The following is a 68,522-nucleotide window of genomic DNA, read 5'->3' as shown; positions in this document are numbered from 1 at the left end:
GATTAAAGAAGGAGAGGAACAAGGAAACAAGGCCGGAGAGGTGGTTGCAGCAAGAAAGCTCCTGGTTTGAATACCGGTTCAGCCACATGTTCTCTGTGCACGGAACAAAAACCAACCGAGAGGAATCGTTTCAGATTTTAGGAACTTGTGTCTCAGTTTTGAACCTAACTTCAATCCAGACATGATGTTCACATGTCCCTTTGCTTCCTTCTTCTTTCTCTTCCTCCTCCTCCAGAGCTTCTCAACCTTTCTGCAGCAAAGGAGACGAGAGGTCACTTTAGTTCAGACCAGGTTACAATGACACACACACACACACACACACACACTTTCGTACAGTCTCTTATCGTGACCTTGGGGTCTTCCTCCCTGATTTTTAATTGAATCAACTTACACATAAACAAATAACCGCACACACACATGTCCACAGTCACATGTGCATAGAGACGTCTTCATGCCGATCAATAACCCTCATAGATTGTCAATTACGCTCTGGACGGGGAATGAATGGGATTTGCATATATAGAGCTGCGTCTACTCATGCGCTCACACAGCGACGACAAACTGCTGCCCTCAGCATGCTGACCAGCCGGGGGAGGAGGGGGGAGGAGGGGGGAGGAGCAGCGGACACCTGAGATGTAAATTCAGATTAAACATTGAAGCATCAGTTCGTTTTAATCAAACTCACTGTGACCTGAGTGTTGTCGATAAGGATCATAAGAGGAGGATGTTTGTAAGTGATTTAGTTTCCTGGAAAATTCATCATTCATCAGTTCACCCTCACACATACACGAGTCAGGAACACAACATCAGCTACACAACTGTCAAAGACACAGATGCAATTTTACATTTAGAGGAACTGATCATTTAACCTGAAGCTTTCACACATGGACATTTTTCAAACATCAGGATTTATGTTGATCTTGAACTTTCGCCAAAAGTTATTCTGGGGAAATTTGAATTAAATGCTGCGGAAGTCATTTGGAAATATTCTAGTTCCTAAAAACCACGAGTGTTCAGTTTTGTTATTGCTCAGTGTGAACATCCTTCATTATAACGTTGATGAAGACAAAGTAGAACATTATTTTGAAATTCCTGAATTAATGTGAGCTCAGTAGATTCATGGGGCCAAAGGTCAAAGTTAAAAACGTCATTTAATATTAATTCTGTTGCAACAACTGTGTGAAAATTATTTTCACAAAGTGGTCTCACATATCCAGTCACAGCAAAACCCTCCATTATTATTAAGGAGAAGTAAATAGTCCCATAGGAACTGAATGTGTATTTTTATTGTTTTGCTTTATTTTTAGCGGAGCTGCATCCTGAGAGTTTGACCCATTGGTTCTGTCTCCAGCAGCTGTGGACCTGCTCTTAAAGTGAGCATGTGAAGCATTAACAGCTCACAGTTAGTTTTCTGTCACATAGTCTCTGGCTTTTATTTAATATCTAACATGTGGTTAATTGTATAAAACCTTTTAAACTTAATGAGCCAACTGATTTACAACAAAAGAACATGACATAAAACTATTTCAACAATATTCATCCTGTAACTCCAGCGTTATGTGCAGATTCCATTTTTACCATCAGTAGTCATTAGTTTCCTTGTGTTTGCGTGTGTGCGTATGTCTGTGTGTGCATGCGTGTGCGTGTGCATGCATGTGCGTGCAGTAGTGTGAGTATGTATTTCTGTGTACCTGAGTCACTGCAGTGGCATCGGGGGCCAATTAGCGAGGTGGATTATGTTTCTGAACTCTGCTCCTCAGGGAACCGAACCACACTGTGAGGAGAGGGGTGTGTGTGTGTGTGTGTGTGTGTGTGTGTGTGTGTGTGTGTGTGTGTGTGTGTGTGTGCGTGGCTTCATGCTCGCTCGCCGCATGAAGCCACGCAAATGACACGAGGACCAAACATATCAGTTCTCTGTTCCAATACTGTATTAGCTGTCATCACAGCGGTGCATGTGAGTGACAGTTGTGATAAGTGTGAGAGCTGCAGATGTGTGTGTGTGTGTGTGTCTGTGTGTGTGTGTGTGTGTGTCTGTGTGTGTGTGTGTGTGTGTGTGTGTGTGTGTGTGTGTGTGTGTGTGTGAGCTGGTCACTGGTGGGGGCATGAAGCTCAAGCGTCAGTGTGTCCAATGGGATTGATCGATTTGTTGTTGATCGCCATAGCGACTCCCAGTGAGTGTTTGATTTCTCTTTTCTTCTGCAGGAGTTTACACTTTGAACACGTGTCAGTGGAGCTGTGATGTTGTGTGTTGCTGTGTGGATGTTATTGTGATGTTGTGTGGATGTTGTGTCTGTGTTGTTGTTTTGTTGTGTGATGTTGTGTGGTTGTTGTGTCTTTGTTGTTGTGTGGCTGTTGTTGTGATGTTGTGTCTGTGTTGTGTGGATGTTGTGTCTTTGTTGTTGTGATGTTGTGTGACTGTTGTGTGGCTGTTCTCACTCTCTGGCAGCATCAAGTTAATATTGTCGCCCTCTTAGAAGATCCTGCTTCACTAAATCTGCACTGAGCGAGCTGAAGGGATCAGACTCCCGGGTTTTGTGGGGTGGGGGTGGGGGTGGGGGGGGGCAGGGGTTAATATATGTGTCTGGGAGAGAGAGGCCTTTTCATCCCCCTCCTCCCTCATTCTCTCCATCCATCCCTCCAGGCACACATCCTCACTCTCTATCCAATCTGTTTCTTTTTGTCAACGGCCCCGGCCTGTGATGTCGACACACACACACACACACACACACACACACACACACACACACACACACACACACACACACACTCACACACTATGGTGCATTACAGCAGTGACCTCCCTCCCTTCATGCCTATGCTATGGCCTTATTTATCATAATTCATCACTTTACCATACCCACTCCTCCTGCCATTCACGTGGGCATTATCATACTGTGGCTGCAGGGTCCGTGGCACAGGGGGCTGACGGAGGAGAGACGGATCTGAATGAGAGTTGATCCCTGTAAATACCGTCATCTAACGGCTTTTAACAGCTTTACAACGGGACGTTTTGTCAGGGAAATATCGGAGTGAAGTGTAAAGGAGTGTGATATTTATGATCCTATAACATATGGTCCTGTGTTATTGGAGCTTCAGACGCCACAATGGACAAAATACTATGAAACATGATCGGAATACTATGTAATGTATATAATAAATGTATAATGTATATTTCAAAGGGCTGAGAATTCAACTGTTAATTGAAATGAAAGGGATTTTAATCCCCTGTCAGGTGGGGTTAGATAAAATACATATTTCTACAAATTACTGAACAAACGTTTTTTATATCGACCAGTTCAACAAAGAGTTTGGGCCAAATAGAGTTAAACACATTCTCAGATTCCTACAATAAAGTCTTAAATATTATAAAGAAATAAACATGAGATAAGATAAGAAATTTATACGATCAGTAAAATAAATTAATAAGCAAACATTGAAATATAAACAGGAGGAGATAGAGAAAAATATAAACGTAAACCTGAGTGTTCATAAACACGGCATCTACTGACTATCACATTTTGTGGAGTGTAAATAATAATAATAACTTTATTTATATAGCAAAGTTAAAAAGTGCTTCACAAATAAAGAAAACAAAACACGAGCATCAAAGAAAACTAGAACTGGATCACGCTCTTGTCAATTAAGGGGCGGAGCTCCTCATCAACATCTATAGTGACGACGCAAACCTGAATAAAAGATCATCTTCAGCTGTTACACCAACAAAGATCAGAAGATTATCACAGCGTCAGTACAAAGATCCAGAGACAGTGAGCAGATTAAACCCTCGTCCAGTGGACCACACACACACGCACACACACACACACACACACACACACACACACACACACACACACACACACACTCAGTTTCACTTTGCTCTCTGGATCCTAATGAGAAGAGAAAAACTTAATTTGATCCATCTCAGCCCTTCACTCTCCCTCCCTCCCTCCCTCCCTCCCGCCCTCAGCTGGTCATGGGCTATTCCCGCCGCTCTGATTATTGTTAATCTCATCATATGTCTCTTTCCGCTCAATAAACCCCCCCCTCCTCCATCAGTGCTCCCCATTTTCACTCAAATCAAATTGTTACCGAACATAACCTGCCTGAGCCGCGGCGTGCCGCTGCAGTAATGCAGTTTGTCATAATTAAGTGCCGAGCCTAATTAATTAAATGGTCAGAGGGCTAATCAGTGCATTCTGCGGCCGCACTGCTGCATGATGGGAAAAAAAAAGTAGGGATGAATAGAGATTGAGTGACGGATATAGCTATTGACGGTTGGGGCTGAACAGGGATGACAAAGTTAATTGTGGAGGCATCTCTGTGCATCTTCAAGGTTTAGGACAGCTGACGTGCACAAACACACACACACGTACAAACACACATGCACACACACACACACACACACACACACATACACACACATACACACACACACACACACACACACACACACACATATTTTTAAAGCCATGCAAATTGATAACTGCATATATACATGCATTAATACATGCAAACATACACAGTTAACACAAAACAGCTGTGCACAGGGAAACACACACACACACACACACACAAACACGCACACACACACACACACACTCACACACACTATAGTTTTCACTGAATTGCTTGAATACACTGTGCGTATTGATTGAGTAAATGTGCTAATGAAAGTGATGCACAAGGACAGTTCATTAAAGTTGGGCTTGATTAGAGAGAGAGAGCCCATACCACACACACACACACACACACACACACACACACACACACACACACACACACACTCGCTCCACTGGTTTGTTTGTTAATCTCTGTTACACATGCAGGTTTACTGTCGCTCTATAGCTTTGTCTCCACTCCAGAGTTTCAGAGGACAAAACTCCTAATGCAAATGTCCAGATTCATTATTCTGAATCCTCCACATTAGATGCAGCCCAGAATAAATAAAGAACTCTGGTGAGGAGGGACACGGTGCGGAGCATGTCCCTGAAGTTTACCACCGCAGAGGAGAGAGGCTGATTTGTGTAATCTCAAACTAAAGTCAGTGCAGGTGAAATGACGAGTGCTTGTTTTTTCAAAGTTCTATCATTAACCTTAAAGTAGTTGAGAGGAATTTAATTCAGATTGAAGCAAAGTCTGGAGTGAGGCAATAAAAAGGTTGAGAGAATTTCAAAAAGCAGTGAGTTGAGAACTAAAGTAGTAAAATGTGCAGATTTTGAAACACGTGAACTTTTGTGTCCTTGCGTCTCCAGAAATGTTCCGATATGTGTAAACATGGAAACAACAATTAACTCTAATTATTTCTGCTCGTTCCTCTTGTCTTCCTCTGACTCAAGAGAATTCGATGAGAGATCAGCTGGTTTTTTTTTAACGTGAAGTTCCACATGTATCTGACTCTCCCCTCCCCCCTCCCCTCCCCCCTCCCCTCCCCCCTCCTCACTGAGGGCATTGTGAGAGCAGTAAGTGCTTGACCACGGAGAGGAAGTTGGCTCGGAGAATAGGAAGTGCTTGGCGCAGCAAGTCAGGGACTAAAAAACTTCGCTAAGTTTCTCTCCATCCTTCCTCCCATCGTCTCTTTCTCCGTCTCCCACCCTCTCTCGCTCTCTTATTTCCTCCCTTGAAATTTCTCTTAGGAGATTATCCGCAGGTAAGCTTGTTACCTCTGCCGGCCTGCGTCAGCAGCTCTTCCCCCGGCACTGACCACTGAGGGATGAGGAGGGCTGGTGGGAGAGAGGGGAGAGGGTGAAGGAAGTGGGGGGGGGTCATTGAGCCAGGGGAGGAGGTGGTGAGCAGCAGGGGGGGAAGGAGAATGGCGGGGAGGCGTGGGGAGGGCTGGATTGGAGTGAGGGCCTCGCCACTCGCCACTAACGCACCATAACGACATCATAAGACTGAGCAAATGACTCCGCTGCCTCTCCGGGGGGCTGAGGAGGAGGGGAGGGGAGGGGGAGACACAAAGCTGTCCCCTGGTTAACGGAGCCTCATTCTCAAACCCCCCCCCCCCCCCCAACACACACACACACACACAGATCCTGTGTCTATTCAGAAAAGACAGAGAGAAGAAGATATTCTTCATTTTATTATATTTATTTACAGTAGTTACATTATTAACACCCCCCCCCCCCCCTCAGTCTGAGCTACGTCCTGGTTTGTCTCAGGTGTTTCAGACCTGTCTTCACTCTTGTCCTCAGTAACCTTCAGCTCGTTGTTGTCTTCGGTGTGGTCTTGCTCTTTCTCAACCTCTCTCGTGTCGAGCTCATGCTTCTCCTTGCGCTCGTCTTCAAGCTGTCTTTTTAAAAATGTCCACCTGCTCCTTCAGAGACACGTTCTCCTCCAGAGCCTCCTCCTTCCTGCTCCATGTTTCCTCAGCCTCAGCTCCTGGTGCAGTTCTGCCTCCAGAATTTTAAATCTGGCCTCAGTTCTCTGTCCTTGCAGAGATCTTGTCTTTTCCCTCTCTCTCTTCAAACTTTTCAAAGAATCCACCTGTTCCTTCAGAGTTCTCCTGTTTCAGATCCTCCACCTTCTTGTTTCCTCTCCTGATCCGGCTCCTGGTGCAGGTTTGCCTCCAGAGACATAAAAAATGTCTCTCAAAAAAAAAGAGTTTGTAAAAGTTTGTTGTGTTTACATGGGCGCTTTTTTTTTTTTGAGAGGAGCAAATCAATAACTTGAGAAAGACATTTGAAAATTAAGGAAGTCACAACAAAAGAAACAGGAAACATTTGAACAGTGAGGATTATTTGGAAAATGAAGACAGTTGTGAAATTGTGGAGGACGCCGTTAGAAAGTGATGAAACTCAAGGGAAGTGGTTTCACAGTCAGTTCTGCCCAGGTTAACGCCCTGTCCTTCTCGTTTTGTTGTCTTCTCGTCTGGACAGAGATATTCTGTAAAAATTAAGATGGAGAGCGGCTTTCAAACCGGAACAGGTCCCAGTTCATCCAACTGGAGACAGAATCCAGGAAGTCACAAGTTTCTCTGCACTTCAGCTGCAGATTTGGATTTAACAAGGCTAGAATGAGGTTTCTGTTAAAGTTAAGGTATAGGACATACATTCTGTCCCCACAAGTGCAGGGGGACAAGAATGAGTTTGTGTTGTCATGCTAAAGGTGTGTGTGTGTGTGTGTGTGTGTGTGTGTGTGTGTGTGTAGGGGGCTTACCGGCGCCTTCACAAACAGGGCTTCCCCCCTCTCGCAGGCTTTGGGGGTGGGGTAGGGGGATTGGAGGTGCTCTTCGGAGGAGATAAACGGGAGAAGTGCGGGGATGAAAGGGATGTTCTCCTCCAGACACGGAGGAGAAATCTGCTCAGATCTTCCCTTGTTAGAGGAGAGGAGAGAGGGATCAGTCCTCTCCGGCTCAGCCTCCACCGCGGCTCCGTCGCCCATCGTGATTTCTCTCTCCTCACCTCCTTTAATGTTTCTCCTCCTCTCCTCTGTCTTTGTCCCCTGATCATTCCACAAATACTTTTATTCTCTTTTAGCCGACAGCCCAGGTGGGTGCATTCGATGAGAGAACAAATCAAATCAAAAAATATCGCAGTTAAATCTCTGAAGTTTTAATTAATGAGCCAGTTTCCTTTTGTGTCACACGGAGTCCCGGTGGAACGAGGCGGAGCAGAGAAAGGTGATGGGGGTGCAACAACACCACGATGAGAAGGGAGTAAGAAAAATGATCTCTTATACCATTCTTCACCTCCCTTTGTTTTTCCATCACCAGTTAAGAAACCTTCACTTTCATGTGTCTTTATTCATATTCAAGGTCTTAATTAGTGGATGAAATAAAATAAAATACATTTACTCTTCAATGCTGTTTGGCTGCTGATTGATTAGGACATTTTAGTTTCAGCAGGAACCATTAACAGAGAGACTTCTCTATAGAACCCTCCTCAGGTGATTTTGTGGTTCCCTGAAGAACCACCTTTGGTTTCGGTTTGTCACCTGTATTTTTCTGAATGTCGGGGAAGGTGGGACCGGGCCTCCAGAGAGCTCCGGGGCCGAGGGTATCGCTACCTGTCATGAATTAATCAATCTCCTCCAGCTCAGATGAATTCATTAGCAGGTGCAGCTGCTGCATCCTCTGAGTATCTTATATTAATTAATGAAAAAAGGTGAGACACAGTTCTGCTCTAAAATAAACTGCACAGCTGGAGAGGAACGACAGCAGCGACGCTTCACTTCTTTGTTTCCTCTTCATCTTTGGAAATGAAGTCATGTGATGTGTGTGTGTGTTCAAATAGATTTCAATATATTTCCTCATTATTTATTATTATTATTATTATTGTTGTTGTCGACGTGTGTTTGAACAGTGTAATGATGCGTTCACACCAAAGAGGAAACTAACTTTTAAAGATTCATTTTCTCAAAGATGCAAAGACGAGTGGACGCAGAGTTCAACACTGGAAACCTTCAGTCATCCAGAGAGCTAAGATTTCAACTTTCTCAAGTTTATAAAAATCAACACAAATACATGTGAGTTACTGAGAGTGCTTTAGTTTACATGTGTTTAAATCCTAATGTTTTAGTTTGGCTGTCGTGTCATTCGTCTTTGTTATGAAACCTCTGCTCCTACAGTCAGTTACAGTTAGTCAACTTTCACTGAAACCAACTGTGACTTCACGGACAGTTTGTTGAGAACATCACAGCCATTCAAACGGGCGGTGAAGGGTTATGTCGCTCGCTGCTGTGGAAAAAAAGTGAAACAGATTTTCACTCTGAACCCAGGCCTTCAGAACACACAAACACAAACACACAGTTATTTATGCTCGTTCATCAAACTGCAACACGGTAACGAGCACAGGAACGAATCTGGGTCAACGTAAAGCTCTGCACTGCAGTGGATGTGAAGTTGTGAGTGGCTGTTTCACCTGCATCCTCATGTCTCCGCAAAACCATAACGACAAAACTACAGATGTGCAACTCAGCTTCACATTTAACACACACACACACACACACACACACAAATCTACAAATTTTACCTTTTGACACGTGAGATCTTTTCTTGAGCTCGTGGCCGTATCCCCTGCCTGCCGTCTTTTTTTTTTGCTGACCACTGTGTTTAGATTAATGAGTGTGGGATCTGAGGAATGTTAATTAATTTGATTATGTGCACAGAGGGGAGGGGTCCATGGTTAGGTGGAGTGGAAAGTGGGAGTGTGGGGGGGGTGGTTTTATCGAGGGGGGGCAGGGGCAGAGCGACTGCACAAGATGAATAGGTCCTCTGGCTGGAGCTGCTGGCAGGCCGGCCGTGCACGCTCTTAATATATAGCATGTGCTGCCACATAGTCAATGCGCTTTTAATTCACCTCTTACTACACACACACGGACATTAGCTGTAGCACGCGCGCACACACACACACACACACACATATGTGCACATACAAACACACATGGCGTCACAGAAAAGGGATCAAGAGGACGGAGACTCAGGAGGCAGAGGTAAAGAATGAAAGAGATTTTACTGAGGACGTTTTCTGATCCGAGTCTGAAGCTTCATGTTCGTTCACAGTTTCATTTGATCTGTTAGTTTTAGTTTCACATTGTAATTTAGGGACAAAAGAATTTTGTCTGACATACGTGCGTCCTGTCGTCTCACGTGGGCAGCGAGTTTTCCAGAGACGTCATCATTTCATTCAGTTTGATTGAGATGAGTTTATTACAAATCAGTTCCAACAAATGTTTGCAGCTGGGACATGGACTCATCTGAAAATTTAAAACAAAAGGAAGATAAAGAAAGGTTCTGGACATTGACAGGAAGTGGACACATCCATGTCCATTTGTATTTACAGTCCACGCTTCACGCTATCTCTGTGGTTTATTTACCAGAGATGTCCCCTGTGTCTTAAACCACAGCGGGTGTTTATATGCATGTGAAGCCTCAGACTAATCGTATTAACCGACCCAATGAGAAGCTCGTGATTCTGACCCTGAGCTCTTTCTGACCCCTCAGATCAATCCACCTCCTCGCTCAGGTTTTCAGCTCCTCCACTTCCTCCTCCTCCTGGAATCCACGCCCTCCCTCCCCCCTGCTGTATATTTTGTCCCTGCAGCCCACCGTCTAATTACCATCATCGTTAAGATACTGTATATGATTGAGTCGTGACCATAAAAACACACCAGTAAAATGGAGAAGAGCAAACAAACATGAGGTTTACTGCAGCGGCCTGGTGATGCTGATATGGGACGGCACTTATGACCATTTGGTGTCTGTTCCTCTGACATTTTCATTTCATATTTAATTGCACAGCGGTGATTATGGCACTTAAGGTTTTATTTTGCGTTTATCTAATGGTGCTCTGGTGGCAGCGTGGTGACACTCTGTATTTTATTCTGTGCTCAATCAGGCTGAATTTACTGTCACTTTGCCTCTTTCTGTTCTCTGTGAAATATCTGTGTTGCTGTTTCAGGCCGATGTGTCTGCAGGACAAAGCAGAGCGAGGAGGAGCAGAGCGAGGAGGAGCAGAGCGAGGAGGAGGAGCAGAGCGAGGAGGAGCAGAGCGACGTGTTTGGAGACAAAGCTTGTGCTTCATACTTTTATATAAATATTCAACTTTGCACCACAGATTGTTCCAGCTGCTGTTGAGTTATGATGTAATAATAATTTACTTTCAAATGCTTGATAGAACAATCCCTCCTTATTCTAAAGAGTCCTTTTATCTTTCCTTTCGTCTCCCGCACCAGCCAAGTGACGGACAGGTGTTTTCCTATTCTTTTCAGTCTCTGACATCCCTGTCACCATGGAGACGACCACATCACCACAAACCCTGTGTCGCCACGGAGACGGGGCCAGGACAGCACTTGTCACAACGGCCCAGCGTCCCAAACCAGGCGAGCTCGCAGTCAGAGCTCATCGCTCGGCGGCGTCTCCGGCAGTCAGCGGCAGCCGGCGAGAAGAGACAGGTGGAGGAGAGGAAGACGAGAGGGGAGAGGAGAGGACAGGTGGGGGGGAGGGGGGAGATGAAGGAGGCAGACGGCCTCTTGTTTACTGTAAAGAGTCATTACAGTATTTTTCTCTCAGTCTCCTTATTGGCATTTTGTTCATCGTTCACCCAGTTTGTCGAGAGAAGGGGGGGGGTAGTGTCTGTTCATCACGGGGCCCGACGCTGTCATCACATTGTCTCGCTGCTGTCCTGTCTGGGAGGAAGAGGCGGCTGCTACTGTTTTATTAATAACAAGTTGTGTCTTTAAAGCAGACAAACACCTTCAGCAGGATGGGCCATTACCCTTTTGTTTGGGATCCGTTTCGTCTCCGTGAGAAGTCAACAAATCCACTCGCCTGATTTCTCTTCCTGTCAACAAACCCCTTAAAGAAACCAGAACCAAGCAAGTTCGTGCGTCTTTCAAATCTCTCCCAGTCTCACACACCCAGATCCAAACCCACTGGCTTTAAGCATCAGATAGAAGTTTTTTAAAAGAGTTCATTTTTTTCAAGAGGAACATTCATGCTCCTGAGAGGATAAACCATCTCTCACATTTTGGTTTTTGTGTGAAACGTCTCGACCACAGTTTCCATTAAACTGAGTTCGGTCATTCATCTTCCTCTCAGGATGAATTTTGATAAAGGTGGAGATTTAAAAATAACTTTTGCCCGAGCACCGGCACGTAGGACGCAGACGCTAATTTCTACAGAATAGAAGTTTAGTCCACAGGTAAAGGTGAGAGCCTGGACATGCTGACCTCTGTTATCACAGACTTTAAGAAGAGAGGTCCTGGTCCGCTGCCCCTGCTCAGCTGGGACTAGACCCAGAACTCACTGGAGGGACTAGAAATCTCATTTGGACTGGAAACCCCTCACGATCCCCCAGAGGAGCAGTTTGGATGGATGGGATGAACGTCACGCTTCGTCAACTAGAAAAGTTTATGACTTAATACCTGAAACTCCCATCAGCCTCAGCTGTACACTACTAATAAACAAAGATAGATAGATACAAGGACTGTGATCCCAGATGGATGGAAGGATGAAAAGATGGATGAAAAGATGGATGAATAGATGGATGAATGGATGAGTAGATGGATGGATGGATGAATAGATGGATGGATGGATGAATAGATGGATGGGTGGATGAAAAGATGGATGAAAAGATGGATGAATAGATGAATAGATGGATGAATAGATGGATGAATAGATGAATAGATGGATGAATAGATGGATGGGTGGATGCAGTCTTTGTATAACAATGGCACAAAGGTTGCATCCAATAAATCAGACTTTGAATACAAAACAATATTAACACGATCAGTTAATTGATTAATTGATTTTTTGACAAGAATAAAAAAACAAAAAATTGCCGAAACCTTGAAAGTGTAATAATTAGAAAAGAAAAGTTAAAATGTCTTTAATTTTTATGTTTTGTCAGAAGAAGAAGAAGAAGAAGATGAAATAGTAGAAATAATAAGTTAATGTTTCAGGAGTCACTTTATGACCTGGAGTAGAAGGAACATAATAAGAGTGATGCCTCGGCTCACCTGTTCCCGCTCTGTGCCTCTAATCAATGAGATAACCCCCCCCCCCCCCATGACTCGTGGGCTTGTGCCCTACATCAGCGCTCCGCCGCATGTCTGCACAACTTGCTGTAAACGCTCCGTAAGCACTTTATCACAAACGCTTGTTCTTTTGGTCTTTTTCTGCTTTCTTGTTGTTTTGTTTTTGCTCCCCTCCTCCCTCCTTAAAAAAAGAAACCTGCATTCTGACGCTCATTAAAAGAGAAAAGAGGAGGAAAACATCAAGAGATGGAAGCGAGGCGTTCTCTACGCTCGCCTCTCTCCAACCTGCGGTCACGTACCGCCGTCACGACGCGGGGAGGTGCGCTTGTTATCCAGATCAGACTCCCCCTGTTTTCCACTCATATAAAGACGATCAATTATGGATCAAATGAGGCTCCTCTTTAATCCCACGCCGTTTTCTCCTCCGACGCTCCGTCCTGAACGCCACGGTGCGAGAACGCCACAGGCCGGCGTGCTGCGGGTCACAGGAAGTGAATCAAGTGTTCAGGGTCACTGACGACGTCACGCAGGATAAACGTGTCTACATTTTTATTTTTGTTTCACCTCCTTTACCTTCCATATTCCTCTTATTCATTTCATTTCTTCATCTTCTTTATTTTTCCTCTTTTGTTGCTTCCTTCTTTTTCTTTTATCTCTGTTTCCTCACGTTCGTCCTGCTTCTTCTCCTCCTCTTCATCTGTCCTTCTCTCTGTTGTCACACAGATTCATTATTTATTTCCTTCATTCATTCCTATCTTTCTCTCTCTTTGCTGTTTCTTTTCATCATCGTTTCATTATTTTTACTCCGACTTCATCTCTTTAATATTTCATTTCTTTCTTTCTTTCCCTTGTTCCTTCACATTTTCCTAGAAATGTGTGTGTGTGTGTGTGTGTGTGTGTGTGTGTGTGGGTGAGTGACATCTCTCTCTCTCTCTGCTCTCCAGCTGTTTCAGTAAAACAGAAGATAACACTATAACGTCATACCTCCTCCTCCTCCCCCTCCTCCCCCTCCTCCTTCTCTTATCCCTCCATCACTCTCATTCATAATTCATCCGGAGGCTGATTTTTTTGCCGACACACTCCCAGCGTGGCCGTGCAAACACTCTCTCCAGTTTCACTGGGCCGTCGTGCTGCGTGGCCACTTCCTCCTGCAACAGGAAGCAGGTGTCGATAAGTACAGGAAGTGAAAACTGGCACCGGCCTCAGGTGAGTCTGTCCTGTTAGGTGTTAGATATCCCACTTATCTCTGTGACACACACACACACACACACACACACACACACACAGTAATACTCTCATTACTGAATAGACTTAAAATTATATTTAATAATTCCAGTAGTCAGTCCCAGGTATTTTGACATTTAACGGTTTTACTCATGACAGTTTCCTGCCTATAAATATCTTTTACTACTGAATTTCAATTTCAATTTTTGTTTCCCACAAAAAATACATTTCTCAATTACTGATTAAAACAAGATCAATTTATTTCTGTAAATAATTTATATTTGTTAGTGTGAATCAAGCATATTTTGTTATAATACATATTCATTGTTTCCAAAATTATGTTCCCATAGAAAGTTTGTTGCTATAAGAGAATATGTCTCATTGTGTCTTATTATTAACTATATCATATTTAAATGTTACCTGTTAAACAATATAATATGAAAGTATAAACATTATTCTACCTGTGAAATGAATTGTTTTCAAAGTACATATATATATATATATATATATATATATTAACTCAGATTTTTAAGGTGCACTAATTCAGTTTTTCACATGACTTTTAAAGATTTCACCTTTGGTTTGGATGTTTTGTCACATTTTCAAATGTTTGTCCTTTATTTTGAGAATCGATCGTATTGAGGTTATAAAGGTTATTTATAGTTTGCATAGATGAACACTGATAAACCTGATGTGCACCTCCAGCACAGTTCAGACTCCAGGTGAGCGTGTCCTCCGAGGTTTTGAATATCACTTACCTGTGCTGCTCTGAGGCTGACGCTCACTAATCAATGGTTTCTGTTCACAGGGGGCAGAGGTCCGCCCGAGTGTCACAGACAACCTCTGGAGCAGGAAGACTGAGTACGTGTTGAATTAAAGGTATTTCAGATAAAAGCTCTGACATGTTTGATCCTTGCAGCTGCATCTTGGATCATTTTTTGAGTTGAAATTGATCAACCTCGTCTACAGAGAGCTGACAAAAGCATCGACAACTGTTTTCGCAGATAGACTTCAAGACATTTTTGTTGAGGACATAATGAACATGAGGACAGAGAAAAAGTTTTTATGGCTCCATCCATTATCTTGCACTTATCTATAGAGGCTGACGTTTCCCAGACGTCTACAGAACTAAACTTTCCAGCTCCTCCCTCAGATGTTCTTCCCCAGGGTCTCCTCCCGTCGGGGCATGTCCAGGAGGTATCCTGACGAGATGTCCGAACCCCTCAACTGTCTTCACGTGAAGGAGCAGAAAGACGACTGTGTGTGTTTCACAAGACAAATGTAGGTTTTCACTTCTAGATGTGGAGAAATTTCTTTTATTTAAAGTGTTTAAAGTTTTAGATTCAGAGTCTGGACTTTGACTTCTACAGGATCAGATCAGGAGTATTTTACTGTGTGTGTGTGTGTGTGTGTGTGTGTGTGTGTGTGTGTGATGTCACTGGGAGACTTCAGTTCCTCCTGAGGGAGAACAAGCTGTGAAAACAGGGCCGCATCCCGGGGGGGCTGTTAGCGAGCGGTTTCAATTAAAGAGCAAAGCGGAGCTGCAGAGGCTCAGGGTGCGTAAAGAGTCTGAGCCGATCACGAGTCTTCTCCTGTTAATGAGACGCAGGGGTCCTTATTTACAGTCCAGGTCCTTGGGACAGGAAGAAACGATTATTAATCTGGACCTGTTGCTCAATTTTAACGTTAATGACATTTCATTTCATTCACTCTCTCCATAACATTTATTTACTTTGCAACATTTGCTTTTTTTGTCCAGACAAAAAAAAAATCTGAATCTGATGCAGAGGCAAAACTCTCAAAGTGGACAGAGACTGTTTTAGTTAGAAAACGTTGCTATCGCATGTTACTCGATCTTTTTGTGGAGGCTCACAGGCAGACAGCAAACCACAGCCTCATAAAACAACATCATATACAGTCAGTCACATCACAGTACAGGTGTGTTGAGGCCGATAGTAAAAAAAAGGTCACCAAGACTCCCTTCCACTGATTTCTCCTCCATATTTGTAGTTTTGTCGCAGGAATTCTTGAGACGTCTTTGACAGACACTCAACGTTACTGTCCTCTGGCCCCGCCTCCCACCGTCCTGTACAACAGACGCTCTGATTGGCTCTGAGTCGAGTCTCAGCTGCAGTGCGACGCCCGGATTTGTGTTTTTCTGACCGAGGCCTCTTGTATTAAAGATAAAGCAAAGCACGTCCTGAAACTGATGAACCTCACATGACCCATTCTCTGCTTCATGCAACAAACCCCTCCTCTTCCTCTCTCCCTGTTTCCCTCTCTCTCTCTCCCCCTCTCTCACTCCCTCTCTCCCTCTCTCACTCCGTCTCTCTCCGGTCGTGGCGGCATTCCCAGGAGGCAGTTTTCCGGACGGTTTTCCGCGAGTGGATGGGATGAACTCCACGTCTCTCACCCGTAAAGAGACGGAGCAAAAAAGCAGCTGCCTCAGCACCTGCCGGCCCCCAGTGAAAATCAAAATATCAATAAGCTCTTATAGCATTAAGGAAAATGCCTAAATCTGACACTTTCTCTCCCTCCACCCCCCCGTCTCCCTTTGCCAATATCACTCAACCACTTACACTTGGCATGGGCCCACTGGAGAGTTTTACATGTACATTAAGAGAGGCTCTCTGCCTCTGTTTGTCCTCCTCCGCCTCTTCCTCCTCTCAACTATATCTATTAAAGTAAATATACACTGGCTGGGTGGTGACACATAGTCCATCCTCATTCATTTTTGAGCAGGTGATTGACAGGACTTGAGTTATAGCTCGAGAAGAGGAGGACTGCGGAGTGCGACCGCTCTGCTGTAATAACGTTCATGTTTTAATACGTGCAGGTAAACGGCAGGATAACAGCACCGCTGTTTGTTCCATTAGAATAACGTCGGAATCAGCCGGGTTTTGATAATCCGTCATCGTGACAGAGGAAACTGACCTCGTGAAAAAGTGCAGTGCGAAGGGAAAAAAGGACGAAGACACGAGGCACATAAAAGGGCCGGAAAAGTGGGGCCAAATAAGCAAAAGGAGAAATCAGGGAGCGAGGCACGGGAGGGAAGAATGGCCGAGAGCAGGAGGAGGATGAAGGGAGGAAGAGAGGGATGAGGGACACAGAGAGAGAGAGAGGGAGAGTGTGGTGGTAAAGCTGAATGATTGCTCTGTGAGAATTATTATTGATGATTCAGGCAGTGTGAATTATTAATGGGGAGCGAAAAGCATCTTTGAACGTGTCTCTGACATTCGATACTGACAGAGATCAATGAGCTGGCGTGGACACGAGGAGGAGAGATGAAGGGAGGGAGGAGGAGGAGGAGGAAGAGAGGGAGAGTTCGGAGGAGAGGGAGACGAGGAGAAGGGTGGGAGGAAGGTGTGTTTGGACAAGTGGAGTCCTTCAGATGGGGGCTTGTCAGAAGGGTTTAAGGACGAGGACGGAGGACGAGACGGCCAACTGTGAGGAGTCATGTGACAGAGGTGAAGGTGATTGGCTGTGACATTGTCTTGGGTCTAATGCTCCTCCTCAGACGCAGGAAATAGCAGAGTAGCTCCTTCCTCCCCCTGCACCTCCCCCCCTCCATCTCCACCTCCACATATTGAGAAACTGTCTCTTCTTCCTGGCGGCCGCACCACTGTCAGTGTGCATCTGTGTGTGTGTGTGTGTGTGTGTGTGTGTGTGTGTGTGTGTTTAAACGAAGGTGCAGCGATCATTCATCCTCTGGTGAACTCAGCCTCTGTGATGATGATGATGATGTTGAAGATGGTGATGATGACGGTGCTAATGATGATGATGATGATGATGATGATCTCTTTGCCCAAGTAGAGAGTAGACACAAGAGAAGATGAGGAACGTGTGTGTGTGTGTGTGTGTGTGTGTGTGTGTGTGTGTGTCGGGGTCAGCAGGTCACACAGGAAAGACTGATCCTAAGGGACAAACTGCCAGCGCCACTCAGCTGCTCCCAAACACACACACACACACACACTTGTGCTGTTGGGTCAGACTGACGTGACGTGGACGTCGCCATGGCCGACGCTAACAGGGGACAGGGCTCAGCTCCAATCGCCACGGCAACAGGGTGATGGGGGGACAGACGAGCCCCGGCCGCCACACCTGATCACGTATCAGGACGGGCGAACACACTGTGTGATGGTTCAGCATGGATTTACCAACATGTGTCTCCGTGTGTGCGTGTCTCCTGTGACATGTGACGGCCACGTTCAGCCGTTTCTGAGGTCGGATCAGATCCTGCGAGTTGTCAGGGAGAGAGAGAGAAATACAAAAAGGACAAACACATAAATGAAGACGGGCAGGTTGTACAGGAGGAGAACATCTAAACCCAGCAGCACACGCTGTACTTTAAACTGCACTCAGAGTACAAACCTCCGTCAAGGCTGAATAACCACACCGAAAATATATTTATATATATTGAATATAAACTTTACTCTCATGTATCGGCTCAAAAACATGACTTTATTTTTATCTCTGTCTACATTTTCATTTCTCAGAGAATTATTCATCGAGATTGAAAGTGTGAAATTTGTTGAAATAAAAATCCAGATGTGGTGAAGTTGTGTTTTCATGAGGTTCATGAACTTTTGAGAGGTATGAAATCTACTGAGCGTCATTCTAGTAAATAAGATCTCTGTCATTATAATTAGTATGAAGAAGAACTTCAATTATGCAGCTAATTGTTTAAAATCAAAAGTTAGTGGAACATTGCCTGAAGGAAATGCTGGATACTGTGATGTTGAAGAAAGAGAAAACGATTCCTGGATCATCTCCGTAATCCTCATCCACACCGAACTGTCTCCAACCCTCCACCAAGTTTAGTGCAAATCGGTTTGGTTGTTTTTGTGTAACTCAGCAACGACAAACAACCAACAAACACACAAAACGTCCTCGACGGAGACTTTGCCTGAGTTTGATCCTGAAGATGAAAACACTGATTGTCCATGAACAAACTTCATGACGTCACAACATCTTCTGGTGGTAACTTCTATTCAAAGGTCTAAAAAATAACGATGGAAGTGTTTGCTGCCTGGAAAATGATGTGATGCATGTGCATGCATCTGAAACACGACCTCGTCCCCACATCAGCACGATTTCCCAGATGTAAGAGTCCACGTCGCTGAGTTTTTCTGCATTTATCCGAACCTGCTCCTGCTCTCGGGCCTGGACAGCGTCCAGGTTGAGCACAGTTCCCATCATGAGACGAGCCCGAACGCTGACATATCTGTTTTTTATGATCTGAGAGCAATGTGAGTAAAATCCAATTTTTTTTTGCTTCCAGATACAGAATTTCACTTAATGTATTCTGCTGTGATAAAGATCTACAGGCTCAGTAACCAGAGCGTTCACGGCTACACATCTGTATCTGCAGATGTTGAGTCAGAGTCACATTTATATTTGTAGTCGTGTTCAGTTCATAACAAATGATGGTGGTTTTTACCTCTGACACTTCTTGTGTTGGGATGTTGATGCGCTCAAATGCTATTTGTACAATTAGCCGTTGTGATGACGAAGTGCTCGGAAACAACAGCCAGCGATCAGCACTATTTTAATGCAAGGATAGTAAAAAATACAACTCGCTCTGGAACATCCAGAAGAGTGTTTAGGATGTTGCACATGAATGCATCACAAGTCAGAGGGGGAGTTTTCTAAAGCCCCGTGATGCCATCGTGACTGTGAAGAGAATAAAAGAGAATTTTCACTTTATCGCTCAACTTGGGCGATTCTCTAAAAACGAACTCTAGAATTAAATATGAATACATTGCACGGCTAGAGAAGGAAAACATTCATGCTCACGGAGATGAATAGGTCGGACGATGATACGGAAACTATGAAGCAAAGACACTGAGTTTTATTGACTTTCGTCTCTTAATGTAAATGTTCCACGGTTGTGTGTTGCATGATATAACTGAGGACCAGGATGTGCCCTCAGAGCTCAGCTCACCTCAGTCGGTAGTAGCTCATCATTTGTTCTTCTGTCCTGCGACTGAACACCGTGATCACCTCCTCGTCAGCTCCCCCTCAGCTCCTCCTGCTGTCTGTCACCTCTGAGCTTTAACACAGAGGGACATGTACGATTGACCTGGCACTAAAGCACTAACAGACTGTCTGGACCCTTTATGACCAGTAAAGAGAGACGGACTATTAACCCCCATCACCTCCACCTCCCTCACCCTCCTGCGCCTGTCACTCTCTCTCCTGTCGCACCATCACTACCTGGAATTGGCTGAGGGGGGGGGGGCGGGCGGCGGAGGTGGAGAAGAGAGGGATTAAGAGTTGGGTGTCTTTGCGTGACACGTCACCCTGGTGGTTTTATCGGCTCTGACTGAAGTACTCAGTTATTGGATTGATGCAGTCTCTGATACAGGAGAGCAATCATGTTGTGGCCGGTGATACACGACGCCGTCACTGATGAAAACCACAAGCTCACAATGTATTGTTTGGATGTGTGTGTGTGTGTGTGTGTGTGTGTGTGTGTGTGTGTGTGTGTGTGTGTGTGTGTGTGTGTGTGTGTGTGTGTGTGTGAAATGATGATATGTCTTTCAGGCTTTGTTTGGAGGCGGAGTCTATTTGCTCCTGTGTGCTCTACATTGACAGTCTCTTTACCGTCGCTGAGAAGGTTTCTGTCTGTTTGTCTGTTTGTCGGCTCGATTACGCAAAAACCACTGAACAGATTTCCACAAAACTTGGTGGAAGGATGTGAAACGGGCCAAGAAAGAACTTGGCACAAATCTGGGAATCTGAAAAAATCCCTTTTTGTGAGATATATCATTTTAAAACGTAGCATAGCAGGAGACCTTTTTCTTCACGTCAGCCGAACCACTTGACACCGCAGATTTAGCAGCTTCACATTTTGTCAAAATATTACCTTGAGTCCCTCCATCGCTGCCAAAGAAACCTGCTGAAGATGTTAATGATGATCGACAACAATAGGACGAATAAAAATTATGTTAAACAAACGGAAACATTTTCCAAAAGAATATTCAACATTTCAAAAGCAACTGTGTAAAAATTAAACACTGTTGATGTACTGATACACCGACACCCAGAGGTTTTATGTGCACGATAACGTTGCGCAGAAAAAGTGCACATCAGAGCTGGAGCTGATAAAAAAAACACGTCCACGAGAGCCAATCGTATCCATTCAGATTTTAGACCAAAGCCAGATGTCTGTCATCTTTAGAGACAGTTGAGGTGTTTGTGCATCTGATTAGAAACCTCCAGAGGGTCACTGGATCTTTTCCAGGCACGTTCCAACTGGAGGAAACCCCAGAACTGGCTGGAGGCATTAAACTGTATATCTCTTCTGTAAACCTCAGGATCTATAAGGTTGAACGTGTGGCAGTGAGAGAGAGAGAGAGAGAGAGAGAGAGAGAGAGATGTGTGGAACACCCTGGTGTCCCCTCGACCCTTTAGATAAAACTGATGGACGTGGGTTGTTTCGTTATCGCACCTGGAACAAACAGCACCGGACTCCCTGCCTGTCAGGTGATCTCAGTCTGTGTGACAGCTTCCAGTCAACGGCCGAGCTCTTGTTGCCTGTACGGACACATCTGCATGTTTATCTGAATAAAGAAGAAAAAGATGAAGATGATCAGAGCTGCGTGTTCTTAACATCTGTTGTATTTGTTTGTCGTCATCTTGTGTCAAACTGAAAAGGTCCATTCTCTGTCGGACCGACTGTCTCCGGTTGACGAGAAACAAATCGCTCCTCATTTGGAGGCAATTCTCAACATGCATCGTTTGCCCTGCTCACACACACACACACTTACACACACACACACTTACACACACACACACACACACACACACACACACACACACACACACACACACACTCACACACACACACACACACACACACACTCACTCACACACACACACACACACACACTCACACACACACACACACACACACACACACTCACTCACACACACACACACACACACACACACACACACACTCACACACACACACACACACACACACAGAAGGATCACAGAGGCAAACAGGGATCTGTGACAGCAGTGGAGAGTGGCAGAGGAGTCCCCATAAAGCCAAGGTTAATTCCTCTGCCTCTCCATCCATCACTGAGCAGCTGAGAGGGGGTGAGGGGGGTGAGGGGGGTGATGGACCACTTTCAACTATATATATATATATGTGTGTGTGTGTGTGTGAGGAGGGTATGGGGGGATGAAGAGAAATACAGTTGAGAGAAAGCCTGAAGGAGGAGGAGGGTCTGCATCGCCCCATTGTCTCCCCAAGCACCCATAAAGGGCGTAGGAGGCGAGGGATCATAAGCCTCGTTTGCCAGGAGTTATGGCTGCCGGTAGAAGGCGGGCTGGACCAATAACTGCTCGGGATATAGTTGTCACGGTAACCGTCAGGTGCTGGTGCCCGTCGGGGTCAGGAGGACTCCTGGGTGGACAGGGACCAGGTGGTGCTGTCCGAGAGCAGAGTAGAGACGTCACTGTCAGCGGGGATCAGCGGCCGCCCGCCGACGGAAACAGAAACAGGAAGCGACGGATGTTTTGACTCAGGAAGTGATGGCGACAGGTGCAAAATGGCGTCGATGGACAAACGTGAACGGTTCAGGCATCGGAAAGGTGCAACGATAAAACAAGCTGGAGCAGAATCAGTCGGAGCATCAGGAAGATAAAACAAACACACAATGTGTCGCAGCCAAGTTGAAACAGGCTCAAGTTCTCCGGCTGAAGGTTTGTGTTGTTTTTGTGTTTCCACACTGACTCATTATCCATAATGGACTCTCCCCTGTTAGCTCCCCCTGCAGACCTCTCCCCCGTCAGGCAGGTGGATGTTATTAAAACCATCTTCTTCTCATTTCTGCTCATTCTCTCTCTCTCTCCCCCTCCACCTCCTTCTCTCTCTCCCTCTCTCTCCTGCTCTGTATGTCTCAGAGGGTCATTTGCCTGTTCAGATGAGATTATGAGCTATAATGGAGGAGGTGTGGAGTGCTGAGACAAGGAGAAATGGCCCAGCGTGCAGATAGGAGATTTGATGGTTAGTCGATAGCTCTTCTCCTCCGTCAGAGAGACAGAGAGAGGCGGGGGGGGGGGGAGCGAGAGAGGAGGAGAAGGAGGAGATGGGCGTGCATGGACCTTGATATTATGTAGGAAATGCATTATTTTTGAAGATTACCTGAGACGGTCTCAGAAAATCATGTTAGCATGAACTCACCTTGAGCAGCCCCATACTTATGCAAATGATCCCCATCAGTGGTAATCAATGAATGGAAAAGCCTTGAGCGTCTCAGTTATTGAGAACATTTTCGATTTGAAACACATTTCGTTGTCAGGCTGGTTCTAACAGCCTTGTTAGACAAGACGAGGGGTCACATTGGTACCGGACCTTTTTTTAAATTTCCTTTCATAGTCATTCAAGAGTGTTTTTCTTCAACTGAATACTTCTCTTCATGTAACGTTTGAGTATTTAGCTTCTTATTAACGCCAACCCATCAGTCCGCTCTTTTCCTCTGTCTGTGTGCGTTCTCTCCAGGTTCTCCGGCCTCACAGTTCACAACTGGAGGCTTTGACTTGTCTGCAAGTGTGAATGCGAGCGATTCAGGTGCGTTCACAACAACACAGAAATATCCCGAGGGTTCAGATGAGCGTTCAGATGCAGCAGGTGGAGGGAAGACGCAACTTGAATTCCGCTGCATAGATCATGTAGATTTATTTGAAGAACATTGACACCAGCATTGACTGTTTTCCCCAAAAGCTCTTTTATTAGTTTTGTATCTGTCGCTCGCTGTGAATGCTGCAGGCGTTTTGCTGCTGTATTCTCACATGAGCTCACTCAGACATTAGAGCTTTTACCAGCGGGCTGCAGGAGAAAGTCCGCAGGAAATGACTCATACGTATCCTGGAGAATGTCAGGAGAATACCCAGAGTTCATTGCATGTCTGAAAGGTCCAGGGTGTAAGATTCAGGAGAAAAGAATCTATTCGCTGAAATTTAATGTAAAATAATCCTTGTGTTGTTTTCACTAATGTGTTTCATCTAAATTATATGAATTGTCATTTTCTTGACCCCAGAATGGAGCCTTGATATTTAAATACTTTATATTTACATCAAGTGTGTCCTCTCTATGGAGGTCGCCTTTTTTTTTTTTTACAGTAGCCCAAACTGGACAAACTAAACCTTTTGAGGTTTTTGTGACAACTGAAGCTGCCACAGGTTCTTTTCCATGTTTGAAAGGAGAGGGTGAGGTGAGGGGTGGTCAGCTGCATCATGCAACTTCACCACTAGATGTCACTAAATTCTACACACTGTGCCTTTAAGGGGCTGCATCGTTCAGAGGCTGCATATGAAGACCGACGGCCTCACGGCCAGCAGCGCCTCTTCAGCCGACAGATGCAAAGAGGCCTCCGTGGTCTACGTCCCACCTCCAGTGTCCGCTGGGAGCAGCTCCTCGTGACCCTCACCTGAAGCGAGGTAAAGATAACGGGTGTGTTCTTGGGTTGAAGCTGCCACTCAACCTGTGGAGAACCGCTGGACTCAGGTAGATCTTATGAAAATGATGCAAAGCTCGTGATAATGAAATGTTGTCAAGTTGCTTTGGAGTCAAGAATCAAACAAGAGCTCCGCACCCTGTTCCCACAGCTCCCGGCAAACAGCGCTGTCCGTCTGCGCTCTGATTGGTAGATTGTCATCACACAGATTCCGTGTGTCCGTGTCGACATGTTGAGTCTGATGAACATCTCCTGTCGCTCGGAGCCGTTAGTATAATCTGCTGATCGTTAGTTTGATTCCTGCCTTTACTGCGTTTTCTTTCTTTTTTTGTCGAGCGCCTGTGAAAGTTTTCTTTGGGATGTGCGTGCTGCATGGAGTTACTGTGGAACCAGCCTTTTTTTTTTTAACTGTATGTTAACTGTGTGAATAATGTATAATATAAAACTTAACCTGCAACTAAATGATTCAGCCACGACTCTGCAGAGATCTCATGCGACAGCCTCAAGCTCTTTTACATGATTCAGTCTTTTCTGAGAGTTTCCACAGTGCAGCAAACATGTGCCCCGTCATAATAAAATAAACATCAGTGTAATAAAAGAATAGATTAATACAAATAGACAGACTGTCAGTAGTAAAATAGAATAATATAATATTGACAGCGATGTGTTCATTAGTGTATAATTACCTGAAACTATAAGAATCGTTGTTTTTTTAACTTTACAATGAGCCCCTCTATGACATCTGCCATATTTCTACAGAAGCCAAGAGCGGACAAACAGAACACTGGCTCCAGAGGGGGAGGGGTACGCATCCCACTGCAATCTGCAACATCACCACTAGATGCCACTAAATCCCAAACATTTCATTCTGGCTCCGTGTTGGTGAACCAGCCTCGTGTCCGCAGATGTTTGTGGCATGAGAAGAGATCAGAGGTGCTGGTGAGCTGTCGGTCCACATCTGGACGTGTTGTGAGCTTCACCTTCTGTCCTGATTCCCCCTCAGTGAGAGAGGAGGAGGGACACGTGTGACAGAGAACACCTGAGGGACGAGCTCGCCATCAACGCTGGACAGGAAGCATGAATGACACCTGACAACTGAAGAGGGCTGTCTGCTGCTAACGGCTGCTCTGAAAGGCCTCCGACTGAGCGGACCTGACACACACACACACACACACACACACACACACACACACACACAGAGGGATAATGACACAGCCAAGGGCAAAGGGTAGAGAAGCCTTGGCACATTTGTCTACTTTATCCTTTCTGATGAACAGTATTTACTTCTTTGCAGATGTATCTGCTGTTAGTAACGTGAATCATCAGTCGGTCATTGATTCAATTAAATATAATAAACCCATCAGTCAATAAAATCTGCCAGAGATGAGGCGGACATGTTGAAGTAGCTTGTTTTGTTCGACCAAAGTTAAATCAATTAGAACCTGTGGGTTTGATCTTTTCATTAGTCAGCAGGATGTCCCAGAGCCACTCAGTTTCCATGAGAGGATCTGTGTGAACGGAGGATGGACGCTCTCTCAGAGCGCCATACTTGTTATTATTGCTTTTGCATCTGCAACAACTTCAAACCTGCGTCGTCAGAGACGCGTGAGCCAGAACCTTAATAACTGCAAAACATGTTGCTAAGGCTACGTCTGTTCAGTCACATTTTAATATCGCTGTATGTAATAAAAGTCTCCACCCCCGATGGACACAGTCACTCAGCTCTCACACAAACAAAACTCCTCATCCGACCTCTAATCGGACCCTCGGCCGCTCCGTCCTCTGAAGGCCGCAGACCCGCTGGGCTGTGCGTGCAGAGTTGTTAGTAAAGTCCTGTGTGAGAATGAGTCTAAAGCGCTTGTGAATGTGTGCATTGAGCTGAGTGAGTATGCATCGCCGCACCCACCTTAATGCATGAGGCCTATCTGCTGCTCATTTATATTTATCTGCAGCACATATATGCATCCGGACACAGCTGTTCCAGCGCGTGGAATCACACGCTCGCCGTCTCTGATGTGAAACCACGCAGCGCCGCGGCCGCATGTTTTCTTTACGCCGATGTTGTGAATGTTTGCAAACAGTTTTACTTTCTGTCGATGATGTGTCGGAAGCAGCCGCACCGTCGTTTAAGTGCGTGTAGTTCAAGTGAAATCCCAGGAGACGGAGGCAATAAGAAACTGTCAGGCTAATGTACACACACACACACACACTCACACACACACACACACACACACACACACTCACACACACACACACACACACACTCTCTCACACACTCACTCAGCCCCTGTCATTGAGGATATTGACTTGGTGATCAAGTGGAATCAAAGATTATCTTAACCTTTGACCTCCTGCTCCTCAGACTCCGCAAACAAACAGGAAGCTGCAGCCGGTCCGAAGTGCAGAGGATCAAAGTGGGAAATATGTACATGAATTTAAAAATACTTGAATGAAATTATTTGAAATATTTAATAAATCATTTGTCAAATAAATGTGTTTATTATTACATAATATAGAAGAACAAGGTTTACTTACTATTTTCTTCTGGTACCATTTTGAATTAGTTTAAAACGTTTTATTCATAATTATCATTGTACATTTTATGAGTATAACAATGAGTATAATATATATATAATATATATATATATATATATATATATATATATATATATATATCCAAGTAAAACTACAACGTAGTGATAAATTACAGAACCGTATCTTTCTGCCTCGTTAAAAGAAACCCCGCCTCCTGCTCTGACACTGAACTTTGACCTCAGACGTGAATCATAAAACTAAAAATATAAATCATAAAAATGAAAATGTCCCCCGGTGATACTGAGCTGAAAGACAAACTTTATTCTCGTCTGTTGTCTCTTTCTCTAACATCCTGTTTATACCCCCCCCCCCCTTTAAATAAGTCCTCTACATTAAGCCTTACACCCCCATCATCTCCTCCTCCCCCGCCTCCCTCTCTCCGTCTCACTCCGCCTCTGACACACTGATCAATTCCCCATCAAACCCTAATGCTGCGGTTTAACTCAAGTGTGGCATCTTAATTAGAACGATAACTGCACACTGTCAGGGTCATCGACTGCGTCGGCCGCCAACCAATGCTCCTCATCGACAGGCTGCCAGCGGTCGGAGGGGCTCTGAAAGAGGGGGACACAGATGGAGGGGGGACACAGAGGGATGGATGGACAGAGAGGAGGAGACAGGCAGGTGGAGGAGGGAGAGAAGGAGAAGGAGAGAGGTTCACTTCAGAGGGAGAGGACGGACTGAAGGTGAATGAAGGAGGAGAGGAAGTCTGGAGAAATGTGAGGAGGAAAGGACACGTTCAAGGAAGGAAGGGACTCGTGTTATGTGAGGAAATGTGAGATTTACAAAAGAGGAAAGGATGTGAAACAAGGAAGAAAAGGAAAGAAAGGAAAAGGAGAGATAGAGATGGGTGAAAGGAACAAAGTAAGAGAAGAAGAAAAATTAGAAGAGGAAGAGAGGGAAGAGAGGAAGATGAAAGTGGAAAAGAGAAATGAAAAGAGGAAGGAGGAGCGAAACAAGGGGAAGGAGAAAAAGAGAAACAAGGAAGAAGAGATGAGGCAATAGGAGGAAACAAGAAAGACAGAAAAGAAAGGAAACTGGAAGTAAAGAGCAAAACAAATGAAGGGATGGGAATAAAAATATTGTGAGTTTAGAAAAGGAAAGATAGAAATAAATAGAAAGGAAAGTTATTAAAAGAGAGAAAGAAATGAAATGATGACGCAGCGGAGGAGTCACACGTTCTTCACTCAGACGGGGATTTCCCTCTGGTTCAATGTGTCAAGTGACCATTTGTTCTCCATGTTTTTATTCTTCAGAGCGGAGATGATGATGGGAGGAAGAGAGAGAGAGAGAGAGAGACGTGTAGAACCAGTTTCTCTCTTTATGTGACAAATAAAGAAATCAATAAATCATTGTGGCCCTTTGACAGGTTGTGGTGAGGAGGGGCCGCTCGTTCCTCATGGACTATTTATGAAGCTGTCGCCGCCGTCTGTGTGTGTGTGTGTGTGTGTGTGTGTGTGTGTGTGTGTGTGTGGGTGAGTGAAAGTACTGTCTGAAATATTTAAATGCTTGCGTGCGTTTCACACCAGACCTGTGGCCCAGCGGACAGGATGGCAGCTACTGTACATGAGGTGTGTGTGTGTGTGTGTGTGTGTGTGTGTGTGTGTGTGTGTGTGTGTGTGTGTGTGTGTGTGTGTGTGTGTGTGTGTTACAGACAGCGACACCTTGACGCTGCTTCTTGAACTTGGTGAATCCTGAGAATCGGTTGGACGATGGAAACTCTTGAAGATTTATCTGGAGGTTGTGAAGTTTCTCCAGCAGGAGAATCATCAGCGTCTGTTCATCGTGTTAAAACCAAAAATCACCAACGTCGAATCAAACACACTTAAATAACTGATAAACTGTGTGATTTAATTGTGTGAACAGAGATCGAACCCTCACAGCTCAGCTGCTCGTGTGTGTCTCAAACCTCGGTCGGACAACCTCAGTCCACTGGTGTTTGCTAATTGTGCACCTGTCGTTAAATGGATGTTGGGACGTGGTGCTGGAGGCCGAGGTGATGAAGGAGGAGAGAGTTCGGAGTTTGAGTACCAATAAATGAACTGATGCAAAAGTTCTGGAATCTCCTCGTCTGTCCAAGTCGACGTCTTCGTCTTCATACCACTGTGAAGTTTCCAGAGCAACTGAAAGTGTCCAGACTTTAGTGTTTTCCTCGTGTTTGAGTAACATTTGCTCAGAGCTGCCGTGAGCAGACGTCTCAGGAGATTATCGAGCTTTTTTTAAAGACGCTGCTGATTTCGGTCATTTCCTGAATAACGTGGCCCCGATCCTCTGAAGTTGCTCAGGTCTGAATAAAGCTCGTGTGAGTCGGCAGTGGTTGAGTCTCTCTCTCACAGCTCTGCTCTCTAAACCTCTGAATGGACGTTAGTTGATTAATGAATGAGAGTTAAGATCCAGAGGAGCGCTCCAGTCTCACTAACCTGCTGTAATCCAGCTATTACAGCAGATTATCCTCATTATTACATCGGTTCACTCGCACCAAGTCCCCGAGCACAAATTACAAAGAGCGGCCGGTTGAGAATGTGGTGGTTTTTTACTTTGGGAGTAATCCTGTGAAACCTGCACCGGACGAATCAAACCAATCAGACTCTTCACTGACTGTGAGTTTATCATTACAGTAACGGTGCACTTGGTTTTTACGGCTTTTAATTCCAAAAACAGGTTTATTGAGCAAAATACAGAAAATACAAACAGTGCAATTACAGATTTAAACAAGTTAACGAGCAATGAAGTGAAACAAACGTCTGATTAAATAAAAAATAATCCAAATAAATCAAATATGAGTTTAACTGGAGATAATTCACTTCCTGTAAAAAAACAGTTTCTCTTTCTAACTTTTGTTTTGTCAATTGTAGCTTCACTGTGTGTGTGTGTGTGTGTGTGTGTGTGTGTGTGTGTGTGTGTGTGTGTGTGTGTGTGTGTGTGTGTGTGTGTGTGTGTGTGTGTGTAGAAGAAGCAGTGTGAGAGCTCGAGGCGAAGCTGAGATTTAAACTCATTCTGTCGACGCTCCATCAGATAACAAGCTGAATCAGCATGCACTGTGGGACGCACACACACACACACACACACACACACACACACACACACAGATACAGGAGGGAAGACTCTGGTATAATGAGTTGAGTCCTTTTAGAGACACAACTGTCACTTTATCCCTCTCTCTCTCTCTCTCCTGTTTCTCTCTCTTCTTCTGTGTCTCTCTCTCATCCCATCTCCTCTCTCTGACGAAGACGTTCTGCTGCTTTGAGACAAAACAAACATTTAAAGCATCGTACAACAATCGCAGAGTTTTTCTACGTTCACATCACAAGTTTCTCGTGGAGTTGAAAACCAAAGTTTCCTCCTCGACCAACGTCGTGGTTCGTTTATCGCTCCTCCTGTACTTGTGTTATTCCTCCACCATCTCAAAGTGATTCAAATCAGGCCTCGCATGCTGAGGAGCTTTGGAGCCACATGTTTCTCCTCCTCTCTCCTTCCTCCTCCTCTCTCCTCCCTCCTTCTCCTGTTTTTAGCGCTGCTGCTGGATCACTTTCAGAGCCCTGCTGTCAGTGCTAACCACACCGTGACCCCGATGACCCCTCGCACATCCGCTGCCTTATCTCTCCCAACCCACCACAGCACCCTGCACCTCAGCCCTCTCCTGCCACCGCTCCCCCACAGAGGAGGAGGAGGAGGAGGAGGAGATGGAGGAGATGGAGGCGGTCAGTGATGCGCTGAGCTCCAGGCCTGTCCCCGCTCATTTCAGGTTAGCCCATCTGCATTAGCACCAGCCAAAGTGACAGCTGTCAGCACCAGAGAGCGCTCCGGATGCTCCCCCTCCATCCGTCCTTGGAGCGCGGCCAGGACAGAGGAAGAGGGGGAGAAGAGAGGAAGAGGAGGAGGACAGGAGAGGAGAGATAGAAGGGAGGAGTGAAGAAGATAAAGGAAGAGGAGAGAGAATAAAGGTGAGGTGGAAAGAGAGGAAATCAGGGAAGGAAAGATGAGAGAGCTTGTGAGGATACAAAAGAGGAGAGGAAAGAAGGTGGGAAAGGAAAGGAAAAGGAAAGAGGAAGGAGTAAAAGAGTAAAGGTAGGAGATGAGAGCAGAGGAAACGAGAAGACGGACTGAAGGAGGAAGAGGAAGAAAGTGACAAAAGAAAGTAGGAAAGTAGGAAAGGAGGGAAGAAATAAGGCCAGTAGAGAGAAGAAATGATGGAGGGGGAGAAGAAAAAGAAAGCATGAAAGAAATAAAGAAAAAGTAGATGTAAGGAGAGGAGAGGAAGAGGATGGAAGAGAAGAGAGGAAATGAGAGGAAAGAGACGAAGAGAAGGAAGTGAGGAGAGGAAGAAGAGAGGACCAGAAGGAAGGATAGAGAGAGCAGATAGACGAGGAGAGGAAAGAAAGGAGAAATGTGTGAGGAAATAAAGGAGAAGAGGAAGGAGAGACGATAAAAATGTCTCCTCGTTATAAATATTGAAAAAGAATCTACAGATAAATAATCAGTAATAATAAAGAAGGACGATGTGAGGTGTGTTTGTTCTGAGTGTCAGGGCAGCCCTGACCTCTGACCTCTGAACTCCGTGAACTCTCTCTCTCTCTCTCTCTCTCTCTCTCTCTCTCTCTCTCTCTCTCTCTCTCTCTCTCTCTCTCTGGCTCAGCTCCGCCCGGTTTGTGTGCGAGCAGCGCCGCCTGCTGCTCTGAGGAGGAACCGCAGCTGAGCGGGGCCAGCGGCGGCGGCAGCAGCTGGATCCTGCCGCAGTGCAGCCTCTCTGCCCGGGGACACATGCGACCCTCACACCGCTGCAGCTGCTCCGAGGCTCCGGAGAGACAGAGGAGGTGAGAGGAGGAGAATTCTTCTTCTCATTCACTGAGGAGGATTCACGTTATTAAAAAAGTTATTGTGCAAAAATCTAAAATCTAATTTCATAATTGATTGATTATTAATGTGGTTAAAGTTAATATTTCTAAATGTATTTTTAATTTGTGCAGCGTTTATACGTGTGTGTGTGTGTAAAACCAGTTGGTCCCAGAGATTTATAAGAATTATTAATATTTTGAAATGACATTTTTAAATTTGGATTTCTAGTTTTCATTTTAACCGGTGACTGATCGCTGACAGGTGAATCGTCTTATTCAGTGAAACTGGTTCTTTTATCAACTGAACTGTTGTGGTGGTTTTGTGCAAAGTGCATGACAACAGCAAAATAAGATTTCAATTTTCAGATTCCAGCCTGAATGCTGCATAATTCAGGAAGAAGAAAGTGTGTGAACTGTTTCAGCTTTTTCTCTCCTGTCTTTCTTTTTGTCTTTCTCCCGTCTTCATCCTCCAAAATCCTTCTCTCACTTCTCTCCTCTGCTGCTGCCTCAGTGTCTTTTCATGCAAATGCAAAATGTTAAGTTTCAGATCTGAGAGCAGCTTCTGTCACAAGCTGAGACCAAAAACATCTGTGCCATGAAACGCACAACGTGAAAGTCCCTCGTGTCGTTTATATTCTGTTTTCAAATATGTCGTGTTCAGGTTAAATATTCACAGGAAGGTCTCCGTCTACTTCAGGGGTCAGAGGTCGAGTTCAAGATCCCATGAAGACCTGAAACCTGCAGACGAAGCTGCAGCAAAGAGTCCGAATCTCATTCAGCATGAAGTGAGTGATGCCTGCCACACGACGCCCTAATAACTCTGTGCATGAATAAATAACACTCACACACGTGTACACACACACACACACACACACACACACACACATGAGTACACACACACAGCTATCAGCTGGGGCTGCAGAGCCGGTGTCTTGATTCCTAGACAGACACACTCATGCACTTTTAATGGGATCCCTCTCTAAAACCATGGGATTCCTCTGCCAGGCCCGACCCTCTTCCACTGAGTGTGTGTGTGAGGGAGCGCTCAACCGTGTGTGTGTGTGAGAGCGTGTGTGTGTGTGTGTGTGTGTGTGTGTGTGTGTGTGTGTGTGTGTGTGCGTGTGCGTGCATGCAGCAGGAGGCGTGGATGGGGGTCATCCACCGACCCAGGGGTGCGATTTCAGCCTGCCAGAGGGAGCGTGAGTGAGTGGTCCCAAGACCCCGAAAACCCCAAGGCCTGAAATCAAACCTTGCTGCAAACGTTACACACTCAGAGTGAGAGTGCACGTGAAGGCATCACTGTGCACAACATGAAGCAGGGTCATCTTTTATATACACACTCACACACACACACACATATATATATATATATATATATACGTATATATATACAGTGTATTTATACATCTTGTTTTATTCCATTTTCAATTTGCGGTTCTTTCATTTAAGAACAATCTCACATCATTATTGTTGATTATCAGCAGATGAGGATTTGTTCTGATTTCTGAAGCTCGGACGTCACAAACTGCAGCTGTGCAGCCAAACAAGGTTCAAACCTCCAGACGAACATACGTGTGAGCGAATCACAGGATTTAAGAGGATGAATGATCTCAAACCACATCGTCTGAGCTGAATAAAATAAATGTAGAATGATGCTCATCTAAGATTTAAGGTGGATGTCTTCATTTTTTTTTAGGTTAATTATACATCAAATTTAAATTAAGCAAATATTCTTTCATCACATTCGACCTCATAAACTTCCTCTAACTCAAACCTTCCTCACGTTCATTCTTTCTGTTTCTGCTTGATCCAACACAAGCTTGTATCTTCAGTTCACACTGATATAAAACAGATCCTCACATTTGAGAAGCTGGAACCAGAATATCTGACGTTTGATAAATGACTTTTATTACAATGAATCAATCAATAAAATATTCTTCATCATTCTTTGTGATGTGAATTTAAATTTCAAACATTTTCATTTCCACTTCATCAGCGTCTTTTTTAGACACATTCAGATTTTTACCAAATATTTTAGCTTTGGAAAACTTTGTTTTGCACACGTTTCGTTTTGAAGGTAAAAATGTTTGTGTGTTGTGTGTGTGAGTGTGTATGTGTGCGTGCATTTGTCTGTGTGTGTGTGTGAGTGTGTGTTTGTCATTTTGTGAAATACTTTGTGAAAGACGCAGATTGAATAAAAAATGAAATGATAGAGCAGCTGTTCTATATTTATTACACGGAATGCACTTAAAGAATGAACACAGAGGAAATCTGTGTGTGTGTGTGTGTATGTGTTACATGTCTGAGCACGCAGCAGCAGCAGTGTACCAACTGTTTGTGGTTTTTGCTTTTGCTTTATTTATTTATTCATTTATTTATTTGTTCTCTGGTGAGCGGGATTACCTCTGAATTATGGAACAGTCCCCTTTCTCTCCTTAAGTAAAAAATAACATCTGTCCGGCAAATGGAGAGCTTAGTGTTTCTCTATAATTAATGGTAAAAGCCTCCAGAGCCGCACATAAAATATACATCGTCCACGCAGGACCCCCATAACAAAGAGGGCGAGAGAACGCAGAGAGAGAGAGAGAGAGAGGAAGAGGAGGGGGTCAGTGAGACGAGAGGAAGAAAAACAGAAGCAGAGAGGAGAAGAAAGAAATCGGTCAGTGTGTGACAGCAACACACCAAGCTCAGAATAGATCTCTGACACTGTTCTTGGTTTATTTCCAAAATAAGAACAACTTTAATGATTTGTGTTCAAAGGTGATTTCTGGAAATAACGAAGTGAATTCTTTAAATAAAACCAGATGAAAACTCAACTCAAGTGAAGTTTAAATGACATTTTCCTCCCACTGTCCAGGAGTGAAGCCAAAATATCCCAGAGGGTCGTTACAGCCTTAATCTACATTTCAGTTTGTCTTCCGTTCTTAAATCTTCATCTTGAGTTTTTAAAGCTTCATTATTTTAATTTGAATGGAGTTCTGTACTAACAATAACATCATGTACTGACATCGTCACAGCTCATTTTCTGTATTGACTGAAACAGAAAAATGATTTGTCTGTGGAAAGTAAACACACTCACACACACACACACACACACACACACACACACACACATACTGAGGATGGTTCTGTGTGTGTGTATCTGCTCAGTTATTTGTTCCAGATGTGAAACAGCTGCAGTTTGTAAATGTTGTTTTTAATACACGTACAGAGGAGAATGAAGGTCTGCAGTGACCTCTGCTGGTCACAGTGTGTCAGAGCAACACTCTCAATAATCATTTGTTCATAAGATCTCATGGAAAATTTCTCTGGAACAAATTCATTACGTTTTGTTATATTTAACTATTTCTCCACAACCTCATTACAATTTTATTAATTTTATTTGTGTTGTCGAAAGAAAACTAAGACTCGTGTGTCATCAAATATCACAAACATTTATTATTTGGTTTAGTCTTTAGTTCCCAATCAATTGTAATTCTTTTAGACATTATGAATATATATATATATATATATATATCAAAGTGTATATATAGTATATATATATATATATATGAAAACATTTTGAGGAGTATAATGACCTTCATCTTTTATCTTTTTTACTATTATTTGTAGTTTTATTTCACAATTTATTTTACAGCAGGCATTACATATTATTAGTAGTATTATTATTATTATTATTATTATTGTTATTATTATTATTATCTGTACTAATACATGTGATTTTTATTTTTGTTTTTAATGTCTTGTTACTTTTGATTTATTTTCAGGCAACAAACAACAAACACACAATTCTTGTTGTGTTAATATTTGAACTTCTTATCGATACATTTTCAAACTTCATATTTAAATCATGACATTAAAGTAAAGTTAATATAAATATTGTTTCTAATATTTAAATATTTAAATTAAAACTTTCCCGAAGATTCGTTTAGCTTTTGGCGGAACCAATGAGTCAACTCGTTTCCGTCGGAGCACCATAGATGTGGGACGGGAGCGGAGGGAAGATGGCGGCCGCCATGTTGCAGATGTCCTGTTTGTACCGGGGCCTGTTAGCGGTCCGGGTCCCCGGGATGAGGAGCCTGATCCCCGGCCTGGTCCCGGTGCAGTTCCGGACCTTCTCGGTGCGGAAAGAACCGGAACTAGAGGAGAACCCGTTCTACGGGAAATACCGGGACCAGATCCAGAGGCTGCGCAGGTTAGCAGCTAACATCCGAATCCTCGTTAAGAAAATCTCTAGTTAAACGAATCTACTTCTACACAAGTTTACACCATATTCAGATCTGTACTAATCATTGATTTGAAATCCTGATGACTTACTTATATATTCGGTTTAATGTCTAACCATCAAACTGTGTATTTACTTATAATTATTCATATTTACAGATGATTCACAGCTTATTCCTCGTTAATTATTTGAACCCAAACTCTAATAAATGTGTGTGAGGTTTCTGCGCTCTCTCAAAGAAAACTGAGGATTTTCATGCAAACAAAGATTTATTTTGAGAATTAATTCGTTGCCGAATTTATCATCACACTCCTGTGATTCCTAAATGGGTAAAAAGACAGAATGAAATGATGAATTGACTTATACAAAGTGAGGTAATGCGTTAAATGGACAGATTTGTAAACGGAGATCGGCAGCGTATCTTATTTAACTAAGACAGTTGCAAAATGATTCAAGAAAATAATTTTAGTAAAATGACAGAAACAACGAATCCGATGAAATAAAAACAGGTTCTCTGGTCGAAGTTATTTTTGAGGTCTGTCTCTCAGAACTTGTACAGAGTAAATCAATTTACAACACGGGATAAAGACGTGTAACAGTAATTATATTATAGTATAATATTTATATATTAATATTTCGCTAATGTGATTTCAGTGCCAAACCGCAGGAGTACAAGGCTCGACTGGAGAAACGTCATGAGGCCAAGAAGGAGGTGCTCGGACACTCGAAGCAGGCAGAGTTCGTCAGGCTCATGGAGCAGGAGGTGAAGTTCCAACACGAGACACTTTGAAAAGTCCAGAAACAGCAGATGAAGTCACAACACAGTGACTGACTCTCGTTTTGAGGACTTGCATGTTCTTGTTGCATCGTTGGAGAAATGACGAGAACCTTTGACTGGTTCCAGTGTGTAGTTATATCACAACCATTTCTCCTGTGAGCTCACGCTCATCTGGTTTCATTTACCTGCGACAGCACGAGTGTGAGTGAGACGTGTAACTGTCGCTGTGTGGATCTTTGCAGTTGGAGAACAAGGACAAGATGGCTGCCGACGGAGCCTCAGGAGGTTTCACCAAGAACAAGGTGAGACGAGAGGAGGAGCAGTTTAATCAGGCAGCTCCGACAAAGTGCCGCTTCTTCTTTTCTGACTCTGAAGCAGCCGGAGCAGAGGCCTGAACACCAGCAGCAGTTGTAGTCGAGGTTTATAAAGATCCTGCAGGTGATCAGATGTTCACTGGTGTCCTCTGAAAGTTTTAAGATGTTTAACGATGAAGTGTGTGAACTCTATGTTCCTCAGACTCTGAGCTCCATCCTCAACATGGAGAAGATTCAGGGGATGACGGGTGAGGAGATCACGGAGGTGAGTCTGTGGGCGACACTCTGATGTAACCAAACACGTCTGCGTCACTTCCTGTCGTGTGGTTTAGTGCAGCAGCTGGAACCGTTCTTTGTTTTTTGCTCTTTTCTCTTTTCTCAGCTCTGGATGACATTTTATTCGATGAAGGAGACGATCAGCGCCGTCATCCCGGTGAGTCGAACACCAGAGAGCACGTTCTTCTCCAAACATTTCACAAATTAATTTCCCACAGCTTCAAATGAATTGAAACAACAACTTTGTCGTCTTTGTTCTGAGGTTTGTTGTGATATTTTTGATGGTTTTGTGTGATTGTTAAAAAGATTTTCACTCTTTTTAACCATCACACTTCACTGCTGAAGAGTTTGTTTATCAACTGTCAGTGTTTGTACTCGACAACATATCGAAAATACAAACTTCTGGTTTCAGTTTTTTATGAGCTGATTAAACCTAAAGTTGTTGTGTTGTGTTTTTTTGCTTTGATTTTCAAATGTACCTCTAAGTTTGTTTATTAATGCAAAAGGACAATACACATTAAATAGCCTTGATTTGGTGATGCATAACTTACAAAAGTATAAATATTAATAAAGATTCAGGCGTATGTAGTGAAACTAGGATAAATAAATACATAAATTAGTAAAACCACAACATAAACACTACTTCATGATTTATATCACACAGGAAAATAGAACTTCACATTAGCACCTTCACTGATCTACTGTCTTCTCTTCACAGACACAGATCTATGAGATGATACTCGACAGGTCGTCCTCTTGTCCGATGGTGAGTTCACTGCAGAGAATAATCTGTTATACTCAGATTATAAAAAAACTAAAACACAGAATATTTTGGGAACATTTCTTTTTTTCTGCACCACAAGGAAAACTAGTTTCAAATCTGGTTCTGTAAGATTACAACACTTGAAATCTCAGCATTAATTTATTCATGATCTGAACACGAACCAGTGAATCCTAATTTATTCATATTTCCTCTCTGGTCCTCCCTCAGTTCCTCTACGCTCTGCCTCAGAACGAGGGTTACGAGTTCTTCCTGGGTCAGTGGTCCGGACACGAGCTGCACTTCACCTCCCTCATCAACGTCCAGGTAAACACACACAGAGCGGACTGCTGGGAAAGTCCGACGCTTCAAACAGGAGATCTGCTTTCATGTGCAGCTCGTCCTGAAACACAGCCGATTCTCAGGCTGACCTCAAATCGTGGCAAAAGTTAAATGTAGTCATTTAAAATCTGAGAACGCTGAAGTTGTAGAGATCAGATTGAGCTGAGACTGTTGTCGTCATGGTGACCTGGAGGTGTTGGTCACAGTTCTGTTCTTCCTGTGTCCAGACGATGGGTGAGAACGCTCCCAGTCAGCTGATCCTCTACCACTACCCAGACCTGAAGGAGGAGAAGGGTGTGGTCCTCATGACGGCGGAGATGGACCCCAAGTTCATCGTAAGTCCAGTGAACTGCTCATTAACGGCTGACTGCTTCTGATAATGTGGTTCAACCAGGTCCATCATGTTGGAATCATCATCATCATCATCGTCTTCCTCTTCTCAGACCGTCCACCAGGCCCAGTGCTTGGCCAATCAGGTGCAGCTGTTCTACGGCACACAGCGGCAGGAGACGTTCCGATTGGTGGAGACGTTCAACCACAAACCTGCAGACTTCAAACACATGTTGGTGATAGCGGAGCTGGAGCAGAGCGGCCTCGGCCCGGCGGTCACCACAGGAGGCTCGTAGAGACGGACAGAGGTCACAGTCGGAGATTCTGCTCGTCTGCTTTCCAGGAACTGACGGTTTTTGTTTTAAAAGAGTCTCGACGTTCTCCGCTTGGATAAACTCCGACCAATCACAGCCCTCCACGCTGTCGCTGTGGTTCAGGAAGAAAAGTTCTTCTCGTGAACTGTGAACTCTGTCTGGGACTCAGATTGTTTCATTGTGTTTCCACAGGAGAATAATGTGGTAGTTGATCGGTTCAGTAATAGAATAACACTGTGTGATACTCTCCATGTTAGCAGACTGGACCAGAGAGACTTTGTTCATCCAGAAAACCTTAACAACATTTAATGAATCCTCTCCAAACCCAAAGTAAAGCTGAAATAAATTATTCTTAATATTCTGACAGATTCTGTTGTGATTTCAGTCTTCGATGTGTCCTGTAGACAAACTGAAGCCAACACTGGAACATCTCACACATCGGGTGGTGTCCTGCACGTTTCCAAAGCGCCACGAAGAATGCAGTTTTTGTAAAGGATCAAATTCGATTTTCAGTCAGGGTGGAGCACCGTGTCATCTTCTTCACCTGATGTTGGGCAGCGTTCTGATTGGTTCATCGCCTCTGGGAGGATCCTGTCAAATGTTTCAGTGTCGAACATTTGCCTCCCGTTCATTTCAGATCTGTGAGCGAGGGGGCAAATAAAACAAAGGAGTGGAGTTCTCTGAACTTTGACCTGTGATATGTGCGTCACATTTGTTTGACCGTACCCTGAAGAACGGGTCAGACATTTGTTTTAGCGAGGTTTGTATCTGGGTTCAGTTGGAATCTGCAGTGTGCACGTGGGATCTTCGTGGGTTGTAAAAGTCAGATAGTGTTTGTTCTGATGTGAGAACAGACCTGAGAACCAAACCTCTGGAGACGAAAACATCTGAGGACGTCACGCTGAAGGTCTGTATGAAGTCAAATCAATCTTAAGTTAAGTTACATATCGAAGTTCAGCAGAGAACTGTGAAGGTTTGTTCTTGCGTCTACACGTTGATTTCTTTCAGAGGCAGACGGAGATCGAGGAGGTCGTCAGGAAGCTTTCCCTCATGCTGGTGTGTTGTCCACCAGCTCCACCCACAGGTGAGGATACACTCAAACACATGATTCCCCAGATCACGTGATCAGACTATACAGTAAAAACTAAACCAGAGGAAACTGATTCAGTATTTTAATAAAAAAACATTAGTATAAAAAAGTTGAAAATTAGAATTCTAAGGAAAAAAACACTGTTTTCAAAATGTCAGATTTTTTTCAGAAAAACATAAAGTTAGTTTGCTATATTTACCCACTGGTGTGTATTTATACTATACACACCATTTTTTAAAGGTAGTTTTCATTGTAACATGGTAGAAACATGAACACAGACGCAGCTCCTTGTTATTAATTCTCACTTTTATTGATTTCATATGAAAAAAATACTGTGCAAATCCCCAAATGAATTATTTAGAGATGGTCAGATATTCAGTGAAAAACACACAGGAAGAATTATTTTTCTCTGTCACACACACACACACACACACACACAGACACAGACACACACACACACACACACACACACACACACACACACACAGCCAGAGCAGAGTCGATAACAGATTAATTTGTTTCCTTCAAATCAAAATTGATTTTCATGATTATGTTCATTTAAACTTTCACCTCTGGCTTTCTGTCCTCGTGACTCTGAGCCCTCATGGCACGAGCATTGTACAGACAAAACAGAAACACACACACACACACACACACACACATCATCCACTGAACAATAATGTGCTACAGTTTTCACTTTTTAAATTCTAGTCGTATCAAAATCTTACAAAAACAATGTTAATCAAAAGACACATTTCTCCACTAACGTCATTCACAGATCTAGAGTTGGCTGTAACGTGCAGTACAGTGGCTGGACTTTAACAACGACCTCACACTGCTGCCGTCACAGAAACTCTCAGTTTCACAGTTTATTTCATCTACTCCACCTCGCTCTGCGCCTCGTGTTCAGTACTGCAGCAGAGCTACAGAACCAGAACACTTTTCCTTTTCAATATTCACACTCGGCTAAAACACAAACTACAACACATTAGGTCAAAACCTCTGAAGTGCTTAATTAATCCAGAAATGATAAAAACTAAAATATTTCTCCAGAAACGCTGATCTGAGGATGAAGCCCAACATTATACTTTAGACAGTAAAGTATCATGAACTGAATCAAATCCATCAGATAAGTTTAAGGTGTTTGTGTTCAACACAGACTCACAGTTTTTCTGTAACCTCGGAGACAACTTCAGGAACAAATATGAGACACAAGAAATCTGCTACAATACTTTGTTTTATGTGAAAGTGGAGTGTTGTTATATTTGTGCTTGTTCCTGAGTGAGCAATTTGAGATTTTCAGCACTGAAAAATATATTTAGCAAGCGCACTTACATTTCAAAGAGAAGTTTCATGCAAGCAAAAGAAAATCTACTCTGTGCTCACTAAATGTGTTTACATGTTTATTATTATCCATTTTAAAAAAGGCAAAAAGAGTTTGTGAAGCTGTCAGGTCAACGTCAGACTCATGCTGCGCTCTAACACTCTGAGTATCTGGGGACACGTTGCTGCACGTGATCAGTAAAAAGGATGCAGGGAGTTGAACGAGAGTTTAAGTTTGTTCAGACAGAAAGAAAAGTAACTGCAGAACTTTGTGTTTATTCTTTCCGATCAGCCATTCGAACTAAGACGTTAGATGTTTATGAGCCTGTGGAAAAGTTTGTGGCAGCTCAGACTAAACTCTTCCCTCTTATTATCAAGTCGTCACTCAAAGACCATCTGCTTTTGTTTTTTAGCTAAGTCTTTGTACACAGATTGTACACGTCACAGGTTCAGGCTGCGTCAAGTCTGTTTACTGATCTGATGCTTTGTCATAAACTCAGTTTCCACCGCGCTGCGTCTTCTGTTCACACCCACTCATGATTTGTCCTGCTTCAGACTTCCACCTGGTACGTATCCATCCGTGTATTTGATTGACTGACAAAATTGCCAGACACATGAAACTGTGCTGCAGCCAAGTGTGAGTCAACGCTGCGGCTCCTCCAACAGAGGAGCTGGTGGAGCGAGTGCAGCACTCCACAGAGACCGCAGCCTCCGTCGTACCGTGAGCGGCGCTGCTGTTGTTGTTTCCTGAGTGGATGCTCTGCCGTCACGCCTCAGTACATGGCCTCCGTGTCTCTGATGCTTCCAAACGACAAACTGAAAGTGCTTCCGAGTCTCTTGGTGGCGCCGTCGCCCTCTCTCTTCTTCTTCCTGTTCCAGTTCAGTAGGGAGGTGGAGCTCTGGCCCTTAGCCCCACCCAGCAGACGCTGCCGGGCGTTTTCTTTGTCGCTGCAGTGGGACAGCATGATGGCCCTCCTCTCCACCTGCTCACACAGACACACACTCAAGTCACCGAACACGTCAACAGTCTGACTGACGTCCCAAACACACTTAACCCTCAAGTTACCTGTGTATCATGTGAGTGTAACGTGACCACGCTGAGCTCCACCTTTCTGTCGCTGCAGCTCTTCAGCATGTGGACGACCTCGCTGTGTTTGGCCCATTTACAGTCCTGACCGTCCACCGCCACTATGTAGTCTCCTTCCCTCAGTCCTGCCTCCTGCACAACAAAGAAGATCCACACAGGGATTTACTGGATGTTCTCTCCACTCAAACACAATATCTGTAACTAACGCACACGACGGCTCGGTGGGTGTTGTCGTACCGCTGCACAGCCTCCGGGCACCACTCCTGCCACCAGGACGGGGGAGTCTCCTCTCAGCGTGAGGCCCAGGCCGCCCTCTCTCCTCTGCAGGCAGATGAGTCGCACCGGGCCCCAACGAGCCCGAGCACAGAACACAGACAGAGGCCCCTGCAGCACAGAGAGAAGTCCTCGTCAACTTGTTCACGTCATTTCAATCTCTAACTTGAGAGCGTATTTACCAGCTGGGGGGCTTACCAGTCTCTGAAAGATGTCAGTAACTTGGACTGTGGAGAAGTTGGGTGGAGTGATGTCTGGTTTCTGGTGGGTTTGAGCTGTACACGGCAGAAACCAAATATCACCAACAGTCCTCTCGTCACATATTGAGTAGAAGCGATCTCAGCATCATTAAGTCTTACACTGTATCTCTGGAGCCTCTGCGGTTTCGTCAAAGTCGTCCTCTCGGTCCAGCTCTGAGTATTTGTCCAAAGAGCGTTTGTGTGTGAGAGACAACACGTCCTGCAGGATGTCCATCTTCCTCAGGATCTTACACAGACCGTGGACACGCATGGCCTCCTCGTGTCGGATCACTGCACGCCGCAGGTGAGCTTTACCTGATGCATGTCAGCAGAGATTCTTTTTCATAATAAAATACTTAAAATGAACCATTTCTAATCTGAAAGTGATTTATTCCCATTCTAATGCTTCTGCTGCTTCACATGAACTCACCGAGCTTTCGTCTCTTTTCAGGGTCTTGCAGAATGAGGCTGAGTGAGGGTCCTACAGGAGCGCTAACGTAGAACTGGAGGAACGCCTCCTCTGCTTCCTCGTACTGCTGCTGCCTCTCCTCTTTCTCCTCGTCCTCCGCAGACGCTACAGAACAAGACACATCAGGTTCAAACCTTGTTTACATTCATGTGATCGACACCACAACAAAAAAAAACTCCTTCCAGATGTGACTTGTTTCTTTTTACTTACACATGTGGTCACAGAGCGCAACAGCAGTGTAGTAGTGTGAGAGGGCGCGGAAGTGTTCAGATTTGACCTGAACCATGGACGCCCACGAAAAAGGCACATAGTCCTTCATCAGAGGCTGCGTCATGGTCTGCTGCACCAACAGGTAGACGTCCGAAACCTACAGGAGACACACATGCACAGCGTGCACGCAGTGAGCGTCGCAGCATCTCCACAGTGACGACAGACAAACCACAGACGTGAGCAGTCACCCGTGCAGCCTCTTGTGCCAGACGGAGTTGGGACGTGAAGTGTGCGTCTCGCGTCATGAGTGTGACGCGCTCAAAGATGCACTCCTGCACCTGGGCGACCATCAGCCGGACCAGCATGCAAAGCGACGGGCCACTCATGTCCAGACTCGGAGCGTTGGAGAAATTCTCCTTCAGGTAATTAAATGCACCTAAACACACAGAAGGAAACGGTTACTGACGCCGGATAAAATATCTGCTCATTGTTATCTAAAAACCATTTCGACTGATTATTATATTGTTTTCATATCAACATAGATGTAAATACATTGTTATAATAAAGCTGTGCACTTTGAATTCACGTCAATAGCTGATCAATGATGATTTGATCAACTTTTCATTATCAATTTATTTTTCTGTTTTTCAGAGTAATTTTTTTTCTTCTGTTCCTCTGACAATTTTTTTTTTCAGTTTTTCAGAGTAATTTTTTATTTTTTATTCTGTTTTTCTGAGTTTTTTTTTTTTTTCAAATAAAAAAGTATTAGTTTCTACGGAAGTGTATTGCATTCACTTGAAAAAAACCTCATTTTTTTCTGAGTAATTTATTATTTGGTTTGTTTTTTTAATATTTTTTTCAGTTTTTCTGACAATTTTTTTTTTCTGTTTTTCAGAGTAAATTTTTTTTTTTCGGATAAAAATGTATTAGTTTCTACGGAGCCCCTAAAGGGACATGGGAGAAAAAAAAAAAAAGAAACGTATCTCGTGCGCACAAGAAAGTATCTCGCGAGCACGGGAAGGTATCCCGTGCGCACATGAAAGTATCGCGTGTGCACGAGAAAGTATCTCGCGAGCACGTGAAAGTATCTCGTGCGCACAAGATAGTTTTCTGGTGCGCACGAAAAAGTATCTCGTGCGCACGAGATACTTTTCTGGTGCGCACGAAAAAGTATCTCGTTAAGCACATGTAGTTGACCGTACGCCTGTGCTCATTAAGATCATTAGCATCAAAGAATGGCTGCAGAAGTGGACTTATTCTCTTTTCTGAAAACGCGAAATATACCTGATAGTGTCATCAAACAACTACAAGATGATAAGGTAAAGATAAATGTTAACTTTAGTGACATAAAGTAAGCAATACACGGCTAGCCTAATGAGCTTTCTCTACCTGCTATGTTAATGTAATTTGTAACGTTTTTGACTTGTGCCTTACAGATCGACATTAACGTCATATGTGTTATGACAGATGAGGAGTTAGGACAGTATATTGGACGATATGGGGACAGACTAGCACTCAGAGCATTTTGTCGTCAAAGAACTGTGACAAACGAAAAGCCAGAAGGAATGGAGACAGTGAAGTCCGCTCTAATGCAGAGAGTAAGAGACAGGCTCGGGGAACAACGGAAAACTCCAGCCAACGGAGACACAGCAGGCCCTGGTATTGTTGGCAATAAACATGCAGTCAAAACCACTCGGCGGGTTGAAATGGGATGGCTCCACTTTGATAACGGCACTTATCACCAGATCAAAACAAAAAATGGAGGTGGAACACGGCACCTGTCAGTCCAGAAATCAGTAACTATGGGTGAACTGCTGGAGACGGGCAAGAGCTTGTTTTTTCCAAATGGATTTTCATCCAAAGGCCCAGTGGAAGACTTCGAGTTTGATATTCGTAATTACAGTCACAATGAAGTGTCCCCTGAAGTCACAGTGAGCCAGCTGTACGAGCAGACTAAGCTGCGAATGCTGCGTATCTACACAACCACCAAGGCTAAAGATGTAATACTTCTCTCTGATGCATCGTCGGACTTTGAGCCCACAGATGAGAGGCCAATGAAGGTAATTTATCTTCTGCCACATTTATGTTATCAATATACTGTAAAATCCATACATTCAGTGACACCTGAGCAATATTGTATGATTCAGACATTAATCTAACATTTATCAAACTTTCCTGAGTCACATTAATAGCTGTATTTACGAAGGAAAATGTCAGTAGATTATGTTATAGATGTAGAATACTATAATAGTACAAATACATGATAGTTGGTTTGTGCACACTTCTGCTAATTAAAGACATGCAATGTAGGGCATTTGTGCTCTTTTCAATGTTCATTATAGACCAATCTGTGTTCGATTGATTTGACAGATTTTGGGTGCAAGTGCTGCACAGTTCTGGTGCAGTTAGCAGGCGCAGTTCATTCTTTGTGGATTTGGCCAAAATAATCTTAGTCTTACAGCCATGGTGTTTATCTGTCTTTCTTCTCATGAAATTCAACAATGAGAATCAGTGATTTCTGAGGATAAATCTATTGTCTTAACTCAATGTGAAATATATTAGGAACATGAGGCCTGCAAAATAAATATTATTTAGATATTTTATAATATTTATCTGCGGAATTAGGGGTGAAAGTTGAGTTGCAAGAGCTCAAGAGATGTAAATCCAATTTTCTAAACATTTGCTCCACTTCTGTCTCCACTTATGTGCATGTTCAATCACGATAAGTTCAGAAAGACTTGCTTTGAACAGCTGGACAATCATGGCTGTATATGCCTATAATTTCCTGATCTGCTGATTTCTTTATAGACTAGGACAATGCACAGACGATCATTGAGGAACAAAACCAGGAGACGTCGTCACTGCAGGACTGGAACTGATCATCGAGTGGATCATCCTGAGAGCTCCACTGATTCAGATCCAGCACCCAGTGGCTCAATGCAGGAAAGCCATGAAAAAGTAAGCCCCAGTATTTCATTTTATGGACCCAGTTTGTGAAATACAGTATGGAACTTGTGTTGTAATGAGATTCATTTGTGCCAAACAATACTTTTTAAAATTTAAACAAAAAATGATAAATCAAAATATCAAATATGAAATTGAAACAAAAAAAACAACAAATGTTCAACAAATGTAAACCATCGCAAATTTTAAATGCAGCTAAGATGATGGAAGTGAGCAAAAGAGTTGGAGTTCAATGTCACATTAACTCAGTATGCATATACCAAAACAATCTGCTCAGGTGCAAGATTTTTTAATGACATGAATGTGATAATACACAGGACCGCTTTGATCAGATGATGCAAAAACAAAGGTAATAATTATATGTTTTTTTCATTCAATTATCAACAGAGAGGAGAACCAATCAATCAATCAAGACCAGCAACTCCTGAGGTGGGCAACACAGAGGTCCTGCATCCACCATCTTCAAATCAAGATGCAGACCAGTTGTTAAGTGACGATTTGGATTCCCCCCTTGCCCCTGCCATCCAAGCATCTCTTGAGGATGATGAAGTAAACTTTGGACCTGTTTCTGATGATGATGCTGATAATCAAGACTCCACCCTTCCCTGGAATCCATATGACTTCAACAGTATGCAGGTATAGTGTAGAACTAAGTAATTTCTAACAGTGGTGCAAAAAATATTACTGCCATTATTGATTATTTTAAAACGTTTTCCCTATTCATTATTCTGTCTATAAAGTGTACAAAAACAGTGACTACGTGTCATCCCAAGTTCTCTCGCACCAAGCTGGCGAAGTCGTTGATACATTTTCTGTTGACCAATTGATTAAACAATCAATAATCACACCTAATGACCTTTTTAAAAAATCTTGCAGCACTCTACACTGAATGACGGACCTGTATCATCAAGCAGTCTTCCAGCATCACCAGACCCATTTGAAAACGAACTCCTTTTTGTAAAATTAAGACGAGTAAACATAGTTGATGATGTCCTTAATATCTTCATGGAACCAAAACTACTGAATGCTAATATAAAAATGGAGTTTATAAATGAGAAAGCTGTGGACAGCGATGGTGTGTCAAGAGAGGTATACTCCATGTTCTGGGAACATTTCTTGGAACAGTGTGAGGGGGAAGATGAACGAGTACCCAGACTACGTCCAGACTATTCTGAGAAGGCATGGCAAGCTCTTGGAAGAGTGTGGTTGAAAGGATACCTGGACCACAAAATCATACCAATCAGACTGTCACCAGCTTTTGTTCTTGCCTGTTGTCAAGGAATTGGTTCAGTGGATGAAGAACTCTTGATGATGTCATTTGCCAGATTTCTTTCAGAGAATGAGCGTGCATCACTTGAAAAAGCACTACAGGGCAACATTGATGAAACTGTTGAAGAGGACTTACTCGACGTCTTCTCAAGAATGGGCTCACACTGCCTGCCCTCTAAAGACAATGTACGAGCTGCCATTTTAACAATGGCACATAAAGCCCTTCTTCAAGAGCCAAAGTTCATAATTGACTGTTTCCACTCCAGCATTCACCATGCTGTGCCAACACTCATAACCAAAGAAAGCATAATGGAGCTTTACGAATCTAAGCGGCCAACTAACAAGAAAGTAGCCCAGATGATAAAGCCATCAACAGACAGCCTAGATCCACAAGAGCAGACAGCTCTCAACCACCTGCTACGTTATGTGAGAAGCATCAACCAAAGAAAACTGGAGATCTTCTTACGCTTCTGCACAGCGTCCACTGTGCTGTGCACAGACACAATCAAAGTAACTTTTAATAGATTGTGTGGTTTAAGTCGCAGGCCAGTAGCACACACATGTGGAGCAGTTCTTGAGTTACCATGCACCTACAGCTCATACCCTGAGTTTCGTCAAGAGTTTGACAATGTCCTGTCTGGCGATTGCTTTACAATGGATATTGTGTAGTGAATGTAAGGGATCTTACACTTGTTATTCTTCTACTGACATAGCTATGGCATTTGTCTGAAACAAACTGTTTCTACAGATTTACATTTACAATTGTATTTGTTCATGTATAACAACTAAGAAAAAAAAAATGTTCTGCAAGGAGGGGAAATAAAATCAGATGCATAATCTGATGACATTGCTTTATTCCACTTTAAACTGAAAAAACAGTTGTTATTTGTTTTGCTGTAATGTTTGTCAGCACACTTTACATTTTGTTTAAGTCCAGAAAACAGTTTAATCATTTTGCATGTTTTATGCAAATGTTATTAAGAAAGAATTTCAGCATTCAACAAAGTAATACATGTTCGATGCACATACAGTACCATTTTAAATGGCTACCCATGGCTGTTTTTGTTTGAGCCTCATATGTTAAACATACAGACAGCAACTGTCAAGAGCACAATATTGTTTAATAACAATAAAATTCCTCTTTCATGTCCTGCCATGTTGTTTTTCTTTGTTGTGATTTTGTTAATTTCCTGTTCATGACTGATGTAAAGGCAAACTAACATCTATAACAATACTCCTATATGCTGTACAACAAACATAAGTCTCTAATTCCAGCACAATTTACTGAGAACAGCTAATACTGTCATTTGAAAAATCAGAGGTAATCACAAAAAACGAAAAACTGCACAATATTGCTGCAAATGTTCTTATTGTCTGTAACGGTCAGTGTGCACATAGTGACAGATCAGTCCTTTTCCTAGGAGAAATAATCCAAAATTCAAAATATAGGTTCTACGTAGTTCCTGGGAAAACTTTACAACTGAGAGTGTTTGGTGAATAAACATAGTGGACTGCAGAAGAACTGTCTGATCATGTGTTCACTTTAGATGGATACAAATGTAGTTCCATCTCAAATCAGAGAGCTGATCTTATCTCATTCCTCAAATGCAGGTACAAATCCAATGCTTGATAAGCATCAACTGGAAGATGCAGCTGTGACTCCACCATCAGAATGTTGCAGATGTTGTAGATGTCTGTATCACATGGCACTGCTGGTCGAAATGTGCAGTTACTCTGACACAACTGTACATCCACTCTGTCTACTGGGGAAATGCAGTCATCACTTGTGTAGAGTTCTGGGAACATGTACATGATTCGAGGTCGACCACTGGGTACCCGGTCATTCTTTGATGGTCGGATGACATGTGAATCCCACACATGGATGGTCTCATCCAATTCGTCCTAGAATAACGGTATATTAGATAGTAAGAAAACAAGATAATTGATATGCAATTTGTAATTCTCATCTGGGCCTTAGATACGTTTTGAAATAAACTGTTAAATGCTGACTTTTCTGATTAAGTACGAAGAAATCCATCGCAGGGCTAACTTCATGGTTCATTATGAATTATTATTGTAGGACACCACATCCACGACAGTGATTAAGACAGGTGGGCAGCTGCTCATTGGAGAATGTAACAACAACAACAACAACAACAAAGAAATTGTGGGACACAATTTAAGATGGAAATAGGTATTACATAACAATATGATATATTCGTACCTGAATGATTCCCATGAAGCAGAACTGGATTAGACTTCTGTCCAAATATGCACCATCGAACAAGCCACGGTCCTTCAGATCATTAAACAGAGAGATGTAGAATTCCATTGATTCCCTTCTGAGGAAGCCCCACCAACTCTCTATTCGCTGATTTGTTGTGCTTGCCCCTTCAATGTAGCTGTCGATGGCGGATCCGTCGTCAATGTTGCGATGGAGAAAACGCTGAAAGTCTCTGACTTTAACATTCTCTGTGCCCCGGTCGCCTCTGACAATCCTTGGACAACCACCTAATCTCTGGACTGCCTCCATGTAGTAGCCTCCGATGATTTTTGGGTCACTGCTGGTGGTAAATGCATTCATCCAGATAATTTTTCGGGAAAAGCCGTCAATGCAGCCATTGATACAGATACCAAATGGCTTCAGTTTGTCATAAGAGTCCAAGTGCCAAATATAATTGGGCCCTTTTGCAAAATAGCTTCGGCGATGGAGTCGTCTCCTTCTTCTGAGTTCAACACCCCTCGGGTCAAGTTCTTTTAGAATTAAGCGTACCTCTTCTTTCTTGACGTGTAATCCATTATCCTTACATTTCGTGTACATCCACCTATACCCACAGAGTTGGCCAGACGTCTGTAAATGTTTGTGAATGAAATTAACTACGTGCTCCAAAGCGACGTATCCATTGCGCCGAAACAGACTACAAGACTTCAAAATTCGTTTTAAATGTCTTTCAGAAACAATATGACTGTGACGACTTGCAAGTAAAGCAGCAATATCCTTATAATGAAGTCCCAGGTTGAAATATAGCCGAACTAACTCCTGTACTGTCATTTTGACACAGAAACACCAAACCGAAATGCAGTAGATTGTCTCCTAGGCGCATGCAATACTTTCACGTGCTCACGAGATACTTTTTCGTGCGCACCAGAAAACTATCTTGTGCGCACGAGATACTTTCACGTGCTCGCGAGATACTTTCACGTGCTCGCGAGATACTTTCTCGTGCACACGCGATACTTTCATGTGCGCACGGGATACCTTCCCGTGCTCGCGAGATACTTTCTCGTGCTCGCGAGATACCTTCCCGTGCTCGCGAGATACGTTTCTTTTTTTTTTTTTCTCCCATGTCCCTTTAGGGGCTCCGTAAGTTTCTACAGAAGCATTCACTTGAAAAAAAAAAAAAAGAGAAAAACTGTTTTTTTTGGAGTAATTTATTTTTCGGTTTGTTTTTTGGAAAAAAAATTCTGTTTTTCAGACAAATTTTTTTTTCTGACTAATTTTTATTTTTTATTCTGTTTTTGAGTATTTTTTTTTTCTGATTAAAATGTATTAGTTTCTACGGAAGCGTATTGCGTTCACTTGAAAAAAAACTCATTTTTTCTGAGTAATTTATTTGGTTTGTTTTTTGAAAAAAAAATTCAGTTTTTCTAACAATTTTTTTTTTCTGTTTTTGAGAGTAATTTTTTATTCTTCTGTTTTTCTGACATTTTTTTTTCAGCTTGTCAGGGTAATTTTTTTTCAGTTTTTCGGAGTAATTTTTTTTTTCGGATAAAAATGTATTTGTTTCTACAGAAGCGTATTGCATAGTTTTTTCTGAGTAATTTATTATTTGGTTTGTTTTTTGGAAAATAATTTTCAGTTTTTCTGACTAATTTTTATTTCTTCTGTTTTTCTGACAATATTTTTCAGTTTTCGGAGTAAATTTTTTTTTTTTTGGGATAAAAATGTATTAGTTTCTACAGAAGCGTATTGCGTTCACTTGAGAGAGAAAAAAAGAGAAAAACAGTTTTTTTCGGAGTAATTTATTTTTTGGTTTGTTTTTTTGAATAATTATTTCTGTTTTTCAGACTTTTTTTTTTTTGCTGTTTTTTGGAGTAATCACATCGAGCTCTCGATAAAGGAATGAATGCGTCTATTGTTTCAAATGTTCTCTTAACTCAGAAAAAAAATTATTCTGAAAAACAGAAAAAAAATTACTCCGAAAAACTGTGAAAAAAAAATTACTCCGAAAAACTGGGGGAAAAAATTAATCAGAAAAAATTATTCCAAAAACAAACCAAAATATAAATTACTCACAAAAACCTGAGTTTTTTTTTTCTTAAAGTGAATGAATACGCTTCCGTGAGTTTCAGCGCAAGATTAAATCAATTCACTATGAGCGAACAGAACTCTGATTTAACTCATAAAGTGAACAGGTTCAACTGTTATCGATTGAAACAATGCTTCTGTTATTGTTTGTGCGTCTGGTCACGTGTGTGATTGTGTTGTTTCTGTACCTGCAGCTCTCTGAAAGGCATCGATCGCTCTGTCTATCCCAGCTGTTGCAGAGCGGTCCTGCCGTGCTCCCATCTGCGTGTACAGGGCGCCGATGTTGAACAACACGCTTCCTTTCTCGAAGGCCAACGCACGCTGACACGACGGGACGCCGGTCAGAGAGTCGTACCTGAGAGAGACGGATTAAAAACAGATGAATACAGTGAACTCCATGACTGAGCTTTTTGATGAATGCACATTTTATTTTATTTGTATAGCGCCACTTTTACTTCATGTCTTTGTCATTTTAAAGATGTCTGACTGCTTTTCACATTCGTACCAACTCCTAAACGGAAACCATCCTAACTAACAGCTTCTGTCCTACCAGTGGAAGTGAACGCCGAGGTTCCTGAGTGGAGGAAAGAAGCGCTGGTCCAGGTAGTACAGCTGGTTGTAGTACTCCATCAGCAGCTCCAGACCGGCCTGGTTACGACTGGGTGTACGCATGGCCTGACCCAAAGAGGACAAACAAATAGAACTCTCTCGTCACAGACAGGCAGACTCCAAGTTTTGAGACCTTTTATACAATTTTCTGCTTCCGCTGCCAGGAGGTAAATCGATTTCCCACAACTATTTTAATAAAACAGATCTAATATTGAAGTAGATGAGTGTTTGTTTTGAGTGAAGGGGAATTTATGAACCTGTCTGAGCTCCATAAGCTCTTTGAGCTCCTTGTCGTACAGAGAGCTGTCCTCTCCGTAGTGCTCGCAGATGAAGTCCTGAGAGAGGAGACAGACACGGCATGAGGATGAATCAGTTTCACAGTGGTCTGTGTGCGTGTCCACATTTTACAGAGTGTAGACAAACTGCAAGACTTGATCACAGATGCTCCACTAGAGCAGAAAGTAACAGACAAAACACGTTCAATTATGAAAACAAGCTGCAAACAGCAAATGTGTTTTCAGTTTAAACTGCTGCATGTCTGAGCTGAAAAACAAATCATCAGGAGATGGTGTTTTTAAAATGTGTTCGTAAGAATGAGACAGAGACGGTGTCGCTCTCACCAGTGTGTGAATATAAAAACTTAATAAAAGACACGAATGAGAGTCGATGCTGTGTTCACCTGGACGGAAAGTGTGAAGTCCACCTCTTTGGTTTCTTTTAGGCCGAGTGGGATCATGGGAACGTTGACAGCCTCACTGTGAAAAGAAATAAATACAGAATGTGTTTGTAATCTGTCAAACACACACACAGATCGCTGGTTTCTCACACACCTTGGTGTTTTAAGAAACCCTTTAAATATGATGACGTCACCCAAATATCAATTTGTACGGTAAAATAAATTCATACTTCATTCAAGGTGTTTCATGTAATCATTTCATAGTCTCGTGTCCTTGTAAGAAAATGTCATGAAGCCCCTGCAGGAACCTTTGAGGGTTCCAGTGAGACCTTGGGTTTCTGGAGGAACCCTATAGGAGGGAGTCAACAAGCACCTTGAAGGGTTCTGCGAAGAACCCGGGTCCGTTCTGAGGTTATCTAATGACAACAAACACCATCTGCTTATCTTCTAACGCAGCAGGGAACGCTGCTCCATCCTGCTAATAAGCCAAGCTAAAGCCAAGTATTAACCCTTACGCCCTCCCCTCCCCCATACTCGCCTCCTCTCGTTGACCATGAACACAAACACACACACACACACTACAGTCCCATTAATGACACTAATCAGGGGGTTTATCCCTCCCATGACCTGGGGCTGCACGGGGGGAAACCTCTGAGCTGTGTGTGTGTGTGTGTGTCGTCACATGTTGAATGAAACCTGAACTGTCAGTCTACATGCAAACACCTGGAAACACAAATCACGGGACCAATCATGTACACTGGGCATATGGTGTGGACAGGAAGTGCTTCTTATCTCATCTCCTCCACATACAAATCTGGTTATTCTCCATGTTGTGTTCGTCTCTGGCAGCTGAGGCTGGTTGTTTTTGTTCAGGAGGGAGGTCATGTGACAGGAGCTTAACCAATCAGCGAAGGCCTAATTCTTCACAAAGTTTGAACCCACTCTTAAAAACTGAGATCAAAACCAAATCCAAACATAAAGTGGCCCTCACAAAGATACACAGCAGTACACACACTGTGAAAACAACCAACTATCAACTACCATTAGTCTGATGATTGTGGTTTGGAATTCTCCGCTCAAATACTAACAGGAGGATAGTTTGAGTCAGAGCCGTGTACCTGTCGGTCTGGTAAACCTCCATGTTGCTGTTGAGCTCCTCCAGTTCTTCCTTCAGCAGCTGCAGGTTGGAGTTGACGAAGCTGAGCTCCAGAGCAACAGTCTCCCTCACCTTGTTGTTGGTCGTCGCCCTGCACAATAAAAAAACACACACACACAATCAGATATCATCCATCAGAACGTCTGTGAAAGGTTTGTCACTGTTTTTGTATTTTATTTTTATTTTTATTATTTTAAATTTAAAAAAGACAATTGTGTTAGTGTGTGTACTTTGTTAAACTTCTCACCGACACCATAAACACACAAAGCTGTGGACTTCTCTTTCTCAATAAATGTATGCATCATCTCTCCCCCTCCTTCATCATCCTCTGTTCTTTCAAAGACTCTAACACAAGGGTGGGGAAGGTTGTTGGATTTATCTCGGGGGAACTCAATGTTCCTCCGAGGCATCACGGTTACCACGGCAACTTATGACAAACACTGTACTGGAAAAGTGTCGAAGAAAATCCCCCAGAATTAGTCAATCGTTAAATTCCACTGACACAACGATACAACAACACTGAGCTGAACAGGATGAGGGGGAGCTGACGAGCAGAGACGAGAAACACTGACAACACAAAACAGTGAACATGAGTAATTCTGACAAACTTTTAAAAAAAAAGAGACAAGATCATACAAATTTCTGCCAAGCAGCAGAAATAAAACCAGACGAGAGGTTTTCTTCATTTGAAGTCTCGAAGTGGAATTAAAGGTCATGCTGCTGAGTCATCAGATGCATCATCAGGAGGAAGATTCAGGGAGGAAAAGCAAACAGAAACTGTTGAAGACAAAAAGCCAAACTATTCAAGTGAGAGATTAAATAATGCACAAGTCACACTTCTCTCACTGTGTGAAAGAAAAGACATCTGTCAGGTTTCCTTCATTCAAAGTCCTGAACGACAAAGTTCTGCAGAAAACACAAAGGATTCACACACAGAGTCGGTTCAGTTCTTTTACCTCTGACCGTCACTTTCTGAAGGTAAATTCAAACCTGCTCTTTCAACCTCTGCCAGCGAGGTAAAGCTTTCACGTCTGTCCGTTTGTCAGCTGGTTGTTTGGATCCGTCAGCAGGATCACGCAAAAACTACTGGACGGACTCAAACCAAACCTGGAGGAAGGATGTGGGTCGGGAGAGAACTGATTAAAGTTGGTGTGGATCCAGATCAGGGGGCCGATCCAGGAATTGTCTTTAACATTGTGAGAAGGAACAGTTTTACTGATCTCTCAGAGAATAATTACTGGATTTTGATGAAAAGAAGAACTGATATTTAATTTGGTGCTTCTGAATTTAATGTTAGGGACTGCTGAGCCTTCTGGGAGGTATGAACTCTATTCTAGTTTAGTATGCAGGTACTGATATTCCTGGTCTGTGGAAACATCACAGGAAATGTTGCACATTTTTGAAGTTATATTACTTGAGCCTGAAGGTGCGTTCAAGTGAAAGGCACAGAGGACTGAACCAAACCATGAGTGTGACGAATCACTACACCCTTATCTTTACTCAGTCTCTGCTGGAGAACCTGTAAAATGTGACGTGCAGCATTAGAGCCACTTAAAGAAACATCGCTGTCATAATTTTAGGAGAATCAAGTCTCAGTTTTAGGCCAATGTCAGATCATAGAGGTTTCATAGTTCGTCAAGAAACAAAGATTTTTCCAGATTTTGGATCCAGAAGAAGTGGAACTGCAGAAAGTACAGACTCTCCTTGTTGGTTATTTAAAAATCAATGTTTATTTCTTTATTCTCGCAATACTGTGACTTTGTCCTCTTGTTATTACAACGTTTTCTCATTAAATTCTGACTTTGTATTATTGCACCTTATGTTATTATCTTAACTCCATCCTCAGTTACATCTTTTATCTTGAACTGTAACGTGGCCGTAATAAAAGATCTGTCCAGGTAGAACATTTTACATTCATCTCTCGCTCCGTCACTTCCTCCTGACACCCCCTCCCACACACACACACACACACACACACACAGGATCAAGCCAAGGACAATCTGATTAGTCAGCTTTAAAATGGGCAACCAAATATCCCCTTCACACACACACACTCTTGCACGCTCAACATTCTGCAGCTTTTTAAGGGAAAAAAATAAATAAATAAGTCTCTCTTGGTAGAAAGCATCAGGACGGAGCAGGGGAGCAGGAAACTATAGTGATCCTAGTTAAATAATAACTGACAACTAACTGACAGAGAGACCAGGACTTAACTATCGTCCAGATGAACTGTCACAGAGAGACACACCCTGCAGAACACAATGTGACGTCTTCATGGGCCAATCACAACCCATCTCTCATCCATAATTAGCATCGCCTCCCACCCGTCAACACCCCCACCACGACCCAGTTCCACAACAGGGAGTGAAAAGTAAAGGGAGGAGTTTCTGTGTGTCAGTATGTAGGTGTGTGTGTGTGTGTGTGGGTGGGCTATTCCAGTTGACCGGAAAAAGTGGGAGGACAAAAAAAAAAAGAGAAAGCTCTGACGGTGCCAGACAAATAAGTGGGGGATGAGCCTGCCGGGGCCTCGCTGGAGATCTCTGCATGGGAACAGGACGGGAGGCGGACACAAAGCCAGCTGATTACAGGCCGCCAGCCTGCGTGGGGGTCCTCTTTGTCTCTGTGACCCACCGTCCCGACAGAAAGGGCACGAGCACTTGTTTTATTTCCCCTGAACTGAGTCATCACCTTTTAGGATAACAGCCTGAAACCGGTCAGAAATGGAGCTGAGGGGAGAAACAGTCCCGACTTGTTAGAGAATTATCCTTAAATATAAATTAGTTCATTATTCAAGGGACATTCACTGGTTCCAGCTTCTCAAATGTGAGATTTGCTGCTTTTTTCTATATTAAAGTTTCAAGTTTTTCACTGTGTAACTGCTCTTCTTTTATATTCTTGTGAACTAATATCTATGATCATGCATCAGTCAAGAAAACATGTGTCAACAAAACATGCATATGGACGATGAAATAAATAATAAACTAACGGAGTGACTAAATAAAAATGAAATAGTTAATTAGTCGTAGTGGCCCCGACGTCCATCATCCATCTACTCCTGAGAAAGATCTTTGTGAAAGTTAATTAGTTGTAGCCAAACAAGTGCTGGGATCATAGTGAGGAGTTCTGTGTTGATCTTATTAGATTCTGACACGGCACTTCTAACGAGGCACCAAGTGGCTCCTTGCTTTAATTAAGTGTCTCCTCCTCCTACTCCCTGCATCTTTATGAGCGAGGGAGCTCCAACTAACTCCACCGTTCTCACACTTCTGCACATCGGCCTATTCACGCCGCCAATGATCTCAAACCCGCCACAGCAAACGGTGTATATAGAGCAGACGTGTGCACATATATTAAATGTACAGTTTTCCACCATCTCTTCAGTCATCTGCCTCCGAGGGGATTAACAAACAGCCCGAGAGGTAGTTAAGAGGAAAGAAGGAACAGCGAGGGCACGGAGAGAGACAGGGAGAAGCTGGAGAGGATAAAGATGATGTTAATGTTCTCAGAGAGAACACTTTGATGTTCTGCCACCACTTCTTTTTTCATTTCTCCACCAATAAAACTCCAGCACGCTGTGTGAATGACAGCCCGCTGCTTCTGAAGCACAGAGCCAGCTCAGCTCAGTTCAGCTCAGTTCAGCTCACTGTGATTTTCCCTGCTGGCACTCGTAGTGCTAAAGAATGCAGGGTTTAATATTGTTATTCATGATTCTTAAAAAAGTACTGAAATGAGAGAAGAGACAGACACATAAACACACACGTTTACACACAGTGAACACAAACAGAGCCATAAAACTGTGTGGGGCTTGCCTGTGTGTGTTAATGTGTGTGTGTGTGTGTGTGTGTTTTTGGGGGGAGGCAGTGATCTCTGACCTTTTCCCACAAATGTGACAGAGCCAACACGTTTACAAAAAGCAACCGGCCGACACAGCAGAGATGTGAACAGCATCCATCACCACATCTCAGAGAGACTTTCAATTCTAGAGGAGCACCATGAAGAATGGGTCCATCTTAATATCAGTGATGTCACAAGAAATGACACCACGGTAGCAAATCGAAGGAAAATCTGAGAATGCAACTCTACTTGTGCTGCAGAGATCTAGCTGGTGAAGATATGATTCTAACGCTACATACGTTCTGGTGAATGGTGGTGAATCATTTACTGCAGGAAGAAAACCAGCCGCCTTACCTGAACAGATTCTCTGCTCCTGCTCTCATGAGCATCTCCTTGTTGATCTGCTGGTTGATGCGAGCTCGTCTGTGCTGCAGTTTGCTGCGCTGAGTCTGGGTGAAAGGGTCGCATCCCTGAGGATTGATTGAAGAAGAAATTAATTAATTAAATGAGTTACAGCGACACATTGCAACACATTAAGGTTCATTTAAGTCTGGACGTCCGGATTAGTAATGACGACGACATGTTAGTGATGTTTTTGGACGTCCCATCCAACAACACAAGTCCAGTCCCTAAATAACAAGTGATTCAGTCAATGTTAAATTATGGGATTGTTTTGGTTCTTTGTTCCTTTCTTGTCGAGGGTATTTTTAAAATGTTTATAACTGACTGCATTGGAATAAGATGTCATATCTACATGTTCCCCAGAAATACACAGAACAGGGAATCTATCGCAGCTTATTGGATATTTTTTGGTAGAAATACAGACAGGACATAAAACTACCAGAGACAAGTACTTCATGGTCACAGTGTGTAAAAGATTCTGTCACAGAAGTAGAGTAGCTGAAGATGGGAGAGCGTCACGGATACTGAAGAAGGAAATAATCTGATATGGCACAGAAAGAACAGAACCTCCACCACTGCAGGTTTTCACGTTTTTAGTTTGCAGTATATTTTAAAGTAAGTGAGACACTCACAGTAGATGTTCCCCTGGCCAGGACTGAAACCAGGGACCTGCTGCTCGAGGCGTATTCATGAACACATGTGGTACGTGCCCTCGCCGTCAGGTCGCTCCAGGACACACATGTTTAGCTGAAAAGGAACCTGGTAATATGTCCGAGCCGTTTATCTGCCTGAAGATTTAAAGGCCTCTTAAAATCAGCCAACAGCAACTAAACAGCTTCCCCACAGCTGCCTGTTACAATCTGCTCACAGGAAATCGATCACACGCTGCACCACACTTAAACACACATGTACAGTAACATGACAGATGGAGCAGCTGTACTGTAAACACTCCGATCACTCCCTTTCCTTATCCCCGCAGCCTCCTTCCCTCAACTTCTCCCTCTCGGCAAGAGACAGTTTGTTCAGTAAATGGACGTTTATCACTTTCTCACACTGGTTCTCTCTTTATCGTCCTCGTCCCCTCTCACCCAGTTAAGGTGTTTGTTTAGCACGCACACGTCAAGTAATCCTCAGGGTGCCTGCGTGGATTAGGCGTCCGGCCAAGCTCCCACCTCTGCTCCACCATCAGGAGGTCAGGAGGACGGAGGCTGCTCGACATCTGTGCAGCCAGAGTCTGAGCTCACGACTCACACGAACACAACCAGACTGTTACGACCACAGTTACCTTCACAGTCCAGCAGCAGAAGGTGAAGTGCCTTGCTTCAGGGCACCACGTCGGTGATCGATATTTATTATCATCCATGTTTTTCGAATCTTAAAGTAATTCAAAGAACCAACCGGACATAATTAAATCTGTTTCCAGTCAACCCTGGACAGAATGTGGGTAAATGACAGACTGTCAGTGTGTTTCAGAGCCAACACAACAACAGACATGGAACAACCTTTCAAACCTACGGCCAATTAAGAGTCTCCAATTAACCTATGCATGTGTTTGGACTCCGCACACACAGTGCTAACCGCTGCACCACCGTGCCGCCCCAACCTGATCGCAAAAACTAGAGCTGTTCCCTCTCTTTACCCCAGAAAAGACATTTTATATTTAAATACTTTATATTTACATACTTCATATTTAAATACTTATATTTGAGTCCTCTCTACGGAGGCCGCCACAAACTAAACACCTTTTGACTTTTTATAACAACTGAAGCTGCCACAGGTTCTCTGTCATGTTTGTAAGGAGAGGGGGAGGGGAGGGATGTTCAGCTGCAACATGACACTCCACCACTAGATGTCACTAAATTCTACACACTGTACCTTTAACCTTTAAGGCTTAAAGTGCAGATTTAAGTTAAGGTCGGTGTGTGTTAAGTTGTACTTCTATCTTTGCGAGATACAAGTACAACTTCTAGTGGTGAGTAGATAGTGTGTGTGTGTGTGTGTGTGTGTGTGTGTGTGTGTGTGTGTGTGTGTGTGTGTGTGTGTGTGTGTGTACAGGTGTCTCACCTTCCGGATGCTGCCCTCTGTCGGTAACGTCAGCGGCAGCTCATCGTCTGAGTTTCCGTGTGACAGCGTCACGTCGGCCTCTCTGCGGAGACACGAACATGTTTCAGACTCAGTCTCCGTCAGGAGCCTCGTTCTCTCAGACTGCAGCTGCAGAGGAACTCGCCTGGTCGCAGGTTCCTCCATCACGAAGAAGCGCCGGGGGTTCGAACCCCTCCTACATAGTCCTCTGGTCCGCTTCGTGTGAATTCCACCCACAGGAGAAGAAAGTTAAGAAAAACAACCTGCAGCTTCTCCTTCTTCTTCTTCTTCTCCTCATAACCCTGGGTCCTCCTCCTCCTCCTCCTGGTCCTCCTCCTCCTCCTCCTCCTCCTCGTCTCTGCAGCAGCTGAAGCTTATTCGCTGAGGCGGGTCACTGGAGTTGACCCCAGCCAATCACGTGTCAGTGTTTCAGAGCGACAGTAGAATGGACGAATCAGAGGGAGGATTAGGGGCCGAGCGACGGACGAAGCCGACCAATGAGGAGGCGCTCAAGGCGTCCCCCCCCCCCCCCCCCACTCAGCGGGTTGTTGCTATGACGACGTCAGGGTCGTGGCTCGTGAGTGGACGAATACGAATTATAACGTACTTTACGCAAATTACGTTAAAAACTACAACACTGGATATATTACTACTTGTACTAATACTACTAAAAATATTATTACAATTACTTATACTCATACTACCACTACTAATAATAACAATAGTAATACTACTACTACTACTACTAATAAAAATATAAAAATAACAGTAATAATACTAATACTACCACTACTAATAATAACAATAGTAATACTACTACTAATAATAATATACAAATAACAGTAATAATACTAATACTACCACTACTAATAATAACAATAGTAATACTACTAATAATAATAATATACAAATAACAGTAATAATACTAATACTACCACTACTAATAATAACAATAGTAATACTACTACTAATAATAATAATATAAACATAACAGTAATAATACTAATACTACCACTATTAATAATAACAATAGTAATACTACTACTAATAATAATAATATAAAAATAACAGTAATAATACTAATGCTACCACTACTAATAATAACAATAGTAATACTACTACTACTAATAATAATATACAAATAACAGTAATAATACTAATACTACCACTACTAATAATAACAATAGTAATACTACTACTAATAATAATAATATAAAAATAACAGTAATAATACTAATACTACCACTACTAATAATAACAATAGTAATACTTATAATAATAATAATATAAAAATAACAGTAATAATACTAATACTACCACTACTAATAATAACAATAGTAATACTTATAATAATAATAATATAAAAATAACAGTAATAATACTAATACTACCACCACTAATAATAATAATAATTGAAAAATCGTAAAAAGCACTTATTGGAATTTCTTCAAAAATAACTTTATTAAAACATTTTACATTTCATTAACAATGAAATGTAAAATGTCTTGATATAAAAATACTGTAGTAGAAATTCTTTAAACAAAATCAAAAAGTCAGTAGTACTATCACTAAATTACACTTTGAGTAAGTAAAAGTATAAATTCTCAAAAAAAAAATGGCTCCTGCAATTGGTATATTATAATATATAACAAAATACTGATTGTAGCATTGTGTGGCGGTATACAGTATGTACAGAGTTCAGTACAGAGTCACAAAAAAAAAAAATATATATATATATATATATATATATATATATATAAAATGCTTTACTATTCTCTCTGTTTGTGTCCTGGCCTATCTATAATGAATTATCTGAGAAGTTTAAAAGTGTACACAGTGCTTGATCAACAACTTTGTCATAAAAACAAACTCGTTGGCCTCACGGCGGCCTGGCGTCTCTCTAAGGTCCCGACTGTCTGTCGAGATGAACGTCATCATCATTCTTCTCTGTTTCCTTTACGATGTCACCATTTGCATCATTTTGCTCAGCAAGACTCGGCCTCACTTCTTCACTGTCTCAGCACTTTGGTTTTTTTTACCAGACGTTCGCAGCATCCTCATCTAAACTAATTCATCCTGATCCAATTTATCTTGGTTCCACGACAGTGGACAGAAGCACATTGTTCCAGGATGGTGAGGACATAATGAAATGACCCGACCTCCTCGCTGTTTTGTTGCTTTCAAACAGAGGTTGGTTCTCGTCCCCATCGCTGCCTCTCAATTTGTCAGACCACATGTCCATATGGCAGCTCCTCCTGTCCCCGTCCAGCCCGTTAATTATATCTGTGTGTATCTGTGACTGTGTCCTGCAGGCAGCCGCTCAGCTCGGAGGAGAAAGACCACTCACCTACAGGGATTATGTCAGGACGGAGATCCTGTGTGGGGAGATTAATTAGCAGTGGGTAGACTTGGGTTGATTCCGGGGAGCTTAAGATGAAGAGAAACTTGAAAGAGAAGAGGTAGAGAGAACATTAATGCAAGACGACAGCAGCACTTGCTTTTGTAACATTTCCAGTGCTGGACTTTTACTTGTCTCTCGATAAAACATGTGAAACAAGGCAGTGAAATTACTGGTGTACGTTGTGGGTCGGTGTATTGACACAGAAATCAATTTGCAACGGAAAACTAGAAATTTCTGAAAATCAAATGAACTCTTTGAATATCAGACGGTCTCTGCCGTTGTTCTGCTGTTTGGCCACTTCAGGGCACTATCACACAGTGAATATCACACTGACCTTCTACACTGAGATAAACATCTCTCCGTCTTTCAATCTAATCTCACTTGTACAGCAGATATTCACAAATCACAATTAGTCTCATAGGGCTTTGACATTCCGACTGTCATTTACAATATAACTTACAGTTACTACACAGTTTGGATCATTAAACACTTTTCTATGAAGATTGTCTAAGAAATTATGATTTAATGAATATAACAAACAGAATTAGTAAAGATTTATATTGCCTCCTCCTCTGAAACTCAGCAGAACCAAACTTTAATCCTCAGGTTGTTTCCTCTGGAGGTCAGAGTCTTAATCTGCAGCGGCTAAAGCGAAAGTCAGATTTACTGGATGTGAATGAAAATGCTTCATGTTCATTGATGTAAAGTTTACTGAGAATCAACACAAGGTTACGATGCCTCCATCGTTTGAACCGGGAGAGTTTGCACCATCAAACTTTTCTCTCTGGCTGCTCGCATTAACACGGAGCTCCGCTGGTGTACGAGGCCGAGTGACATTTTCAAACCATCCATCACCTTGTGTGCTTTGCTCTCTCTCTCTCTCTCTCTCTCTCTCTCTCTCTCTGCTGTCACTGTGAGAAATGTCTCCCCGACAGTCACACAGCAACAATGAACATTTCACGAGGCTGAACAGGAGAAAAGCTTCGGTTTTCTGGATCATTTGTTGATCGAATTAATCACAAAGTACAGAAAATGAGGAGAGAATGAGCACGGACACATTTGATTTAGTTTAGATAGTTGATAAGAAAAATAGGACGTTATGAAAAGGGACAGACGTTCTCCAGACGTGATTAATATTCATTAATGTGGTTGTAGCCATCGAAGCTGGGGTTGGTGGGCAATTAAGGCCCTTCAGCTGAGACAAAGCCCCAAAGTATCTGCTGGATGCTGAGGGCCTGTGTGGAGGCCACGGAGGCCGAAGACAGCAAGTAAGGACTCAGCCCGTGAGACGATGCTGCCGGGGTGACAGGTCTCATCGAGCGAGCCTGAGGAGGGACTTTGGAACAGATGGTTACCGGGTTGGGCATGTCCCCGGCAATCCTCGCGGCCTGTTCATTAGCCCCTGTGTCATGCACCTTTTTAACGGGAGGGTCGGCTGACAGGCAACAGCTCCGCTCGGCAGCGTGGGCAACATGCTGGAGTTTGTCCTCAGAAGACAGGACGACTGAAAATGTTGCATCCGGGATATTTTGGCTTCATTTCTGGATAGAGGGAGGAAGAGGAGACATGTCGTCCGTCTTTACGACGTGGAGGAAAAGACTTCCATCAACATGTTCTGCTGCTGTAATGTCACAGACGTCCTCCCTCCACTTCCACGGTATTGAACCCGTGAGCCGTGTTGGTGGCTCATTAGTATTTCCTCTGCATCTTCACAGCAGTGGGTCTCGGTGTTGAAGAACCTCTGAGACTGTGAGGTTGCAGAGGGGGGGGGGTGAAAAACACACACTCACTGCAGCAGGAATCCTCAAGGTCACGTTCCACCAGGTCCATCTCTGGGTTTTGTGGGTTTCATAATAAAACTTTGAAGCCGTGGGTCAGTGTTTCTCCTCGGGTGTGTGGCGTCGGGAAATGTCATGTTAATGCTTCACTGCCTCAGGAGGTCACCACTGGAACAACATTTGTATTCTGCTGTTCCGCACTGACCTTCACTGTTCCTGTGAATTTTAATAGAGGTGAAGAAAACTAGTCAGAAAAGTTGAATGAGTCTAAATAAACCACATGATTTAGTGTATGTTCAAACTTTTTACCATTTGTTTTAGTTTGAGGGAATAAGACTGAACATATTTATTTTATTTTCATAGAAATGAAAAGGCCAAAACCATCGACTCTGACTCCATGACACCTCCTAAAAGTGTCACTGTCAGAAGTTCTCATCACACTGATGTTTGTTCGTGTTTCTGATAAGTTTGGTTTAAGTTATTCGATGATATGAAAACTGGCTGAGACGTCACGATTGACAGCTGACGCTCAATCTCAATTAGTTGAGCTTGAATATCGGTACTTCACAGAACAGGAACTATTAAGAGTCGAACTGCGTCTGGGTGAAAGAAAACGTGCAGATACACAGAGGTAAGTTACTGACGTACATGAAAATAACAAACGAGGAATTAATAGTTTTTCTCATGACTGTTTATTAGAAGGGAAGTGATTGACGGCATCAGTTTGATGAAAAAACACTTCAACTCGTCCTCCTGCATGAATGCACAGTTTCCAGTAGCTGTGAGAATGATGACGCAGTGTGCACAGACTGGTCCGCAGCACGTAGCCCTTTGAGGTAACACAGGTAAACAAAGGCTTTGACAAAAAGCTCATTCGTGTTAAATCAACACTGAATCTTCAGAGGTGATGTTCAGATATTTCACCAGAGTCGTGGATATCATAGAAATCACAAACCTTTAACAACTGAGATTACACCACCGATGGCTTTTCATGCTGAACCTCTGCACTCAGGTGAGAGTGGAGCTTTAATGTTCACATCAAGCTCCTAACATGAAACTACAAAACGCTTCGGTTTGATTTATTAACGTGAATTTATTTGCCACCAAGTTTTGTGACCTCATAAGTTGACAGTGTTTATACTTCCTGTGTCATTTGATGTGTTTTAGTATAATATTGTGTCGCAACATCAAACAAAATGATAAAATAATAAATAAAAGGTTGTTGATGTTATTTTACTGACGTGAAGTGTTTGTATCAGCAGTATCACAATAAACACTGACCCACGTGTACTGTTTACTGGGTTAGGTAGTAACGAATGAGTTGATTACCTCGTCAGGTTATGAAAATAATCAGCTATAGTCCAGATTATAGAGTAAAAATAAATTATTAAATTACAGTTACATTGTCGAGGATTACATGATTACTTTTTACTGATGTAATTAAAATATGAAACGTTTCCATCACGTCTCTCAGACAAGTGCTCCACCTTGTGGCCGATTAAAGGTTCACGACTCCATTCCTGTAAACATGTTCTGACTTAAAAAGTTTGCAACACAAGTTTGTACCAGAGCCGCTTGTTTGAGACATAAATGAAGTTTTCATCTGCAAAGAAGTTAACGTCAAATCTGAAGAAACAGAAAAAAGTTTCCTTCACAGTTGACGAGTTAATGTTGCACAAAACGAAATGTGGGATGGGTTTTATTTTTTCTACTTTAGCTTGAATTTAGTAGAAACCAGTTCAGCATCTGCCACAGCTGGAAGTTTAGCTCGTTAGCCAACATATAAATGCTAAACATGCAAAATGCATTTTATTGCACTGAAAACGTTTTGAGAAGTTTCAAGAGAATATCTGTGGACATTTGTGAATTTTCCATTTTCTTAAAGGTGCATTTTTTCCAGTATTTGATTCAGAAGTAATCAGATCATATTATTTGTAATCATAATGGATTACATTAGTTATAACAAACATTGCCTTATAATTTGCATTCAGTCATTCATCTCAATGTAATCTGACCCAACACTGATTGCACGTGTAGCGTCATCATGTGGGGGTGGATGCAGTGAACTGAGTATGTTCACGTTAAAGCTGTGAAAATACTGCGATGAGGACAAGAACATAGTTTTTCCTCAAACCGTTTGTCCAATAAAAGCTGCAGCTTTCCTCCACAGTCATCGAGTCCAAACTCCTGCAGCTGAAGCCTCCAAAGTTCCAGCAGCTTCACAGTTCAACGTCCCTTGAGGCCTCGACACCTGCAGGTGATGAAACAGCGGACAGACTTTGATTCATGACGCACTTGTGATTCCACTCCAACAACAAATCCAAAGCAAATGCGCTGCGTTGTTTTTCTCTCAGGCAAAAGTCAGAGGGTCAGGGTTAGGTCCCTGAACGAGTGTCCGGGGGTCGCTGCGGTAACGTCTCGTCTATGGTGACCACCGTCTCCTCCGTGTGTCGGCTGGAGCTCAGGCAGTTAGTGTGGTTCAGGGATATGTGGCTCAACTCCACCAGCGGCGGCCGCTCGCCCAACTCCCTCATCTCGTTCATGCTGCTGGCGACGCAGTTGATCTCCGTCTTGTTGTGGTTTGTAGCCCGACGAGACCCAAACACCCAATCTGAGGAGAGACAGAGAGAGAGAGAGAGAGGGATGAATGTGGAGGTCAGTGGACAAGAGGACACTACAAACTGGTCTTCCCTTCTTTCCTCCTCTGGAACAAATACTAATCTAAGGTACAAACTTATTCTCTCCCTTTAAATAAAGACCACAGACGCAGCCCTGAGTGAGTAGAGGTATAAAGTTTTCAGAACATGCACAGATAAAGGCTGCGGACTTCATCTGACAGAAAGTTATGATGGATTCAGCCTCTGTAATTCCATTAGAGGCATAGCACCATTAAATTGTTTCAGGGGGAGGTGTATGTGTGTCGCACAGCGGCTGCGTCACGTGTGGCGGAGGCCTTTTTGAACTGGGACACATCAATCATGGTTCTGTCAGACGAGGGGCTGAGATTAAGGCCGACAGAGGTGAGAGTGATTCCTCCGATCCACAGAGCTGCTGCGTGACCAGTCCTCTGGTCAAATCTCATTCAGGAGCTGCAGTCTGTTCCTCATACACGAGCCACGATGACTGAGCACTTGTTCACATCGAGCTAATAACATGACACGACAAAACGCTAAACTTTAGAAAAATATTAATGTTAATGTAATTTGTTTACGTTTTAGTAGAATAAATACTAACCAACGTGCACTGTGTAGTATGCACTGTGTAGTGTGCACTGTGTAGTGTGTAGTGTGTACTGTGTAGTGTGCACTGTGTAGTGTGCACTGTGTAGTGTGTACTGTGTATGTGTACTGTGTAGTGTGTAGTGTGTACTGTGTAGTGTGCACTGTGTAGTGTGCACTGTGTAGTGTGTACT

At 43.1% G+C, this 68,522-nt stretch overlaps 4 protein-coding genes and 1 long non-coding RNA gene across 7 annotated transcripts in view; 3 read left to right on the top strand and 2 right to left on the bottom strand.

Moving 5' to 3' along the window:
* The first annotated feature begins 35,565 nt into the window (after positions 1-35,565).
* Positions 35,566-39,300, top strand: atpaf1 (ATP synthase mitochondrial F1 complex assembly factor 1). The gene is made up of 9 exons (XM_069520303.1): positions 35,566-35,795; positions 36,480-36,588; positions 36,846-36,905; positions 37,120-37,182; positions 37,300-37,350; positions 37,912-37,959; positions 38,185-38,280; positions 38,523-38,630; positions 38,739-39,300. Exons 1-9 carry the CDS (start codon positions 35,581-35,583, stop codon positions 38,919-38,921), a joined length of 933 nt encoding a protein of 310 aa, XP_069376404.1. The 5' UTR covers positions 35,566-35,580; the 3' UTR covers positions 38,922-39,300.
* A 1,016-nt stretch (positions 39,301-40,316) lies between these two features.
* Positions 40,317-61,283, bottom strand: rhpn1 (rhophilin, Rho GTPase binding protein 1). Of its 3 annotated transcripts, XM_069520293.1 has the most exons (16): positions 61,077-61,283; positions 60,914-60,995; positions 58,802-58,917; positions 54,576-54,704; positions 53,461-53,536; positions 53,039-53,116; positions 52,723-52,847; positions 52,361-52,527; positions 43,879-44,066; positions 43,631-43,787; positions 43,382-43,525; positions 43,072-43,266; positions 42,911-42,987; positions 42,677-42,823; positions 42,419-42,571; positions 40,317-42,335 (listed from the first exon to the last, which is right to left on the bottom strand). In XM_069520293.1, exons 1-16 carry the CDS (start codon positions 61,094-61,096, stop codon positions 42,126-42,128), a joined length of 2,064 nt encoding a protein of 687 aa, XP_069376394.1. In that variant the 5' UTR covers positions 61,097-61,283; the 3' UTR covers positions 40,317-42,125. The 3 variants fall into 3 exon arrangements, with proteins under 3 accessions (XP_069376394.1, XP_069376392.1, XP_069376398.1); XM_069520291.1 differs by having other exon boundaries at positions 60,914-61,238; XM_069520297.1 differs by lacking the exons at positions 60,914-60,995; positions 61,077-61,283 and adding an exon at positions 59,482-59,609.
* LOC138406822 (uncharacterized) lies at positions 43,912-53,696 on the top strand. The gene is made up of 2 exons (XR_011240222.1): positions 43,912-44,052; positions 52,367-53,696. It is a non-coding gene; the product is annotated as an uncharacterized lncRNA (long non-coding RNA).
* LOC138406820 (uncharacterized) lies at positions 44,750-48,668 on the top strand. The gene is made up of 5 exons (XM_069520282.1): positions 44,750-44,949; positions 45,067-45,690; positions 46,439-46,588; positions 46,982-47,230; positions 47,471-48,668. The coding sequence occupies exons 1-5, from the start codon at positions 44,866-44,868 to the stop codon at positions 48,530-48,532; spliced, it is 2,169 nt and encodes a 722-aa protein (XP_069376383.1). The 5' UTR covers positions 44,750-44,865; the 3' UTR covers positions 48,533-48,668.
* Positions 61,284-67,358: 6,075 nt separating the features above from the next.
* Positions 67,359-68,522, bottom strand: part of LOC138407289 (uncharacterized) — a 2,731-nt gene continuing 1,567 nt past the window's right edge. Inside the window, exon 3 of the mRNA XM_069522735.1 lies at positions 67,359-67,721. Within this exon, the coding sequence (XP_069378836.1) occupies positions 67,486-67,721 (236 nt within the window). The 3' untranslated portion in view covers positions 67,359-67,485. The remainder of the gene's footprint in view (positions 67,722-68,522) is intronic.

The sequence above is a fragment of the Paralichthys olivaceus genome, chromosome 3 (genome assembly GCF_024713975.1).
Source record: "Paralichthys olivaceus isolate ysfri-2021 chromosome 3, ASM2471397v2, whole genome shotgun sequence".
Taxonomy (NCBI): domain Eukaryota; kingdom Metazoa; phylum Chordata; class Actinopteri; order Pleuronectiformes; family Paralichthyidae; genus Paralichthys; species Paralichthys olivaceus.
Note: the sequence above shows the minus strand (reverse complement) of the source record. Positions and strands in the feature narration are given on the sequence as shown.

Coding starts and splice junctions, on each gene's coding strand:
- atpaf1 (XM_069520303.1), top strand. CDS start 35,581: ATGTGGGACGGGAGCGGAGGGAAGATGGCGGCCGCCATGTTGCAGATG. Junction 37,183..37,299: donor CGGGTGAGGAGATCACGGAG/GTGAGTCTGTGG, acceptor CTCTTTTCTCAG/CTCTGGATGACATTTTATTC. Junction 38,281..38,522: donor CCTCCCTCATCAACGTCCAG/GTAAACACACAC, acceptor TCCTGTGTCCAG/ACGATGGGTGAGAACGCTCC.
- LOC138406820 (XM_069520282.1), top strand. CDS start 44,866: ATGGCTGCAGAAGTGGACTTATTCTCTTTTCTGAAAACGCGAAATATA. Junction 45,691..46,438: donor CAGATGAGAGGCCAATGAAG/GTAATTTATCTT, acceptor ATTTCTTTATAG/ACTAGGACAATGCACAGACG. Junction 47,231..47,470: donor ATGACTTCAACAGTATGCAG/GTATAGTGTAGA, acceptor AAAATCTTGCAG/CACTCTACACTGAATGACGG.
- rhpn1 (XM_069520291.1), bottom strand. CDS start 61,096: ATGGAGGAACCTGCGACCAGGCGAGTTCCTCTGCAGCTGCAGTCTGAG. Junction 58,918..60,913: donor CAGAGGGCAGCATCCGGAAG/GTGAGACACCTG, acceptor ATCAATCCTCAG/GGATGCGACCCTTTCACCCA. Junction 42,572..42,676: donor TGCCCGGAGGCTGTGCAGCG/GTACGACAACAC, acceptor TTTGTTGTGCAG/GAGGCAGGACTGAGGGAAGG.